The following is a 72089-nucleotide window of genomic DNA, read 5'->3' as shown; positions in this document are numbered from 1 at the left end:
CCAGTCCCGTTCACCCATCACCCCCTGTGCTCACTGCCCCGTGTCCTAACTCACACCCAGTCCCGTTCACCCATCACCCCCTGTGCTCTCTGCCCCGTGTCCTAACTCACAGCCAGTCCCGTTCACCCAACACCCCCTGTGCTCACTGCCCCGTATCCTAACCTGCACCCAGTCCCGTTCACCCATCGTCCCCTGTGCTCACTGCCCCGTGTCCTAACTCATACCCAGTCCCGTTCACCCATCACCCCCTGTGCTCACTGCCCCGTGTCCTAACTCACACCCAGTCCCATTCACCCATCACCCCCTGTGCTCACTGCCCCGTGTCCTAACTCACACCAATTCCCGTTCACCCATCACCCCCTGTGCTCACTGCCCCGTGTCCTAACTCACACACAGTCCCGTTCATCCATCACCCACTGTACTCACTGCCCCGTGTCCTAACTCACACCCAGTCTCATTCACCCATCGCCCCCTGTACTCACGGCCCCGTGTCCTAACTCGCACCCAATCCCGTTCACCCATCACCCGCTGTGCTCAGTGCCCCGTGTCCTAACTCGCACCCAGTCCCGTTCACCCATCACCCCCTGTGCTCACTGCCCCGTGTCCTAACTCACACCCAGTCCCGTTCACCCATCACCCCCTCTGCTCTCTGCCCCGTGTCCTAACTCACAGCCAGTCCCGTTCACCCAACACCCCCTGTGCTCACTGCCCCGTATCCTAACCTGCACCCAGTCCCGTTCACCCATCGTCCCCTGTGCTCAATGCCTCGTGTCCTAACTCGCATCAAGTCCCGTTCACCTATCACCCCCTGTGCTCACTGCCCCGTGTCCTAACTCATACCCAGTCCCGGTCACCAAACACTCCCCTGTGCTCACTGCCCCGTGTCCTAACTCACACCCAGTCCCGGTCACCAAACACTCCCCTGTGCTCACTGCCCCGTGTCCTAAATCACACCCAGTCCCGTTCAACCATCACCCTCTGTGCTCGCTGCCCCGTGTCCTAACTCGAATCCAGTCCCGTTCACCCACCACCACTGTGCTCACTGCCCCGTGTCCTAACTCACACCCAGTCCCAATCACCCATCACCCCGCTGTGCTCACTGCCCCGTGTCCAAACTCAGACCCAGACCCGTTCACCCATCAACCCCTATGCTCGCTGCCCTGTGTCCTAACTCACACCCAGTCCCGTTCACCCATCACCCCCTGTGCTCACTGCCCCGAGTCCTAACTCACACCCAGTCCCGTTCACCCATCACCCTCTGTGCTCACTGCCCCGTGTCCTAACTCACACCCAGTCCTGTTCACCCATCACCCCCTGTGCTCACTGCCCCGTGTCCAAACTCACACCCAGTCCCGTTCACCCATCACCCGCTGTGCTCACTGCCCCGTGTCCTAACTCTCACCCAGTCCCATTCACCCATCACCCCCTGTGCTCACTGCCCCGTATCCTAACTCGCACCCATTCCCGTTCACCCATCGTCCCCTGTGCTCACTGCCCCGTGTCCTAACTCGAACCAAGTCCCGTTCACCCATCACCCTCTGTGCTCAATGCCCCCTGTCCTAACTCACACCCAGTCCCGTTCACCCATCACCCCCTGTGCTCACTGCCCCATGTCCTAACTCACACCCAGTCCCGTTCACCCATCACCCCGTGCTCGCTGCCCCGTGTCCTAACTCACATCCAGTCTTGTTCACCCATCTCCCGCTGTGCTCGCTGCCCCATGTCCTAACTCGCAACCAGTCCCGTTCACCCATCACCCCTGTGCTCCCTGCCCCGTGTCCTAACTCGCACCAAGTCCCGTTCACCCATCACCCCCGGTGCTCACTGCCCTGTGTCCTAACTCACACCCAGTCCCTTTCACCCATCACACCTGTGCTCGCTGCCCCATGTCCTAACTCGCACCCAGTCCCGTTCACCCATCACCCCTGTGCTCCCTGCCCCGTGTCCTAACTCGCACCAAGTCCCGTTCACCCATCACCCCCGGTGCTCACTGCCCTGTGTCCTAACTCACACCCAGTCCCGTTCACCCATCACCTCCTGTGCTCACTGCCCCGTGTCCTAACTCACACCCAGCCCCGTTCACCCATCACCCCCGGTGGTCTCTGCCCTGTGTCCTAACTCGCACCCAGTCCCGTTCACCCATCACCTCCTGTGCTCACTGCCCCGTGTCCTAACTCACACCCAGTCCCATTCACCCATCACTCCCTGTGCTCACTGCCCCGTGTCCTATCTCACACCGAGTCTCGTTCACCCATCGCCCACTGTACTCACGGCCCCGTGTCCTAACTTGCACCCAATCCCGTTCACCCATCACCCTCTGTGCTCGCTGCCGCGTGTCCTAACTCACACCCAGTCCCGTTCACCCATCACCCGCTGTGCTCACTGCCCCGTTTCCTAACTCGCACCCAGTCCCGTTCACCCATCACCCCCTATGCTCACTGCCCCGTGTCCTAACTCGCACCCAGTCCCGTTCACCCATCACCCCCTGTGCTCACTGCCCCGTGTCCTAACTCGCACCCAGTCCCGTTCACCCATCACCCCCTGTGCTCTCTGCCCCGTGTCCTAACTCACAGCCAGTCCCGTTCACCCAACACCCCCTGTGCTCACTGCCCCGTATCCTAACCTGCACCCAGTCCCGTTTACCCATCGTCCCCTGTGCTCACTGCCCCGTGACGTAACTCGCATCAAGTCCCGTTCACCCATCACCCCCTGTGCTCATTGCACCGTGTCCTAACTCACACCAAGTCCCGTTCACCCATCACCCCTGTGCTGACTGCCCCGTGTACTAACTCACACCAAGTCCCGTTCAGCCATCACCCCCTATGCTCACTGCCCCGTGTCCTAACTCACACCCAGTCCCGTTCACCCATCACCCACTGTGCTCACTGCCCCGTGTCCTAACTCACACCCAGTCCCGGTCACCAATCACTCCCCTGTGGTCACTGCCCCGTGCCCTAACTCACACAGAGTCCCGTTGATCCATCACCCCCTGTGCTCACTGCCCCATGTCCTTACTCACACCCATTCCTGTTCACCCATCACCCTCTGTGCTCACTGCCCCGTGTCCTAACTCACACCCAGTCCTGTTCACCCATCACCCACTGCGCTCACTGCCCCGTGTCCTGACTCACACCCAGTCCCGTTCACCCATCACCCGCTGTGCTCACTGCCCCGTGTCCTAACTCACACCAAGTCCCGTTCACCCATCACCCCCTGTGCGCACTGCCCCGTGTCCTAACTCTCACCCAGTCCCATTCACCCATCACCCCCGGTGGTCTCTGCCCTGTGTCCTAACTCGCACCCAATCCCGTTCACCCATCACCCTCTGTGCTCGCTGCCGCGTGTCCTAACTCACACCTAGTACCGTTCACCCATCACCCGCTGTGCTCACTGCCCCGTGTCCTAACTTGCACCCAGTCCCGTTCACCCATCACCCCCTGTGCTCACTGCCCCGTGTCCTAACTCACACCCAGTCCCGTTCACCCATCACCCCCTGTGCTCTCTGCCCCGTGTCCTAACTCACAGCCAGTCCCGTTCACCCAACACCCCCTGTGCTCACTGCCCCGTATCCTAACCTGCACCCAGTCCCGTTCACCCATCGTCCCCTGTGCTCACTGCCCCGTGTCCTAACTCACACCCAGTCCCGTTCACCCATCACACCCTGTGCTCACTGCCCCGTGTCCTAACTCACACGCAGTCCCATTCACCCATCACCCCCTGTGCTCACTGCCCCGTGTCCTAACTCACACCAATTCCCGTTCACCCATCACCCCCTGTGCTCACTGCCCCGTGTCCTAACTCACACCCAGTCCCGTTCATCCATCACCCCCTGTACTCACTGCCCCGTGTCCTAACTCACACCCAGTCTCGTTCACCCATCGCCCCCTGTACTCACGGCCCCGTGTCCTAACTCGCACCCAATCCCGTTCACCCATCACCCGCTGTGCTCAGTGCCCCGTGTCCTAACTCGCACCCAGTCCCGTTCACCCATCACCCCCTGTGCTCACTGCCCCGTGTCCTAACTCACACCCAGTCCCGTTCACCCATCACCCCCTCTGCTCTCTGCCCCGTGTCCTAACTCACAGCCAGTCCCGTTCACCCAACACCCCCTGTGCTCACTGCCCCGTATCCTAACCTGCACCCAGTCCCGTTCACCCATCGTCCCCTGTGCTCAATGCCCCGTGTCCTAACTCGCATCAAGTCCCGTTCACCTATCATCCCTGTGCTCACTGCCCCGTGTCCTAACTCATACCCAGTCCCGGTCACCAAACACTCCCCTGTGCTCACTGCCCCGTGTCCTAACTCACACCCAGTCCCGGTCACCAAACACTCCTCTGTGCTCACTGCCCCGTGTCCTAAATCACACCCAGTCCCGTTCAACCATCACCCCCTGTGCTCACTGCCCCGTGTCCAAAATCACACCCAGTCCCGTTCACCCATCACCCCCTGTGCTCACTGCCCCGTGTCCTAACTCACACCCAGTCCCGTTCACCCAGCACCCTCTGTGCTCGCTGCCCCGTGTCCTAACTCGAATCCAGTCCCGTTCACCCACCACCACTGTGCTCACTGCCCCGTGTCCTAACTCACACCCAGTCCCAATCACCCATCACCCCGCTGTGCTCACTGCCCCGTGTCCAAACTCAGACCCAGACCCGTTCACCCATCAACCCCTATGCTCGCTGCCCTGTGTCCTAACTCACACCCAGTCCCGTTCACCCATCACCCCCTGTGCTCACTGCCCCGAGTCCTAACTCACACCCAGTCCCGTTCACCCATCACCCTCTGTGCTCACTGCCCCGTGTCCAAACTCACACCCAGTCCCGTTCACCCATCACCCGCTGTGCTCACTGCCCCGTGTCCTAACTCTAACCCAGTCCCATTCACCCATCACCCCCTGTGCTCACTGCCCCGTATCCTAACTCGCACCCATTCCCGTTCACCCATCGTCCCCTGTGCTCACTGCCCCGTGTCCTAACTCGAACCAGGTCCCGTTCACCCATCACCCTCTGTGCTCAATGCCCCCTGTCCTAACTCACACCCAGTCCCGTTCACCCATCACCCCCTGTGCTCACTGCCCCATGTCCTAACTCACACCCAGTCCCGTTCACCCATCACCCCGTGCTCACTGCCCCGTGTCCTAACTCACATCCAGTCTTGTTCACCCATCTCCCGCTGTGCTCACTGCCCCGTGTCCTAACTCACACCCAGTCCCTTTCACCCATCACACCTGTGCTCGCTGCCCCATGTCCTAACTCGCAACCAGTCCCGTTCACCCATCACCCCTGTGCTCCCTGCCCCGTGTCCTAACTCGCACCAAGTCCCGTTCACCCATCACCCACGGTGCTCACTGCCCTGTGTCCTAACTCACACCCAGTCCCGTTCACTCATCACCTCCTGTGCTCACTGCCCCGTGTCCTAACTCACACCCAGCCCCGTTCACCCATCACCCCCGGTGGTCTCTGCCCTGTGTCCTAACTCGCACCCAGTCCCGTTCACCCATCACCTCCTGTGCTCACTGCCCCGTGTCCTAACTCACACCCAGTCCCATTCACCCATCACTCCCTCTGCTCACTGCCCCGTGTCCTAACTCGCACCCAATCCCGTTCACCCATCACCCTCTGTGCTCGCTGCCGCGTGTCCTAACTCACACCCAGTCCCGTTCACCCATCACCCCCTATGCTCACTGCCCCGTGTCCTAACTCGCACCTAGTCCCGTTCACCCATCACCCCCTGTGCTCACTGCCCCGTGTCCTAACTCGCACCCAGTCCCGTTCACCCAACACCCCCTGTGCTCACTGCCCCGTATCCTAAACTGCACCCAGTCCCGTTCACCCATCGTCCCCTGTGCTCACTGCCCCGTGTCCTAACTCGCATCAAGTCCCGTTCACCCATCACCCCCTGTGCTCACTGCCCCGTGTCCTAACTCACACCAAGTCCCGTTCACCCATCGCCCCTGTGCTGACTGCCCCGTGTCCTAACTCACACCAAGTCCCGTTCACCCATCACCCACTATGCTCACTGCCCCGTGTCCTAACTCACACCCAGTCCCGTTCACCCATCACCCCCTGTGCTGACTGCCCCGTGTCCTAACTCACACCCAATCCCGGTCACCAATCACTCCCCTGTGGTCACTGCCCCGTGCCCTAACTCACACAGAGTCCCGTTGATCCATCACCCCCTGTGCACACTGCCCCATGTCCTTACTCACACCCATTCCTGTTCACCCATCACCCTCTGTGCTCACTGCCCCGTGTCCTAACTCACACCCAGTCCTGTTCACCCATCACCCACTGTGCTCACTGCCCCGTGTCCTGACTCACACGCAGCCCCGTTCACCCATCACCCGCTGTGCTCTCTGCCCCGTGTCCTAACTCACACCCAGTCCCGTTCACCCATCACCCCCTGTGCTCAGTGCCGCGTGTCCTAACTCTCACCAAGTCCCATTCACCCATCACCCCCTGTGCTCACTGCCCCGTATCCTAACTCGCACCCAGTCCCGTTCACCCATCGTCCCCTGTGCTCACTGCCCCGTGTCCTAACTCGAACCAAGACCCGTTCACCCATCGCCCCCTGTGCTCACTGCCCCGTGCCCTAACACGCACCCAGTCCCGTTCACCCATCACCCCCTGTGCTCACTGCCCCATGTCCTAACTCACACCCAGTCCCGTTCACCCATCACCCCATGCTCACTGCCCCGTGTCCTAACTCACATCCAGTCTCGTTCACCCATCACCCCCTGTGCTCACTGTCCCGTGTCCTAACTCACACCCAGTCCCTTTCACCCATCACACCTGTGCTCGCTGCCCCGTGTCCTAACTCGCACCCAGTCCCGTTCACCCATCACCCCTCTGCTCCCTGCCCCGTGTCCTAACTCGCACCAAGTCCCGTTCACCCATCACCTCCTGTGCTCACTGCCCCGTATCCTAACTCACACCCAGTCCCGTTCACCCATCACCCCCTGTGCTCACTGCCCCATGTCCTAACTCGCACCAAGTCCCGTTCACCCATCACCCCCGGTGCTCACTGCCCTGTGTCCTAACTCACACCCAGTCCCGTTCACCCATCACCTCCTGTGCTCACTGCCCCGTGTCCTAACTCACACCCAGCCCCGTTCACCCATCACCCCCGGTGGTCTCTGCCCTGTGTCCTAACTCGCACCCAATCCCGTTCACCCATCACCCTCTGTGCTCGCTGCCGCGTGTCCTAACTCACACCCAGTCCCGTTCACCCATCACCTGCTGTGCTCACTGCGCCGTGTCCTAACTTGCACCCAGTCCCGTTCACCCATCACCCCCTGTGCTCACTGCCCCGTGTCCTAACTCACACCCAGTCCCGTTCACCCATCACCCCCTGTGCTCTCTGCCCCGTGTCCTAACTCACAGCCAATCCCGTTCACCCAAAACCCCCTGTGCTCACTGCCCCGTATCCTAACCTGCACCCAGTCCCGTTCACACATCGTCCCCTGTGCTCACTGACCCGTGTCCTAACTCACACCCAGTCCCGTTCACCCATCACCCCCTGTGCTCACTGCCCCGTGTCCTAACTCACACCCAGTCCCGTTCACCCATCACCCCCTGTGCTCGCTGCCCCGTGTCCTAACTCACACCAAGTCCCGTTCACACATCACCCCTGTGCTCACTGCAACGTATCCTAAATCACACCAAGTCCCGTTCACCAATCACCCCCTGTGCTCACTGCCCCGTGTCCTAACTCGCACCAATTCCCGTTCACCCATCACCCCCTGTGCTCACTGCCCCGTGTCCTAACTCACACCCAGTCCCGTTCATCCATCACCCCCTGTACTCACTGCCCCGTGTCCTAACTCACACCCAGTCTCGTTCACCCATCGCCCCCTGTACTCACGGCCCCGTGTCCTAACTCGCACCCAATCCCGTTCAACCATCACCCGCTGTGCTCAGTGCCCCGTGTCCTAACTCGCACCCAGTCCCGTTCACCCATCACCCCCTGTGCTCACTGCCCCGTGTCCTAACTCACACCCAGTCCCGTTCACCCATCACCCCCTCTGCTGTCTGCCCCGTGTCCTAACTCACAGCCAGTCCCGTTCACCCAACACCCCCTGTGCTCACTGCCCCGTATCCCAACCTGCACCCAGTCCCGTTCACCCATCGTCCCCTGTGCTCAATGCCCCGTGTCCTAACTCACACCCAGTCCCGTTCACCCATCACCCCCTGTGCTCACTGCCCCGTGTCCTAACTCATACCCAGTCCCGGTCACCAAACACTCCCCTGTGCTCACTGCCCCGTGTCCTAACTCACACCCAGTCCCGGTCACCAAACACTCCCCTGTGCTCAGTGCCCCGTGTCCTAAATCACAACCAGTCCCGTTCAACCATCACCCACTGTGCTCACTGCCCCGTGTCCTAAATCACACCCAGTCCCGTTCACCCATCACTCCCTGTGCCCACTGCCCCGTGTCCTAACTCACACCCAGTCCCGTTCACCCAGCACCCACTGTGCTCGCTGCCCCGTGTCCTAACTCGAATCCAGTCCCGTTCACCCACCACCACTGTGCTCACTGCCCCGTGTCCTAACTCACACCCAGTCCCAATCACCCATCACCCCGCTGTGCTCACTGCCCCGTGTCCAAACTCACACCCAGACCCGTTCAACCATCAACCCCTATGCTCGCTGCCCTGTGTCCGAACTCACACCCAGTCCCGTTCACCCATCACCCCCTGTGCTCACTGCCCCGAGTCCTAACTCACACCCAGTCCCGTTCACCCATCACCCTCTGTGCTCACTGCCCCGTGTCCTAACTCACACCCAGTCCTGTTCACCCATCACCCCCTGTGCTCACTGCCCCGTGTCCAAACTCACACCCAGTCCCGTTCACACATCACCCGCTGTGCTCACTGCCCCGTGTCCTAACTCTCACCCAGTCCCATTCACACATCACCCCCTGTGCTCACTGGCCCGTATCCTAACTCGCACCCATTCCCGTTCACCCATCGTCCCCTGTGCTCACTGCCCCGTGTCCTAACTCGAACCAAGTCCCGTTCACCCATCACCCCCTGTGCTCACTGCCCCGTGTCCTAACTCACACCCAGTCCCGTTCACCCATCACCCCCTGTGCTCACTGCCCCATGTCCTAACTCACACCCAGTCCCGTTCACCCATCACCCCGTGCTCACTGCCTCGTGTCCTAACTCACATCCAGTCTTGTTCACCCATCTCCCGCTGTTCTCACTGTCCCGTGTCCTAACTCACACCCAGTCCCTTTCACCCATCACACCTGTGCTCGCTGCCCCATGTCCTAACTCGCACCCAGTCCCGTTCACCCATCACCCCTGTGCTCCCTGCCCCGTGTCCTAACTCGCACCAAGTCCCGTTCACCCATCACCCCCGGTGCTCACTGCCCTGTGTCCTAACTCACACCCAGTCCCGTTCACCCATCACCTCCTGTGCTCACTGCCCCGTGTCCTAACTCACACCCAGCCCCGTTCACCCATCACCCCCGGTGGTCTCTGCCCTGTGTCCTAACTCGCACCCAGTCCCGTTCACCCATCACCTCCTGTGCTCACTGTCCCGTGTCCTAACTCACACCCAGTCCCTTTCACCCATCACACCTGTGCTCGCTGCCCCATGTCCTAACTCGCACCCAGTCCCGTTCACCCATCACCCCTGTGCTCCCTGCCCCGTGTCCTAACTCGCACCAAGTCCCGTTCACCCATCACCCCCGGTGCTCACTGCCCTGTGTCCTAACTCACACCCAGTCCCGTTCACCCATCACCTCCTGTGCTCACTGCCCAGTGTCCTAACTCACACCCAGCCCCGTTCACCCATCACCCCCGGTGGTCTCTGCCCTGTGTCCTAACTCGCACCCAGTCCCGTTCACCCATCACCTCCTGTGCTCACTGCCCCGTGTCCTAACTCACACCCAGTCCCATTCACGCATCACTCCCTGTGCTCACTGCCCCGTGTCCTAACTCACACCCAGTCTCGTTCACCCATCGCCCCCTGTACTCACGGCCCCGTGTCCTAACTCGCACCCAATTCCGTTCACCCATCACACTCTGTGCTCGCTGCCGCGTGTCCTAACTCACACCCAGTCCCGTTCACCCATCACCCGCTGTGCTCACTGCCCCGTGTCCTAACTCGCACCCAGTCCCGTTCACCCATCACCCCCTATGCTCACTGCCCCGTGTCCTAACTCGCACCCAGTCCCGTTCACCCATCACCCCCTGTGCTCACTGCCCCGTGTCCTAACTCGCACCCGGTCCCGTTCACCCATCACCCCCTGTGCTCTCTGCCCCGTGTCCTAACTCACAGCCAGTCCCGCTCACCCAACACCCGCTGTGCTCACTGCCCCGTATCCTAACCTGCACCCAGTCCCGTTCACCCATCGTCCCCTGTGCTCACTGCCCCGTGTCCTAACTCGCATCAAGTCCCGTTCACCCATCACCCCTTGTGCTCACTGCCCCGTGTCCTAACTCACACCAAGTCCCGTTCACCCATCACCCCCTGTGCTCACTGCCCCATGTCCTAACTCACACCCAGTCCCGTTCACCCATCACCCCGTGCTCACTGCCCCGTGTCCTAACTCACATCCAGTCTTGTTCACCCATCTCCCGCTGTTCTCACTGTCCCGTGTCCTAACTCACACCCAGTCCCTTTCACCCATCACACCTGTGCTCGCTGCCCCATGTCCTAACTCGCACCCAGTCCCGTTCACCCATCACCCCTGTGCTCCCTGCCCCGTGTCCTAACTCGCACCAAGTCCCGTTCACCCATCACCCCCGGTGCTCACTGCCCTGTGTCCTAACTCACACCCAGTCCCGTTCACCCATCACCTCCTGTGCTCACTGCCCCGTGTCCTAACTCACACCCAGCCCCGTTCACCCATCACCCCCGGTGGTCTCTGCCCTGTGTCCTAACTCGCACCCAGTCCCGTTCACCCATCACCTCCTGTGCTCACTGTCCCGTGTCCTAACTCACACATAGTCCCTTTCACCCATCACACCTGTGCTCGCTGCCCCATGTCCTAACTCGCACCCAGTCCCGTTCACCCATCACCCCTGTGCTCCCTGCCCCGTGTCCTAACTCGCACCAAGTCCCGTTCACCCATCACCCCCGGTGCTCACTGCCCTGTGTCCTAACTCACACCCAGTACCGTTCACCCATCACCTCCTGTGCTCACTGCCCCGTGTCCTAACTCACACCCAGCCCCGTTCACCCATCACCCCCGGTGGTCCCTGCCCTGTGTCCTAACTCGCACCCAGTCCCGTTCACCCATCACCTCCTGTGCTCACTGCCCCGTGTCCTAACTCACACCCAGTCCCATTCACGCATCACTCCCTGTGCTCACTGCCCCGTGTCCTAACTCACACCCAGTCTCGTTCACCCATCGCCCCCTGTACTCACGGCCCCGTGTCCTAACTCGCGCCCAATTCCGTTCACCCATCACCCTCTGTGCTCGCTGCCGCGTCTCCTAACTCACACCCAGTCCCGTTCACCCATCACCCGCTGTGCTCACTGCCCCGTGTCCTAACTCGCACCCAGTCCCGTTCACCCATCACCCCCTATGCTCACTGCCCCGTGTCCTAACTCGCACCCAGTCCCGTTCACCCATCACCCCCTGTGCTCACTGCCCCGTGTCCTAACTCACACCCGGTCCCGTTCACCCATCACCCCCTGTGCTCTCTGCCCCGTGTCCTAACTCACAGCCAGTCCCGCTCACCCAACACCCCCTGTGCTCACTGCCCCGTATCCTAACCTGCACCCAGTCCCGTTCACCCATCGTCCCCTGTGCTCAGGGCCCCGTGTCCTAACTCGCATCAAGTCCCGTTCACCCATCACCCCTTGTGCTCACTGCCCCGTGTCCTAACTCACACCAAGTCCTGTTCACCCATCACTCCTGTGCTGACTGCCCCGTGTCCGAACTCACACCAAGTCCCGTTCACCCATCACCCCCTGTACTCACTGCCCCGTGTCCTAACTCACACCCAGTCCCGGTCACCAATCACTCCCCTGTGGTCACTGCCCCGTGCCCTAAATCACACAGAGTCCCGTTGATCCATCACCCCCTGTGCTCACTGCGCCATGTCCTTACTCACACCCATTCCTGTTCACCCATCACCCTCTGTGCTCACTGCCCCGTGTCCTAACTCACACCCAGTCCTGTTCACCCATCACCCACTGCGCTCACTGCCCCGTGTCCTGACTCACACCCAGTCCCGTTCACCCATCACCCGCTGTGCTCACTGCCCCGTGTCCTAACTCGCACCCAGTCCCGTTCACCCATTGTCCCCTGTGCTCACTGCCCCGTGTCCTAACTCGAACCAAGTCCCGTTCACCCATCGCCCCCTGTGCTCACTGCCCCGTGCCCTAACTCGCACCTAGTTCCGTTCACCCATCACCCACTGTGCTCACTGCCCCATGTCCTAACTCACACCCAGTCCCGTTCACCCATCACCCCATGCTCACTGCCCCGTTTCCTAACTCACATCCAGTCTCGTTCACCAATCTCCCGCTGTTCTCACTGTCCCGTGTCCTAACTCACACCCAGTCCCTTTCACCCATCACACCTGTGCTCGCTGCCCCATGTCCTAACTCGCACCCAGTCCCGTTCACCCATCACCCCTGTGCTCCCTGCCCCGTGTCCTAACTCGCACCAAGTCCCGTTCACCCATCACCCCCGGTGCTCACTGCCCTGTGTCCTAACTCACACCCAGTCCCGTTCACCCATCACCTCCTGTGCTCACTGCCCCGTGTCCTAACTCACACCCAGCCCCGTTCACCCATCACCCCCGGTGGTCTCTGCCCTGTGTCCTAACTCGCACCCAGTCCCGTTCACCCATCACCTCCTGTGCTCACTGTCCCGTGTCCTAACTCACACCCAGTCCCTTTCACCCATCACACCTGTGCTCGCTGCCCCATGTCCTAACTCGCACCCAGTCCCGTTCACCCATCACCCCTGTGCTCCCTGCCCCGTGTCCTAACTCGCACCAAGTCCCGTTCACCCATCACCCCCGGTGCTCACTGCCCTGTGTCCTAACTCACACCCAGTCCCGTTCACCCATCACCTCCTGTGCTCACTGCCCCGTGTCCTAACTCACACCCAGCCCCGTTCACCCATCACCCCCGGTGGTCCCTGCCCTGTGTCCTAACTCGCACCCAGTCCCGTTCACCCATCACCTCCTGTGCTCACTGCCCCGTGTCCTAACTCACACCCAGTCCCATTCACGCATCACTCCCTGTGCTCACTGCCCCGTGTCCTAACTCACACCCAGTCTCGTTCACCCATCGCCCCCTGTACTCACGGCCCCGTGTCCTAACTCGCACCCAATTCCGTTCACCCATCACCCTCTGTGCTCGCTGCCGCGTGTCCTAACTCACACCCAGTCCCGTTCACCCATCACCCGCTGTGCTCACTGCCCCGTGTCCTAACTCGCACCCAGTCCCGTTCACCCATCACCCCCTATGCTCACTGCCCCGTGTCCTAACTCGCACCCAGTCCCGTTCACCCATCACCCCCTGTGCTCACTGCCCCGTGTCCTAACTCACACCCGGTCCCGTTCACCCATCACCCCCTGTGCTCTCTGCCCCGTGTCCTAACTCACAGCCAGTCCCGCTCACCCAACACCCCCTGTGCTCACTGCCCCGTATCCTAACCTGCACCCAGTCCCGTTCACCCATCGTCCCCTGTGCTCACTGCCCCGTGTCCTAACTCGCATCAAGTCCCGTTCACCCATCACCCCTTGTGCTCACTGCCCCGTGTCCTAACTCACACCAAGTCCTGTTCACCCATCACTCCTGTGCTGACTGCCCCGTGTCCGAACTCACACCAAGTCCCGTTCACCCATCACCCCCTGTACTCACTGCCCCGTGTCCTAACTCACACCCAGTCCCGGTCACCAATCACTCCCCTGTGGTCACTGCCCCGTGCCCTAAATCACACAGAGTCCCGTTGATCCATCACCCCCTGTGCTCACTGCCCCATGTCCTTACTCACACCCATTCCTGTTCACCCATCACCCTCTGTGCTCACTGCCCCGTGTCCTAACTCACACCCAGTCCTGTTCACCCATCACCCACTGTGCTCACTGCCCCGTGTCCTGACTCACACCCAGTCCCGTTCACCCATCACCCGCTGTGCTCACTGCCCCGTGTCCTAACTCGCACCCAGTCCCGTTCACCCATCGTCCCCTGTGCTCACTGCCCCGTGTCCTAACTCGAACCAAGTCCCGTTCACCCATCGCCCCCTGTGCTCACTGCCCCGTGCCCTAACTCGCACCCAGTTCCGTTCACCCATCACCCCCTGTGCTCACTGCCCCATGTCCTCACACCCAGTCCCGTTCACCCATCACCCCATGCTCACTGCCCCGTTTCCTAACTCACATCCAGTCTCGTTCACCAATCACCCCCTGTGCTCACTGTCCCGTGTCCTAACTCACACCCAGTCCCTTTCACCCATCACACCTGTGCTCGCTGCCCCGTGTCCTAACTCGCACCCAGTCCCGTTCACCCATCACCCCTCTGCTCCCTGCCCCGTGTCCTGACTCGCACCAAGTCCCGTTCACTCATCACCTCCTGTGCTCACCGCCCCGTATCCTAACTCACACCCAGTCCCGTTCACCCATCACCCCCTGTGCTCACTGCCCCATGTCCTAACTCGCACCAAGTCCCGTTCACCCATCACCCACGGTGCTCACTGCCCTGTGTCCTAACTCACACCCAGTCCCGTTCACCCATCACCTCCTGTGCTCACTGCCCCGTGTCCTAACTCACACCCAGCCCCATTCACCCATCACCCCCGGTGGTCTCTGCCCTGTGTCCTAACTCGCACCCAATCCCGTTCACCCATCACCATCTGTGCTCGCTGCCGCGTGTACTAACTCACACCCAGTCCCGTTCACCCATCACCTGCTGTGCTCACTGCCCCGTGTCCTAACTTGCACCCAGTCCCGTTCACCCATCACCCCCTGTGCTCACTGCCCCGTGTCCTAACTCACACCCAGTCCCGTTCACCCATCACCCCCTGTGCTCTCTGCCCCGTGTCCTAACTCACAGCCAGTCCCATTCACCCAACACCCCCTGTGCTCACTGCCCCGTATCCTAACCTGCACCCAGTCCCGTTCACCCATCGTCCCCTGTGCTCACTGCCCCGTGTCCTAACTCACACCCAGTCCCGTTCACCCATCACCCCCTGTGCTCACTGCCCCGTGTCCTAACTCACACCCAGTCCCGTTCACCCATCACCCCCTGTGCTCACTGCCCCGTGTCCTAACTCACACCAAGTCCCGTTCACCCATCACCCATGTGCTCACTGCCCCGTGTCCTAACTCACACCAAGTCCCGTTCACCCATCACCCCTGTGCTCACTGCCTCGTGTCCTAACTCACACCAAGTCCCGTTCACCTATCACCCCCTATGCTCACTGCCCTGTGTCCTAACTCACACCCAGTCCCGTTCACCCATCACCCCTGTGCTCACTGCCCCGTGTCCTAACTCACACCCAGCCCCGTTCACCCATCACCCCCGGTGGTCCCTGCCCTGTGTCCTAACTCGCACCCAGTCCCGTTCACCCATCACCTCCTGTGCTCACTGCCCCGTGTCCTAACTCACACCCAGTCCCATTCACGCATCACTCCCTGTGCTCACTGCCCCGTGTCCTAACTCACACCCACTCTCGTTCACCCATCGCCCCCTGTACTCACGGCCCCGTGTCCTAACTCGCACCCAATTCCGTTCACCCATCACCCTCTGTGCTCGCTGCCGCGTGTCCTAACTCACACCCAGTCCCGTTCACCCATCACCCGCTGTGCTCACTGCCCCGTGTCCTAACTCGCACCCAGTCCCGTTCACCCATCACCCCCTATGCTCACTGCCCCGTGTCCTAACTCGCACCCAGTCCCGTTCACCCATCACCCCCTGTGCTCACTGCCCCGTGTCCTAACTCACACCCGGTCCCGTTCACCCATCACCCCCTGTGCTCTCTGCCCCGTGTCCTAACTCACAGCCAGTCCCGCTCACCCAACACCCACTGTGCTCACTGCCCCGTATCCTAACCTGCACCCAGTCCCGTTCACCCATCGTCCCCTGTGCTCACTGCCCCGTGTCCTAACTCGCATCAAGTCCCGTTCACCCATCACCCCTTGTGCTCACTGCCCCGTGTCCTAACTCACACCAAGTCCTGTTCACCCATCACTCCTGTGCTGACTGCCCCGTGTCCGAACTCACACCAAGTCCCGTTCACCCATCACCCCCTGTACTCACTGCCCCGTGTCCTAACTCACACCCAGTCCCGGTCACCAATCACTCCCCTGTGGTCACTGCCCCGTGCCCTAAATCACACAGAGTCCCGTTGATCCATCACCCCCTGTGCTCACTGCCCCATGTCCTTACTCACACCCATTCCTGTTCACCCATCACCCTCTGTGCTCACTGCCCCGTGTCCTAACTCACACCCAGTCCTGTTCACCCATCACCCACTGTGCTCACTGCCCCGTGTCCTGACTCACACCCAGTCCCGTTCACCCATCACCCGCTGTGCTCACTGCCCCGTGTCCTAACTCGCACCCAGTCCCGTTCACCCATCGTCCCCTGTGCTCACTGCCCCGTGTCCTAACTCGAACCAAGTCCCGTTCACCCATCGCCCCCTGTGCTCACTGCCCCGTGCCCTAACTCGCACCCAGTTCCGTTCACCCATCACCCCCTGTGCTCACTGCCCCATGTCCTAACTCACACCCAGTCCCGTTCACCCATCACCCCATGCTCACTGCCCCGTTTCCTAACTCACATCCAGTCTCGTTCACCAATCACCCCCTGTGCTCACTGTCCCGTGTCCTAACTCACACCCAGTCCCTTTCACCCATCACACCTGTGCTCGCTGCCCCGTGTCCTAACTCGCACCCAGTCCCGTTCACCCATCACCCCTCTGCTCCCTGCCCCGTGTCCTGACTCGCACCAAGTCCCGTTCACTCATCACCTCCTGTGCTCACCGCCCCGTATCCTAACTCACACCCAGTCCCGTTCACCCATCACCCCCTGTGCTCACAGCCCCATGTCCTAACTCGCACCAAGTCCCGTTCACCCATCACCCACGGTGCTCACTGCCCTGTGTCCTAACTCACACCCAGTCCCGTTCACCCATCACCTCCTGTGCTCACTGCCCCGTGTCCTAACTCACACCCAGCCCCATTCACCCATCACCCCCGGTGGTCTCTGCCCTGTGTCCTAACTCGCACCCAATCCCGTTCACCCATCACCCTCTGTGCTCGCTGCCGCGTGTACTAACTCACACCCAGTCCCGTTCACCCATCACCTGCTGTGCTCACTGCCCCGTGTCCTAACTTGCACCCAGTCCCGTTCACCCATCACCCCCTGTGCTCACTGCCCCGTGTCCTAACTCACACCCAGTCCCGTTCACCCATCACCCCTTGTGCTCTCTGCCCCGTGTCCTAACTCACAGCCAGTCCCATTCACCCAACACCCCCTGTGCTCACTGCCCCGTATCCTAACCTGCACCCAGTCCCGTTCACCCATCGTCCCCTGTGCTCACTGCCCCGTGTCCTAACTCACACCCAGTCCCGTTCACCCATCACCCCCTGTGCTCACTGCCCCGTGTCCTAACTCACACCAAGTCCCGTTCACCCATCACCCCTGTGCTCACTGCCTCGTGTCCTAACTCACACCAAGTCCCGTTCACCTATCACCCCCTATGCTCACTGCCCTGTGTCCTAACTCACACCCAGTCCCGTTCACCCATCACCCCTGTGCTCACTGCCCCGTGTCCTAACACACAACAAGTCCCGTTCACCCATCACCCGCTATGCTCACTGCCCCGTGTCCTTACTCACACCAAGTCCCGTTCACCCATCACGTCCTATGCTCACTGCCCCGTGTCCTAACTCGCACCCAGTCCCGTTCACCCATTGTCCCCTGTGCTCACTGCCCTGTGTCCTAACTCGAACCAAGTCCCGTTCACCCATCACCCCCTGTGCTCACTGCCCCGTGTCCTAACTCACACCCAGACCCGTTCACCCATCACCCTCTGTGCTCACTGCCCCGTGTCCTAACTCACACCCAGTCCCGTTCACCCATCACCCCCTGTGCTCACTGCCCCGTATCCTAACTCACACCCAGTCCCGTTCACCCATCACCCCCTGTGCTCACTGCCCCATGTCCTAACTCGCACCAATTCCCGTTCACCCATCACCCCCGGTGCTCACTGCCCTGTGTCCTAACTCACACCCAGACCCGTTCACCCATCACCCCCGGTGGTCTCTGCCCTGTGTCCTAACTCGCACCCAGTCCCATTCACCCATCACCCCATGTGCTCACTGCCCCGTGTCCTAACTCACACCCAGTTTCGTTCTCCCATCGCCCCCTGTACTCACTGCCCCGTATCCTAACCTGCACCCAGTCCCGTTCACCCATCGTCCCCTGTGCTCACTGCCCCGTGTCCTAACTCACACCCAGTCCCGTTCACCCATCACCCCCTGTGCTCACTGCCCCGTGTCCTAACTCACACCCAGTCCCGTTCACCCATCACCCCCTGTGCTCACTGCCCCGTGTCCTAACTCACACCAAGTCCCGTTCACCCATCACCCCTGTGCTCACTGCCCCGTGTCCTAACTCGCACCCAGTCCCGTTCACCCATCACCCCCTGTGCTCACTGCCCCGTGTCCTAACTCACACCCGGTCCCGTTCACCCATCACCCCCTGTGCTCTCTGCCCCGTGTCCTAACTCACAGCCAGTCCCGCTCACCCAACACCCCCTGTGCTCACTGCCCCGTATCCTAACCTGCACCCAGTCCCGTTCACCCATCGTCCCCTGTGCTCACTGCCCCGTGTCCTAACTCACACCCGGTCCCGTTCACCCATCACCCCCTGTGCTCTCTGCCCCGTGTCCTAACTCACAGCCAGTCCCGCTCACCCAACACCCCCTGTGCTCACTGCCCCGTATCCTAACCTGCACCCAGTCCCGTTCACCCATCACCCCCTGTGCTCACTGCCCCGTGTCCTAACTCGCATCAAGTCCCGTTCACCCATCACCCCTTGTGCTCACTGCCCCGTGTCCTAACTCACACCAAGTCCCGTTCACCATCACTCCTGTGCTGACTGCCCCGTGTCCTAACTCACACCAAGTCCCGTTCACCCATCACCCCCTGTACTCACTGCCCCGTGTCCTAACTCACACCCAGTCCCGGTCACCAATCACTCCCCTGTGGTCACTGCCCCATGCCCTAAATCACACAGAGTCCCGTTGATCCATCACCCCCTGTGCTCACTGCCCCATGTCCTTACTCACACCCATTCCTGTTCACCCATCACCCTCTGTGCTCACTGCCCCGTGTCCTAACTCACACCCAGTCCTGTTCACCCATCACCCACTGTGCTCACTGCCCCGTGTCCTGACTCACACCCAGTCCCGTTCACCCATCACCCGCTGTGCTCACTGCCCCGTGTCCTAACTCTCACCCAGTCCCGTTCACCCATCACCCCCTGTGCTCACTGCCCCGTGTCCTAACTCACACCCAGTCCCGTTCACCCATCACCCCCTGTGCTCACTGCCGCGTGTCCTAACTCGCACCCAGTCCCATTCACCCATCACCCCCTGTGCTCACTGCCCCGTATCCTAACTCACACCCAGTCCCGTTCACCCATCGTCCCCTGTGCTCACTGCCCCGTGTCCTAACTCGAACCAAGTCCCGTTCACCCATCGCCCCCTGTGCTCACTGCCCCGTGCCCTAACTCGCACCCAGTTCCGTTCACCCATCAACCCCTGTGCTCACTGCCCCATGTCCTAACTCACACCCAGTCCCGTTCACCCATCACCCCATGCTCACTGCCCCGTTTCCTAACTCACATCCAGTCTCGTTCACCAATCACCCCCTGTGCTCACTGTCCCGTGTCCTAACTCACACCCAGTCCCTTTCACCCATCACACCAGTGCTCGCTGCCCCGTGTCCTAACTCGCACCCAGTCCCGTTCACCCATCACCCCTCTGCTCCCTGCCCCGTGTCCTGACTCGCACCAAGTCCCGTTCACTCATCACCTCCTGTGCTCACCGCCCCGTATCCTAACTCACACCCAGTCCCGTTCACCCATCACCCCCTGTGCTCACTGCCCCATGTCCTAACTCGCACCAAGTCCCGTTCACCCATCACCCCCGGTGCTCACTGCCCTGTGTCCTAACTCACACCCAGTCCCGTTCACCCATCACCTCCTGTGCTCACTGCCCCGTGTCCTAACTCACACCCAGCCCCATTCACCCATCACCCCCGGTGGTCTCTGCCCTGTGTCCTAACTCGCACCCAATCCCGTTCACCCATCACCCTCTGTGCTCGCTGCCGCGTGTACTAACTCACACCCAGTCCCGTTCACCCATCACCTGCTGTGCTCACTGCCCCGTGTCCTAACTTGCACCCAGTCCCGTTCACCCATCACCCCCTGTGCTCACTGCCCCGTGTCCTAACTCACACCCAGTCCCGTTCACCCATCACCCCCTGTGCTCTCTGCCCCGTGTCCTAACTCACAGCCAGTCCCATTCACCCAACACCCCCTGTGCTCACTGCCCCGTATCCTAACCTGCACCCAGTCCCGTTCACCCATCGTCCCCTGTGCTCACTGCCCCGTGTCCTAACTCACACCCAGTCCCGTTCACCCATCACCCCCTGTGCTCACTGCCCCGTGTCCTAACTCACACCCAGTCCCGTTCACCCATCACCCCCTGTGCTCACTGCCCCGTGTCCTAACTCACACCAAGTCCCGTTCACCCATCACCCCTGTGCTCACTGCCCCGTGTCCTAACTCACACCAAGTCCCGTTCACCCATCACCCCTGTGCTCACTGCCTCGTGTCCTAACTCACACCAAGTCCCGTTCACCTATCACCCCCTATGCTCACTGCCCTGTGTCCTAACTCACACCCAGTCCCGTTCACCCATCACCCCTGTGCTCACTGCCCCGTGTCCTAACACACAACAAGTCCCGTTCACCCATCACCCGCTATGCTCACTGCCCCGTGTCCTTACTCACACCAAGTCCCGTTCACCCATCACGCCCTATGCTCACTGCCCCGTGTCCTAACTCGCACCCAGTCCCGTTCACCCATCGTCCCCTGTGCTCACTGCCCCGTGTCCTAACTCGAACCAAGTCCCGTTCACCCATCACCCCCTGTGGTCACTGCCCCGTGTCCTAACTCACACCCAGTCCCGTTCACCCATCACCCCCTGTGCTCACTGCCCCGTATCCTAACTCACACCCAGTCCCGTTCACCCATCACCCCCTGTGCTCACTGCCCCATGTCCTAACTCGCACCAATTCCCGTTCACCCATCACCCCCGCTGCTCACTGCCCTGTGTCCTAACTCACACCCAGCCCCGTTCACCCATCACCCCCGGTGGTCTCTGCCCTGTGTCCTAACTCGCACCCAATCCCATTCACCCATCACCCCAAGTGCTCACTGCCTCGTGTCCTAACTCACACCCAGTCTCGTTCACCCATCGCCCCCTGTACTCACGGCCCCGTGTCCTAACTCGCACCCAATCCCGTTCACCCATCACCCTCTGTGCTCGCTGCCGCGTGTCCTAGCTCACACCCAGTCCCGTTCACCCATCACCCGCTGTGCTCACTGCCCCGTGTCCTAACTCGCACCCAGTCCTGTTCACCCATCATCCCGTGCTCACTGCCCCGTGTCCTAACTCACACCCAGTCCCGTTCACCCATCACCCCCTGTGCTCTCTGCCCCGTGTCCTAACTCACAGCCAGTCCCGTTCACCCAACACCCCCGGTGCTCACTGCCCCGTATCCTAACCTGCACCCAGTCACGTTCACCCATCACCCCCTGTGCTCACTGCCCCGTGTCCTAACTCGAACCAATGCCCGTTCACCCATCACCCCCTGTGGTCACTGCCCCGTGTCCTAACTCACACCCAGTCCCGTTCACCAATCACCTCCTGTGCTCACTGCCCCGTATCCTAACTCACACCCAGTCCCGTTCACCCATCACCCCCTGTGATCACTGCCCCATGTTCTAACTCGCACCAAGTCCCTTTCACCCATCACCCCCGGTGCTCACTGCCCTGTGTCCTAACTCACACCCAGTCCCGTTCACCCATCACCTCCTGTGCTCACTGCCCCGTGTCCTAACTCACACCCAGCCCCGTTCAACCATCACCCCCGGTGGTCTCTGCCCTGTGTCCTAACTCGCACCCAGTCCCATTCACCCATCACCCCATGTGCTCACTACCCCGTGTCCTAACTCACACCCAGTCTCGTTCACCCATCGCCCCCTGTACTCACGGCCGCGTGTCCTAACTCGCACCCAATCCCGTTCACCCATCACCCTCTGTGCTCGCTGCCCCGTGTCCTAACTCACACCCAGTCCCGTTCACCCATCACTCGCTGTGCTCACTGCCCCGTGTCCGAACTCGCACCCAGTCCCGTTCACCCATCACCCCCTGTGCTCACTGCCCCGTGTCCTAACTCACACCCAGACCCGTTCACCCATCACCCCCGGTGCTCACTGCCTCGTGTCCTAACTCACACCCAGTCCCGTTCACCCATCACACCCTGTGCTCACTGCCGCGTGTCCTAACTCTCACCCCGTCCCATTCACCCATCACCCCCTGTGCTCACTGCCCCGTATCCTAACTCGCACCCCGTCCCGTTCACCCTTCGTCCCCTGTGCTCACTGCCCCGTGTCCTAACTCGAACCAAGTCCCGTTCACCCATCGCCCCCTGTGCTCACTGCCCCATGCCCTAACTCGCACCGAGTCCCGTTCACCCATCACCCCATGCTCACTGCACCGTGTCCCAACTCACATCCAGTCTCGTTCACCCATCACCCCCTGTGCTCACTGTCCCGTGTCCTAACTCACATCCAGTCCCTTTCACCCATCACACCTGTGCTCCCTGCCTCGTGTCCTAACTCGCACCAAGTCCCGTTCACCCATCACCTCCTGTGCTCACTGCCCCGTATCCTAACTCACACCCAGTCCCGTTCACCCATCACCCCCTGTGCTCACTGCCCCATGTCCAAACTCTCACCAAGTCCCGTTCACCCATCACCCCCGGTGCTCACTGCCCTGTGTCCTAACTCACACCCAGTCCCGTTCACCCATCACCTCCTGTGCTCACTGCCCCGTGTCCTAACTCGCACCCAATCCCTTTCACCCATCACCCTCTGTGCTCGCTGCCGCGTGTCCGAACTCACACCCAGTCCCGTTCACCCATCACCCGCTGTGCTCACTGCCCCGTGTCCTAACTCGCACCCAGTCCCGTTCACCCATCATCCCGTGCTCACTGCCCCGTGTCCTAACTCACACCCAGTCCCGTTCACCCATCACCCCCTGTGCTCTCTGCCCCGTGTCCTAACTCACAGCCAGTCCCGTTCACCCAACACCCCCTGTGCTCACTGCCCCGTATCCTAACCTGCACCCAGTCACGTTCACCCATCGTCCCCTGTGCTCACTGCCCCGTGTCCTAACTCGCATCAAGTCCCGTTCACCCATCACCCCGTGCTCTCTGCCCCGTGTCCTAAGTCACACCCAGTCCCGTTCACCCATCACCCCCTGTGCTCACTGCCCTGTGTCCTAACTCACACCAAGTCCCGTTCACCCATCACCCCTGTGCTCACTGCCCCGTGTCCTAACTCACACCAAGTCCCGTTCACCCATCACCCCTGTGCTCACTGCCTCGTGTCCTAACTCACACCAAGTCCCGTTCACCCATCACCCCCTATGCTCACTGCCCCGTGTCCTAACTCACACCCAGTCCCGTTGACCCATCACCCCTGTGCTCACTGCCCCGTGTCCTAACTCACACCAAGTCCCGTTCACCCATCACCCCCTAGGCTCACTGCCCCGTGTCCTAACTCACACCAAGACCCGTTCACCCATCACCCCCTATGCTCACTGCCCCGTGTCCTAACTCGTACCCAGTCCCGTTCACCCATCGTCCCCTGTGCTCACTGCCCCGTGTCCTAACTCGAACCAAGTCCCGTTCACCCATCACCCCCTGTGCTCACTGCCCCGTGTCCTAACTCACACCCAGTCCCGTTCACCTATCACCCCCTGTGCTCACTGCCCCGTATCCTAACTCACACCCAGTCCCGTTCACCCATCACCCGCTGTGCTCACTGCCCCATGTCCTAACTCGCACCAAGTCCCGTTCACGCATCACCCCCGGTGCTCACTGCCCTGTGTCCTAACTCACACCCAGTCCCGTTCACCCATCACCCCCTGTGCTCACTGCCCCATGTCCTAACTCACACCAAGTCCCGTTCACCTATCACCCCCTGTGCTCACTGCCCCGTATCCTAACTCACACCCAGTCCCGTTCACCCATCACCCGCTGTGCTCACTGCCCCATGTCCTAACTCGCACCAAGTCCCGTTCACCCATCACCCCCGGTGCTCACTGCCCTGTGTCCTAACTCACACCCAGCCCCGTTCACCCATCACCTCCTGTGCTCACTGCCCTGTGTCCTAACTCGCACCCAGTCCCGTTCACCCATCACCTCCTGTGCTCACTGCCCCGTTTCCTAACTCACACCCAGTCCCATTCACCCATCACCCCATGTGCTCACTGCCCCGTGTCCTAACTCACACCCAGCCTCGTTCACCCATCGCCCCCTGTACTCACGGCCCCGTGTCCTAACTCGCACCCAATCCCGTTCACCCATCACCCTCTGGCTCGCTGCCGCGTGTCCTAACTCACACCCAGTCCCGTTCACCCATCACCCGCTGTGCTCACTGCCCCGTGTCCGAACTCGCACCCAGTCCCGTTCACCCATCACCCCCTGTGCTCACTGCCCCGTGTCCTAACTCACACCCAGTCCCGTTCACCCAACACCCCCTGTGCTCACTGCCCCATATCCTAACCTGCACCCAGTCCCGTTCACCCATCGTCCCCTGTGCTCACTGCCCCGTGTCCTAACTCACACCCAGTCCCGTTCACCCATCACCCCCTGTGCTCACTGCCCTGTGTCCTAACTCACACCCAGTCCCGTTCACCAATCGTCCCGTGCTCACTGCCCCGTGTCCTAACCCGAACCAAGTCCCATTCACCCATCACCCGCTGTGCTCACTGCCCCGTATCCTAACTCGCACCCAGTCCCGTTCACCCATCGTCCCCTGTGCTCACTGCCCCGTGTCCTAACCCAAACCAAGTCCCGTTCACCCATCACCCCCTGTGCTCACTGCCCCGTGTCCTAACTCACACCCAGTCCCGTTCACCCATCACCCCCTGTGCTCACTGCCCCATGTCCTAACTCACACCCAACCCCATTCACCCATCACCCCTGTGCTCATTGTCTTGTGTCCTAACTCACACCCAGTCCCGTTCACCCATCACCCCGTGCTCCCTGCCCCGTGTCCTAACTAACATCCAGTCTCGTTCACCCATCACCCCCTGTGCTCACTGTCCCGTGTCCTAACTCAGACCCAGTACCTTTCATCCATCACACCTGTGCTCGCTGCCCCGTGTCCTAACTCGCACCCAGTCCCGTTCACCCATCACCCCTGTGTTCCCCGCCCCGTGTCCTAACTCACACCAAGTCCCGTTCACCCATCACCTCCTGTGCTCACTGCCCCGTATCCTAACTCACACCCAGTCCTGTTCACCCATCACCCCCTGTGCTCACTGCCCCATGCCCTAACTCGCACCAAGCCCCGTTCACCCATCACCCCCAGTGCTCATTGCCCTGTGTCCTAACTCACACCCAGTCCCGTTCACCCATCACCTCCTGTGCTCACTGCCCCGTGTCCTAACTCACAACCAATCCCGTTAACCCATCACCCCCTGTACTCACTGCCCCGTGTCCTAACTCAAACCCAGTCCCGTTCACCCATCACCCGCTGTGCTCACTGCCCCATGTCCTAACTCACACCCAGTCCCGTTCACCCATCACCCCCTGTACTCACTGCCCTGTGTCCTAACTCACACCCAGTCCCGTTCACCCATCACCCCCTGTGCTCACTTCCCCGTTTCCTAACTCACACCCAGTCCCGTTCACCCATCACCCCCTGTGCTCACTGCCCCGTGTCCTAACTCACACCCAGTTCCGTTCACCCACCACCCCTGTGCTCACTGCCCCGTGTCCTAACTCACACCCAGTCCCGTTCACCCACCACCCCCTGTGCTCACTGCCCCGTGTCCTAACTCACACCCAGTCCCGTTCACCCACCACCCCCTGTGCTCACTGCCCCGTGTCCTAACTCACACCCAGTCCCGTTCACCCATCACCCCCTGTGCTCACTGCCCCGTGTCCTAACTCACACCCAGTCCCGTTCACCCACCACCCCCTGTGCTCACTGCCCCGTGTCCTAACTCACACCCAGTCCCGTTCACCCATCACCCCCTGTGCTCACTGCCCCGTGTCCTAACTCACACCCAGTCCCGTTCACCCATCACCCCCTGTGCTCACTGCCCCGTGTCCTAACTCACACCCAGTCCCGTTCGCCCATCACCCCCTGTGCTCACTGCCCCGTGTCCTAACTCACACCCAGTCCCGTTCACCCTTCACCCCCTGTGCTCACTGCCCCGTGTCCTAACTCACACCAAGTCCCGTTCACCCATCACCCCCTGTGCTCACTGCCCCGTGTCCTAACTCACACCCAGTCCCTTTCACCCATCTCCCCCTGTGCTCACTGCCCCGTGTCCTAACTCTCACCCAGTCCCGTTCACCCATCACCCCCTGTGCTCACTGCCCCGTGTCCTAACTCACACCCAGTCCCGTTCACCCATCACCCCCTGTGCTCGCTGCCCCGTGTCCTAACTCACACCCAGTCCCGTTCACCCATCACCTCCTGTGCTCACTGCCCCGTGTCCTAACTCACACCCAGTCCCGTTCACCCATCACCCCCTGTGCTCGCTGGCTCCCGGTCCGGCAACGCCTCGATTTATAAATTCTCACCCTTGTTTTCATATCCCTCCATGGCTTCACCGCTCCCTATCTCTGTAATCCCTTGGTGGGGAGGCCGGAATCACAGCGAGAGGGGGCTGGGTCTGGGGAGGAGGGGGCATTGGGATCGGATGGGGGTGGGGGGGAGGAGGAGGAGGGAAGGGTTTACTATCGACTCACCCCCATACCCCCTTTTACAATAGTCTCACAGCACCCTCAGTAAAAACGTACTCAGTGTTGGGGAACGGTGGGAATAGGCTGCTCCCCCGACAAGGCCAAGTGGAACGGCCGCGGGGTCACCAGGCATTAAAGATTAACCTCCTGGTCACGGCCGTGAGCAACATCTGGGAGATAAATCACAGGGGGCCTCAAACAAAATTCCTTCATTTCCATTGAACACTTGTGTTTCATGGTTATAGAAATATTGGAGCTGGGGGTCGGGGGAGGGGGAGGGGTGTGTTCGACTGCGCGGGGCGGTTGGTGGTGGGAGTTCAGGTGATGAAACTTTCAGGAATACGCCAACCAGACTTGGCAACCCTAAACGTGCCGGAGCTGCGATATCCGAGGTCCCGGACTAATTGATCACCGATGGAGTTACGACAACAGACGTCAGGAATTCGCAGGACGTTCCATTAATTCCAGGCTGGCAGCTGGTGAAGAAATTCCCACCTTCCCTCCAATTCCCAGTCTGACCATCCTTCATTTATTTCTCTACTCCCCACTCCCACGTAACCATCCGATTAATATAGACACAGGCGGGAAGTTCAAAGCATTTTTTATTAAACTATAAGCATCCCATAATAGCAACGGTTGAAGAGCAGGTTACAGACCCGCTGGAGACAGTGACGCAAGCAGATGAGAGTTACAGGGCGAGTGATAACAGGGATGAGTGGGAGCGACCCCAGGACTAGTGAATCAAAACAGTCCAGCGGGAATGGACACCATCGGAAGAGCTGGAATCCTCTTCACAGACCTGCAACTAGAATCAAACACTTAATTAAACCAGCGTAGAAACCAGACAATCTCTGTCCAGGGGTCAGTGACATCACTCTCTGTCCAGGGGTCACTGATATCACTCTCTGTCCAAGGGTCAGTGACATCACTCTCTGTCCAAGGGTCAGTGACATCACTCTCTGTCCAGGGGCCAGTGACATCACTCTCTGTCCAGGGGTCACTGATATCACTCTCTGTCCAGGGGTCACTGAGATCACTCTCTGTCCAGGGGTCACTGAGATGGGTCACTGAGATCACTCTCTGTCCAGGGGTCACTGAGATCACTCTCTGTCCAGGGGTCAGTGATATCACTCTCTGTCCAGGGGTCAGTGATATCACTCTCTGTCCAGGGGTCACTGAGATCACTCTCTGTCCAGGGGTCAGTGATATCACTCTCTGTCCAGGGGTCAGTGATATCACTCTCTCTCCAGGGGTCACTGAGATCACTCTCTGTCCAGGGGTCACTGAGATGGGTCACTGAGATCACTCTCTGTCCAGGGGTCACTGAGATCACTCTCTGTCCAGGGGCCAGTGACATCACTCTCTGTCCAGGGGTCAGTGATATCACTCTCTGTCCAGGACTCACTGAGATCACTCTCTGTCCAAGGGTCAGTGACATCACTCTCTGTCCAGGGGCCAGTGACATCACTCTCTGTCCAGGGGTCACTGATATCAATCTCTGTCCAGGGGTCACTGAGATCACTCTCTGTCCAAGGGTCAGTGACATCACTCTCTGTCCAGGGGTCACTGAGATCAATCTCTGTCCAGGGGTCAGTAATATCACTCTCTGTCCAGGGGTCAGTGATATCACTCTCTCTCCAGGGGCCAGTGATATCACTCTCTGTCCAGGGGTCAGTGATATCACTCTCTGTCCAGGGGCCAGTCATATCACTCTCTGTCCAAGGGTCAGTGATGTCACTCTCTGTCCAGGGGTCACTGATATCACTCTCTGTCCAGGGGTCAGTGATATCACTCTCTGTCCAGGGGCCACTGAGATCACTCTCTGTCCAGGGGTCACTGAGATCACTCTCTGTCCAGGGGTCATTGAGATCACTCTCTGTCCAGGGGTCACTGATATCACTCTCTGTCCAGGGGTCACTGATATCACTCTCTGTCCAGGGGGTCACTTAGATCACTCTCTGTCCAGGGGTCACTGAGATCACGCTCTGTCCAGGGGTCAGTGATATCACTCTCTGTCCAGGGGTCAGTGATATCAATCTCTGTCCAGGGGTCACTGAGATCACTCTCTGTCCAGGGGTCACTGATATCACTCTCTGTCCAGGGGTCAGTGATATCAATCTCTGTCCAGGGGTCACTGATATCACTCTCTGTCCAGGGGTCACTGAGATCACTCTCTGTCCAGGGGGTCACTTAGATCACTCTCTGTCCAGGGGTCACTGAGATCACTCTCTGTCCAGGGGTCAGTGACATCACTCTCTGTCCAGGGGTCAGTGATATCACTCTCTTTCCAGGAGTCAGTGATATCACTCTCTGTCCAGGGGTCACTGATATCACTCTCTGTCCAGGGGTCAGTGATATCACTCTCTGTCCAGGGGTCACTGATATCACTCTCTGTCCAGGGGTCACTGAGATCACTCTCTCTCCAGGGGTCACTGATATCACTCTCTGTCCAGGGGTCAGTGACATCACTCTCTGTCCAGGGGTCAGTGATATCACTCTGTCCAGGGGTCACTGATATCACTCTCTGTCCAGGGGTCAGTGATATCACTCTCTCTCCAGGGGTCAGTGATATCACTCTCTCTCCAGGGGTCACTGATATCACTCTCTGTCCAGGGGTCAGTGATATCACTCTCTGTCCAGGGGTCACTGATATCACTCTCTGTCCAGGGGTCACTGAGATCACTCTCTCTCCAGGGGTCACTGATATCACTCTCTGTCCAGGGGTCAGTGATATCACTCTCTGTCCAGGGGTCACTGATATCACTCTCTGTCCAGGGGTCACTGAGATCACTCTCTCTCCAGGGGTCACTGAGATCACTCTCTGTCCAAGGGTCAGTGATAGCACTCTCTGTCCAGGGGTCAGTGATATCGCTCTCTGTCCAGGGGTCAGTGATATCACACTCTCTCCAGCGGTCAGTGATATTACTCTCTGTCCAGGGAGCACTGAGATCACTCTCTGTCCAGGGGGTCACTTAGATCACTCTCTGTCCAGGGGTCACTGAGATCACTCTCTGTCCAGGGGTCAGTGATATCACTCTCTGTCCAGGGGTCACTGAGATCACTCTCTGTCCAGGGGTCAGTGATATCACTCTCTGTCCAGGGAGCACTGATATCACTCTCTGTCCAGGGGTCACTGAGATCACTCTCTGTCCAGGGGTCAGTGATATCACTCTCTGTCCAGGGGTCAGTGATATCACTCTCTCTCCAGGGGTCAGTGATATCACTCTCTGTCCAGGGGTCAGTGATATCACTCTCTGTCCAGGGGTCAGTGATATCACTCTCTGTCCAGGGGTCAGTGATATCACTCTCTCTCCAGGGGTCACTGATATCACTCTCTGTCCAGGGGTCAGTGATATCACTCTCTGTCCAGGGGTCAGTGATATCACTCTCTGTCCAGGGGTCACTGATATCACTCTCTGTCCAGGGGTCAGTGATATCACTCTCTGTCCAGGGGTCACTGATATCACTCTCTGTCCAGGGGTCACTGATATCACTCTCTGTCCAGGGGTCACTGATATCACTCTCTGTCCAGGGGTCACTGATGCCTGGGTTGTGCAGCTGTTTGTGGCGGTACTGGGGCTGGATGGCTCTGACACGTACCCTGAGATTGGCCGTCCTGCTGCTCAGTGGTGATGTTCATGACTAAACACGGTGACTTCAGCCAAAGCCAGAGACTGATGCCGGTCTGGAAGCACCACGGTTACATATCGGCCGCACATCCCATTGCACGTGAAGTGCTGAGTTTCTCCGGGGCCGATTGACTGAATCTCTCCACACCTGTCAACATAGCAGAATAGGGATATTAGGAACAGGAGGAGGCAATTCAGTCCCTCAAGCCTTCTCCGCCATGGCTGACCTGTACCTCAACTCCATCTACCCGCCTTTGCTCCATATCCCTCGGTACCCTTACCCAACACAAATCTATCGATCTCAGCCTTGAAAGTTCGCTTTGACTCCCAGCATCCATTGACCAGGGAGTTTACTTGTAGGCAGAGTTTGCCTGCAGCTGGAGTTTGCCTGTAGCCGGGGTTTGCCTGTAGCCGGGGTTTGCCTGTAGCCGGGGTTTGCCTGTAGCCGGGGTTTGCCTGTAGCCGGGGTTTGCCTGTGGCCGGGGTTTGCCTGTGGCCGGGGTTTGCCTGTGGCCGGGGTTTGCCTGTGGCCGGGGTTTGCCTGTGGGCAGAGTTTGCCTGTTGCCGGGGTTTGCATGTAGCTGGGGTTTGCCTGTAGGCAGAGTTTGCCTGTTGCCGGGGTTTGCCTGTAGGCAGAGTTTGCCTGTAGCTGGGTTTGCCTGTAGGCAGGATTTGCCTGTTGCCGGGGTTTGCCTGTAGCTGGGGTTTGCCTGTAGCTGGGTTTGCCTGTAGGCAGGATTTGCCCGTTGCCAGGGTTTGCCTGTAGCTGGGGTTGGCCTGTTGCCGGGGTTGGCCTGTAGCCGGGGTTGGCCTGTAGCCGGGGTTGGCCTGTAGCTGGGTTTGGCCTGTTGCCGGGGTTGGCCTGTAGCCGGGGTTGGCCTGTAGCCGGGGTTGGCCTGCTGCCGGGGTTGGCCTGCTGCCGGGGTTTGCCGGGGTTTGTCTTTAGGCAGAGTTTACCTGTAGCTGGGGTTTACCTGGCGTTGGACTTGCCATTGTTATCCAGCGAGTCTCCGATGTGAATCACCGCCCCATTCAGGTTCTCCGTGCAGCAGTCCATCCTGTTGGTGATGGATACGGAGGACACATTGTAGGACGTCAGTAGATCCAGCCTCCACCAGGGCTCCTGCTCGGAAGCAGTGATGGAACAGGATCCCAGGTTGCAGTCGGCACTCGGGTTCCCATCCACTGCATTGATCGCATTTCCGAGGTAACTGTCCAGGCTCGACTGAGTTGCTCTCCCCTGCAGAGCCAAGTTCATGTCTAAAGGTTAAACACAGAGATTTGAGATGGTACCATGCAATGGCCCATAACCTGCTCAACTCATTCAAACCAGCACTGCTGATGATGCGGTCCCCTCTGAACCCGCTCACTATCACAGGGCATTGCCCATCTGCTCACTATCGGAGGGCACTGCCCATCTGCTCACTATCACTGCCCATCTGCTCACTATCGGAGGGCGCTGCCCATCTGCTCACTATCGGAGGGCACTGCCCATCTGCTCACTATCACAGGGCACTGCCCATCTGCTCACTATTGGAGGGCACTGCCCACCTGCTCACTATCAGAGGGCACGGCCCATCTGCTCACTATCACAGGGCACTGCCCATCTGCTCACTATCACTGGGCACTGCCCATCTGCTCACTATCACTGGGCACTGCCCATCTGCTCACTATCAGAGGGCACTGCCCATCTGCTCACTATCAGAGGGCACTGCCCATCTGCTCACTATTGGAGGGCACTGCCCATTTGCTCACTATCGGAGGGCACTGCCCACTATTACAGGGCACTGCCCATCTGCTCACTATTGGAGGGCACTGCCCTTCTGCTCACTATCAGAGGGCACTGCCCATCTGCTCACTATCGGAGGGCACTGCCCATCTGCTCACTATCGGAGGGCACTGCCCATCTGCTCACTATCACAGGGCACTGCCCATCTGCTAACTATCACTGGGCACTGCCCATCTGCTCACTATTGGAGGGCACTGCCCATCTGCTCACTATTGGAGGGCACTGCCAATCTGCTCACTATCGAAGGGCACTGCCCATCTGCTCACTATTGGAGGGCACTGCCCATCTGCTCACTATCACTGGGCACTGCCCATCTGCTCACCATCACTGGGCACTGCCCATCTGCTCACTATTGGAGGGCACTGCCCATCTGCTCACTATCAGAGGGCACTGCCCATCTGCTCACTTTCACAGGGCACTGCCCATCTGCTCACTATCGGAGGGCACTGCCCATCTGCTCACTATCGGAGGGCACTGCCCATCTGCTCACTATCACAGGGCACTGCCCATCTGCTCACTATCACAGGGCACTGCCCATCTGCTCACTATCGGAGGGCACTGCCCATCTGCTCACTATCGGAGGGCACTGCCCATCTGCTAACTATCGGAGGGCACTGCCCATTTGCTAATTATCACTGGGCACTGCCCATCTGCTCACTATCGGAGGGCACTGCCCATCTGCTCACTATTGGAGGGCACTGCCCATCTGCTCACTATCACAGGGCACTGCCCATCTGCTCACTATCGGAGTGCACTGCCCATCTGCTCACCATCACTGGGCACTGCCCATCTGCTCACTATTGGAGGGCACTGCCCATCTGCTCACTATCAGAGGGCACTGCCAATCTGCCCACTATCGGAGGGCACTGCCCATCTGCTCACTATCACAGGGCACTGCCCATCTGCTCACTATCAGTGGGCACTGCCCATCTGCTCACTATCAGAGGGCACTGCCCATCTGCTCACTATCAGAGGGCACTGCCCACCTGCTCACTATCAGAGGGCAATGCCCATCTTCTCACTATCACAGGGCACTGCCCATCTGCTCACTATCACAGGGCACTGCCCATCTGCTCACTATCGGAGGGCACTGCCAATCTGCTCACTATCACAGGGCACTGCCCATCTGCTCACTATCAGAGGGCACTGCCCATCTGCTCACTATCACAGGGCACTGCCCATCTGCTCACTATTGGAGGGCGCTGACCATCTGCTCACTATTGGAGGGCACTGCCCATCTGCTGACTATCGGAGGGCACTGCCCATCTGCTCATTTTTGGAGGGCACTGCCCATCCGCTCACTATCACTGGGCACTGCCCATCTGCTCACCATCACTGGGCACTGCCCATCTGCTCACTATTGGAGGGCGCTGCCCATCTGCTCACTATCGGAGGGCACTGCCCATCTGCTCACTATCACAGGGCACTGCCCATCTTCTCACTATCAGAGGGCACTGCCCATCTGCTCACTATCACAGGGCACTGCCCATCTGCTCACTATCACAGGGCACTGCCCATCTGCTCACTATCGGAGGGCACTGCCCATCTGCTCACTATCGGAGGGCACCGCCCATTTGCTCACTATGACTGGGCACTGCCCATCTGCTCACTATCGGAGGGCACTGCCCATCTGCTCACTATTGGAGGGCACTGCCCATCTGCTCACTATCACAGGGCACTGCGCATCTGCTCACTATTGGAGGGCACTGCCCATCTGCTCACTATCACTGCCCATCTGCTCACTATCGGAGGGCGCTGCCCATCTGCTCACTATCGGAGGGCACTGCCCATCTGCTCACTATCACAGGGCACTGCCCATCTGCTCACTATCGGAGGGCAATGCGCATCTGCTCACTATCACAGGGCACTGCCCATCTGCTCACTATCACTGGGCACTGCCCATCTGCTCACTATCAGATGGCACTGCCCATCTGCTCACTATTGGAGGGAACTGCCCATCTGCTCACTATTGGAGGGCACTGCCCAGCTGCTCACTATCGGAGGGCACTGCCCATCTGCTCACTATTACAGGGCACTGCCCATCTGCTCACTATCACTGGGCACTACCCATCTGCTCACTATCGGAGGGCACTGCCCATCTGCTCACTATCACTGGGCACTGCCCATCTGCTCACAATCAGAGGGCACTCCCCTCTGCTCACTATCACAGGGCACTGCCCATCTGCTCACTATCGGAGGGCACTGCCCATCTGCTCACTATTGGAGGGCACTGCCCATCTGCTCACTATCGGAGGGCACTGCCCATCTGCTCACTATCACTGGGTACTGCCCATCTGCTCACTATCGGAGGGCACTGCCCATCTGCTCACTATCGGAGGGCACTGCCCATCTGCTCACTATCGGAGGGCACTTCCCATCTGCTCACTATTGCAGGGCACTGACCATCTGCTCACTATCACAGGGCACTGCCCATCTGCTCACGATCGGAGGGCGCTGCCCATCTGCTCACTATCGGAGGGCACTGCCCATCTGCTCACTATCACAGGGCACTGCCCATCTGCTCACTATCGGAGGGCACAGCCCATTTGCTCACTATCACAGGGCACTGCCCATCTGCTCACTATCACTGGGCACTGCCCATCTGCTCACTATCACTGGGCACTGCCCATCTGCTCACTATTGGAGGGCACTGCCCATCTGCTCACTATTGGAGGGCACTGCCCATCTGCTCACTATCGGAGGGCACTGCCCATCTGCTCACTATTGGAGGGCACTGCCCATCTGCTCACTATCACTGGGCACTGCCCATCTGCTCACCATCACTGGGCACTGCCCATCTGCTCACTATCGGAGGGCACTGCCCATCTGCTCACTATCAGAGGGCACTGCCCATCTGCTCACTATTGGAGGGCACTGCCCATCTGCTCACTATCACTGGGCACTGCCCATCTGCTCACCATCACTGGGCACTGCCCATCTGCTCACTATTGGAGGGCACTGCCCATCTGGTCACTATCAGAGGGCACTGCCCATCTGCTCACTATCAGAGTGCACTGCCAATCTGCTCACTATCAGAGGGCACTGCCCATCTGCTCACTATCAGAGGGTACTGCCCATCTTCTCACTATCACAGGGCACTGCCCATCTCCTCACTATCACAGGGCACTGCCCATCTGCTCACTATCACAGGGCACTGCCCATCTGCTCACTATCGGACGGCACTGCCCATCTGCTCACTATCACAGGGCACTGCCCATCTGCTCACTATCACAGGGCACTGCCCATCTGCTCACTCTCAAAGGGCACTGCCCATCTGCTCACTATTGGATGGCACTGCCCATCTGCTCACTATCACAGAGCACTGCCCATCTGCTCACTATCAGAGGGCACATCTTGTCCCTCTGTCTTTCTCCCATACTCACTCTCTCTCCCTTTATCGCCATCTCGCTCTGTCTCTTTCTCTCTCTGTCTGTCTCTGTCTCTGTCTCACTCTCACTCTCTCTCTGTCCCTTTCTCTCACTCTCTCTGTCTCTCTCCCTTTCTCTCCTTCTCTCTCTGTCTCTCTCTCTTTCTCTCACTCTCTCTCTGCCTCTCTCCCTTTCTCTCCTCTCTCTGTCTCTCTGTCTCTCTCTCTCTCGGTCTCTCTTTCCCTCGCTCTCTCTCTCTCACTCACCCCCTTGTAATGATATCAGCAAATAGTGATGTTATTTGCCTGTTTGATTATCATGCCTTACCAGCATAGTTGCATGTATTGATTACTTATGCCTGACCAGCAGAGGTCATGTGAGAGACAAGCAGTTTGGTTTAGTTTCAGTTTCGTTCCAGATGCATCACTAGCAGGGTGTCTCCTGAAATGCTGTATAAAGAGTTGAACAGACTTTAGATTAAAACTCATTCTCTTTCATAAATGTCTCGTCATTGAACCCACAAAGAAATCAATACATGGTGTCAAAAGTGATTGAAAGAGATGAAGAGAAAAAATCTGAAGTTAAATCAGCTCTCCACAAATTAGCAAGCCAAAAGAGAACATCGTTGCTTACCATTGGAGAATAGCTAATGAAGTGAAAAATGGAAGGTTTACACCCACCGGCGACGCTTCAGTTGACAGGTAATGTGGCTGAAAATTGGAGGAGGTTCAAACAACTTGTGGGGTTGTATTTAGTGGCAATCAGGGCTGACGAGAAAAGTAATAAAAAGAAATCGTCACTGTTCTTACATGTCGTGGGTGATAAAGCGCTGGAGGTGTATAATAACTTCACATTCGCTGTTGATGGAGACAAAATGAAACTAGATAAAATAATGGAACAGTTTGAGGCCTACTGCATACCTAAATGTAACGTGACGTTTGAGAGGCACAGATTTTTCACATGTGTACAGAAAACGGGTGAGACTATTGATCAGTATGTGACTGAACTGAGAAACCGAAGCAAATCGTGTGAATTTGGGGGACTGACAGACTCGCTGATAAAAGACAGACTGGTGTGTGGTATTCCAGATAATGGTCTAAGGGAAAGACTGCTAAGAGAGCAAGATCTAGACCTGGGAAAAGCCATAGCACTGTGTAGGGCTACAGAGACTGTGAAGTTGCAGGCAAAGGAGCTGTTCAGTGACAGTAGCTGCAACGTGGATGCAGTGAGAATGAGCGGATACAAACCGTTTAACAAAACGAGCGCCAATGTGAAATAAGAGGCGTGGCCAGCGAACGAAAATGAAAGGGACAATCGAAAGTCATGTAGTCGATGCGGTACACAGCATCCACCAAAAAAGTGTCCAGCATATGGTAAAAAATGCAATAATTGCAACAAAAACAACCATTATGCCCGTTGCTGTAAGAACCAAGTGCAACAAAGCAAGGTCCATGCAGTAGATGAAAGTGAGATAGAGGAGTTCTATGTAGATGTTGTGTCTGAAAACAAAAAAGAAGAAAGAGACTGGATGTTGACACTAAAAGTGAATGACATATACATTCCATTTAAATTGGATACTGGAGCACAAGTTAATGTGATATCAGAGACTGATTTTAAGAAAATTAGACCCAGACCAAAGATACATGGAATAAAAGTGAAAGTGACAGGATACTCAGGTACTGATATACCAGTGAAAGGAAGATGCATTGTCAAAGTAACACACAAGGACAGAGAGCACACGCTAGCATTAATCGTGGTGCCAAAGGATGTGCAGGCCATACTAGGTTTAAAAGCCTGTGAGAGACTGAACCTGGTAAAGAGAGTCCTCGTTGTGGAAAGCGAATGAGAGACAGTCTATGATGAACTCATGAAAGAGTACAAAGACCTATTTAAGGGTCTAGGCTGCATTCCAGGAGAACACACGATCAGAGTAGATAAAAGTATGACACCGGTCATACATCCATGCAGAAAAGTTCTGTTTGCTCTTCAAAAGCAACTGAAGGCAGAGTTGGACAGGATGGAAAGCCTGAACGTGATTCAGAAGATAGATGAGCCAACTGAGTGGGTGAGTTCCCTCGTCGTAGTGAACAAAAAGTATGGAAAGCTCAGAATTTGCCTGGATCCAAGAGATCTAAACAGAGCAATAAAGAGAGAGCACTTCAAGCTTCCAACATGTAAGGAAATCATGGCACAGTTTGCAAATGCAAAGTATTTCAGCAAGTTAGATGCATCATCAGGATTTTGGCAGATGAAATTGGACGAAGCAAGTTCAAGACTGTGCACGTTCAACAGTCCATTTGGCAGATACAGATTCCTAAGGTTACCATTTGGCATTGCCTCAGCTCCTGAAGTGTATCACAAAACAATTCATATGATCTATGAACACCTGGAGGGAGTTGATACATCAATGGATGACATCATAGTATGGGGAACCACGAGAACTGAGCATGACGAGAGACTGAAAAAAGTGCTGGAAACAACAAGGAAAACAAACCTGAAGCTGAATAGAGAGAAATGCCAGCTCGGGGTGACAGAACTGACATTCGTGGGAGATATCCTTAGCAGTGAGGGCATCAGACCAGGTCCCAGAAAGGTGTCCGCCATTGAGAATATGCCAAAGCCACAATGCAAAAAGGACGTGCAGAGGTTTAATGGAATGATCAACTACATGGGGAAATTCATATCCAACCTCTCAGAAAAGATGGCGCCACTGAGAAGACTAACTGAAAAGAACATAGAATGGGAATGGAATCATGAGCATGAGAAGTCATGGAGCGATCTAAAGAAACTGCTCACAGAGGAACCAGTTCTGAGATTTTATGACCCAGCGAGACCCATCAAGATATCATCAGATGCATCACAGAGTGGGCTCGGTGCCGTTCTTCTGCAACAATATGACTACTGGCAACCTATTGCATATGCATCGCGCTCAATGACAGACGCGGAGACGCGATATGCTCAAATAGAAAAGGAGCTGCTCAGCATCACATATGCCTGTGAAAGATTTCACCAGTTTGTGGCAGGACAAGCAATCAGTGTAGAGACTGACCATAAGCCCTTGATTGCATTGTTCCAAAAGCCACTAAATAGCTGTCCGCTTAGAATACAAAGAATGATGATCAGGCTGCAACGCTATACACTGAATGTTGTGTACACACCGGGTAAGCTGATGTATACAGCAGACACGTTGTCCAGAGCTGTTGACCCAAGAGAGCCCGCAAACACCACAATGGATGAAAAAGTGAACGCCTACGTGGACATGATCACAAGTGCACCGCCCATAGCAGATGCAAAAATGGAGCTCATAAAGAATGAGACAAACAAAGATGAAACAATGAGACGACTGAGGAAAAGCATCTTGGATGGATGGCCCAACATGAAGCAAGACTGCTCACCTGACATAGCAGAGTACTGGAACTGCAGGGCGGAACTATCACTGGTCGAAGACATCATCTACAAAGGAAGTAAAATAGTTATCCCAAAAAGTCTGAGAAAAGAGATGCTAAAAAAGATCCATGGAGGACATCTGGGAATCGAAAAGTGTAAGAAAAGAGCACGAGAGGTGATGTACTGGCCACGAATCAACCAAGATGTGACAAATGAGGTGTCAAACTGCACAATGTGCCTGAAATATCGAGCAAGCAATCTGGTAGAACCACTAAAGCCACACCCAGCACCAGACAGACCTTACCAGAAGGTAGGCGCTGACCTATTCATATGTCAAGGGAAGGACTATCTTGTAGTAACAGATTTTACTCCCTGTATCCAGAGGTTTGTAGACTGTGCACCACCACTGCAGATGCTGTGATAACATGTATGAAAGCCATATTCTCCAGACATGGCGTGGCAAGCGAGGTCTTCACAGACAACGGACCTCAGTTTTACAATGCAAATTTCCGACACTTTGCCAAAGAGTGGGACTTTGTCCACACAACGTCAAGTCCTCATTTTCCACAGTCCAATGGTCTAGTGGAAAAATCGGTCCAGACAGTGAAAAGACTGATGTACAAGGCAAAAGACAGTGGAACTGACTTCTACCAGAGCATGCTTATATACCGCACAACGCCGCTCGAGTGTGGTAAGTCACCAGCCCAACTCCTGATGGGACGTCGGCTAAGGTCAAACCTACCCATCCCGGAGAACCTCCTGAAAACAAAAGAGGGGGAGAAAGTGAGGAAGATCAAAGAACAACAGAAAGAAAAGCAAAAGTACTACTATGACAGAGGAACACAAAACCTACCTGAACTCCACACTGGTGACCAAGTAAGGTTCAAAGACAAAACAAACACATGGACTCAGAAGGGAACTGTCCTGAGTGAAGTTCAACCAAGATCATACACCATTCAGACAGATGAGGGTGCTGTTCTGAGAAGAAATCGTCGAGATCTTCTCATGGGACCAGCCACAGCAGGTCAAGAGACTGATACTGTTGAACAACCTGATCACACAGCTGAGAAACCATCATCTGAGGCAACAACTCAGATTCAAGGACAATCAATCAGAAAATCCTCAAGACACGTGAAGCCTCCTGAGAGACTCATTGAGCAAATTTAAGGACCATTGTTATAGAAGGAAGTAATGTTATCTTATTCTTTCTTCAAGTTCTAGTGTATTGACATATTTCATGTGCACACACAAAGCAAGGTTAAAAAACCTTGATCATGATAATGATAATGTAAGTTCATTAAGTGTTACAGTTAAAATGCAGATTAATACAAAGAAAACATGTTGTTAGTTAAAAGTAAAAGGCCTAGAAATTCAGTCTGGACACTTTTGGGGCGCTAAAGTCGGGCGTTCGCTAAAGTTAGCGCCCGCCGGAAAGTGTAGGCCACATCGCCGAAATTCAGTAGAGTTGGCCAAGAGTTTGGCCGAGCGCTGAAACTGGCGTTGCAATGCTCTCTTCAGGCGCTAAGCCGGCGATGCGGCCTGATAACGCCGAGGCCGGGCGCAGCGCAGGTGCGGTCATGTTTTGATTGACAGCAGACACCCTGACGCCGGCCAGCTCTTAAAGGGGGAAGAGTTGAATTTGACTGCTGCCACGCCCTGCATACTGGAGCCCTGCAGCTAGGCCTCAACACTGCTGGTGGGCCAAAATAGCGCCTGGAGCCATGGAGAGGGCCCGTGAACGAGCGCAGCGCTTCTCAGAGCATGCTCTGAGGGTGCTGATTAATGGTGTCGAAAACAAAAGAGAGATCTTGTGCCCGGACAGTGGCAAGAAGGCTCCCAGGAGCCAGTACAGGAAAGCCTGGAGGAAAATCGCCCGCAGGGTGTCATCCACCTGCGATGTCCCCAGGAGTGCGGACCAATGCCGCAAGAAGTACAACGACCTCACTCGGATGGTGAAGGTGAGTACCCTTTCCAGTGTCCTCCTCATCCTTGCATGTGCACCTCACATTATGGGCAAAGGGACCTCAAAGGACTAATGGGCAGCCCTCCTCCCGCAGCAATGGCACTGGCATGATCATCAATAGCACTTTCTGCACTTAACACACTGGCCAAGCTATTCGACCATGGGAGGCAGTGCACACAGCAACAGGGCACCACACTGGCCAAGCTATTCGACCATGGGAGGCAGTGCACACAGCAACAGGGCACCACACTGGCCAAGCTATTCGACCATGGGAGGCAGTGCACACAGCAACAGGGCACCACACTGGCCAAGCTATTCGACCATGGGAGGCAGTGCACACAGCAACAGGGCACCACACTGTACTTAGAGGCCGTCCTTTCTCTTGCAGGCCAAGCTGGCGCGGAATTTGAGGAGCCAGTCTGACACCGGTGGAGGCCGTCCCGAGTACCAGGCGCTCAGTGAGCTGGAGGAGAGCGTGGCTCGACTCATGCGTGCCTGGGTGACTGGCCCTGTTGCGATCGGAGATGCGGACCCTGTACTGGGACCCACTGGTAAGGACATGACCGGTTGGACCTCTGTCGTTGCCCTTGCGCTTCAGATCTACATCCTTTCGCACTGACCGTCAAATGCGCATAATGCCACCACTCAGGCCTCCCTCGCTGACGCCCTGTCCTCACTCTAAAGCTACTCTTGTGCCTTCCTGCTTTCAGCTGGTGAGGAGGAGGTGGTCCCTGAAGCTCAGAGTGCCAGGCCCTTGGAGGAGGAGGACGACGAGGACCAGGAGGAAGGCGGCACATCGGGGGAACCCTCATCCACGCCAGGGGATGGCAATGGAGGGGAGACGTCTGGCCTGCAGGAGAGCCAGGGGGAAGTGTTGCAGGGGAGGGCAGATCCTGGGTCCAGTGGGCTCGAGGCACGCGGGAAGGGTCCGGCAACACGCCGGCCTTCTCCCCAGAGGGGGGAGGTGTTGCAGGGGAGGGCAGATCCTGGGTCCAGTGGGCTCGAGGCACGCGGGAAGGGTCGGCCAGCTCGGCGGCCTTCTCCCCAGAGGGAGAGTCCGCCCTCCAGTCCGGAGACGGTCCTCGCCCAGGAGGTGCGCCTCCTCGATGAGATGTCGGCGGCGTCTGAGCGGCGCCACCAGGAGTTCATGGGGGTTGTGCAACAGATGCCTCAGGCCATTGAGTCCCTGGCTCATAGTGTGGTCGCTTTCGGGGAATCACAGGCCAGGGGGGTCGAACAACTCGCGGCAGCGCACGACAGGGGTGTCCAGCAACTCGCGGCAGCCCAGGACGTGACTTGCGAGATGAGTGGTGCCGTCCAGACACTGGCAGAGCCGATGCGGGCACATACCAGGGCAGCTCGGGCACTCACTTCTGCCACACTCGCAGTGGCGCGGAAGCATCGCCAGGGCACCCGCCGCCCTGCTGCAGCACAGCGGTCTGGCCTCCACCAGATTGCTGCGCTTGCTGCACTGCCAGCCCGGCCGAGTGCCAGTGTCTCTGGCGAGCAGCGCGCGCCTGCCATCAGCCAGCTTGCCCCCATTGGTGCAGCCGACACTGCCACTCCCCCAGCCAAGGTGCGACGAGCTGCTGCTGAGACTGATGCTGGCCAGCCACAGCTGCAGCAGTCAGCAGCCGGCCCCTCCCGGGCCGGGCCTCGTCTAGGCCGACCCCCAAGGGCATCTGGCGACACGCATTGTGGCCCTCATGAGCCTTCCCCCAGCCTTGCCACACGCGCAGGGCCCAGGTTGAGGCGGAGCAGCAGGTCGGGCAGGGGCCAGAGAAGCCTGTCTAAGGACTCGCCCTCTCGGCACACCCATTAGAGTGTGGTGATAGCGGTTTTTTTTATATTGGGGGGCTTGTGTTCTGGGGGGGCATTATTTTGGTAAGTCCGAGGATCAAGGCATTTTTTGTTTTTATGTGGGTGTTTGTGTTGTGGAGGGGGGGGCTTATTTTTGTAAGGCCGATGATGAAGGCCATTTGGATGGCCAAGTTTTGTTAGTCCTCCCCAGGTTTTGGGAGTGACAGATGTTTTTGACTGTTTTTTGGGGGTCTTGTCTGTTTTTCTGTTTCATGTGGGAAGGGCCCTGAGTTTGTGAAATAAAGCTTTTTATTTATTCAGCATGTCCACGTCTCAGGTTTCAAGTGGTTGTTGCGTTAACCGGCTGAGGGCTTGCGGTGCGGCTGCCTTCAGGTGCGTTCATTGCCACAGCCCATTCCCTGACGGGGGCCTAGAAGTGTCGATCAATAAGCCCCCGGCGGACGGCCCTTGGACCTTGTGGCTCCCTCCTGGGCTGGTACTCCTCCTCCTCCTCCTCCTCCTCCTCATGGTCCTCCTGCTCGTCCTCCTGAGGTGGTGGTGCAATGTCAGGTGGCAGTGCCTGAGTCCTGCGGATAGCCAGGTTGTGCAGCATGCAGCAGACGACGACGAACTGGGAGACTCTATCCGGCGAATACTGTGGAGATCCGCCGGAACGATCCAGGCAGCGGAACCGTTGCTTGAGGACGCCTATCGTTTGCTCTATGATGTTCCTTGTGGCTTGATGGCTTTCGTTGTATGCCTCCTCCGCTGGGGTCCTGGGCGCGCGGAGCGGGGTCATGAGCCATGTACACAAAGGGTAGCCCTTGTCCCCGATAAGCCATCCCCTTGGTGGAGGCTGTGCCTCGAACATGTCAGCCACAGTAGTCTGGCGCAGGATAAATGCATCGTGGCTGCTTCCTGGGAAGCGGGCATTGACAGCTAGGATGCGCTGCCTGTGGTCACACACCAGCTGTACATTTAGGGAATGGTAGCCCTTCCGGTTGCGGTAATCCTCGGCATTGTGGATAGGTGCCCGCATAGCCACATGCGTGCAGTCAATGGCGCCCTGCACCATGGGGAAGCGCGCGATCCTGGCAAATCCGACTGCACGCTGCTCCTGCCTCTGTCGGGTCATGGGGAAGGAGATGAATTGGTGTCTCCTCGCGAAAAGTGCATCGGTGACCTGCCGGATGCAGCGATGATACGCGGCGAACTGGGAGATGTTCGCTATGTCCCCAGCAGCGGCTTGGAAGGAGCCGCTTGCATAAAAGTTCAGAGCCACCGTGTCCTTCACTTCCACCGAGAGAGACGTCCTGCACATCAGCTGTGGACGCAGATCTCTGTGAAGCAGCTGGCAGATCTCTGCAACCACCTCCCTTCTGAAGCGCAGCCTCTTAACACAATGCGCCGCAGTCATGGTGAGATAGGACACTTGCTGCCGGTATTGCCTGAGTGGGTAAGGCCTACGTTGCCGACGCCTGATGGCCCCTCTGCGTCTAGGCATGGCTGGCCCTCTCTCACAGCGTCTGCGAGCCCTTCGCACATAATGCTGCAACTGAGGGTTGGACCCCCATACAGCCCCCATAATAAAGTTGAAAACAGTGAAATCAAATGAATCAAATGTCAAAGCACTGGCCAGAAGCCAAAAATACCTCTCCTATGTTGTCCCAAATCAGTAAGCTCTGTCCCTTGGTCTCTGTCCAGAAATCCAAAGCAGTAAAGTCATTGCAGCAAAATGGCTGGGCTTTAAAGGTCAGTGTAAGTGCCCTTTAATTAGCGCTCCCCGAGGCCCACAGGGCCTCTGTTGCGTTCCACTTCACAGTTCTTAGCAGCGCCACACCCACATTGGGCGGACGCCACTGAATTTCCGGTTTGGGGCGCACAAACAGCGTTGCACGACGAAATGACGTCATAAGCTGCGCGCGCAGCTGAGCGGGCGCAAGCACTTTGCGCCGGCGCTAAATGTCAACTGAATTTGGGCGTTGGCGCAGATCGGTCTGCGCCCGGGTGCTAAGTGCCTAGCGCTGGAAATATACCCCTCTTATGGCGTTACCGGCTGGCGCAACCAACTGAATTTCTAGGCCAAATACTGTTGTTTTAAGAAAAGGAGATGTAATGATATCAGCAAATAGTGATGTTATTTGCCTGTTTGATTATCAGGCCTTACCAGCATAGTTGCATGTATTGATTACTTATGCCTGACCAGCAGAGGTCATGTGAGAGATAAGCAGTTTGGTTTAGTTTCAGTTTCATTCTAGATGCATCACTAGCAGGGTGTCTCCTGAAATGCTGTATAAAGAGTTGAACAGACTTTAGATTAAAACTCATTCTCTTTCATAAATGTCTCGTTAGTGAACCCACAAAGAAATCAATACACCCCTTTCTCTCCATCTCTCTCTCTCTCTCTCTCTCTGTCTTTCGCTCTCTCTCTGTGTCTGTCTCTTTCCCTCTCTCTCAGTTTTCTGTCTGTTTCTCTCTCTCGCTCTCTGCCCGTCTATTTCTCTCTCTCTCTCTCTATCTCTGTCCCGATCACAAATCACATCCACAGCCATTTCAGAAGACTGTTCGGTCCTTACCTGGATTAAGATGGGCTTTTCCCAATCCAGACACCACGAGGATAACGGCACAGACTCGGAGAAACATCCTGAGGAGACACGGACAGTAATTTAACACCTAATCTCGTTCCAACTCACAAATAATTCTTCAACGCTTTTCCCAATTAACATCAGCTCAGTGACCTCACATAGTCGGAGAAAAAACAGTTAATGACAGGCTAAGCTAGCGAGAGAGAGAAACTGGTATTATGTGTTTCCACAGTAACCCGTCCATATAGCTCAGTAATGTCCCAAAGCCGCACATTTCAGCACAGTCACTGCTTGAAGCACAGCGAGACCCCCCTGTAAATATTAACGCACCCCTGGAGACCCCCTGTAAATATTAACACACTCCCGGAGACCCCCTGTAAATATTAACACACCCCCAGGGATCCCCAGTAATTATTAACACACTCCCGGAGACCCGCTGTAAATATTAACACACTCCTGGAGACCCCCTGTAAATATTAACACACTCCCGGAGACCCCCTGTAAATATTAACACACTCCCGGAGACCCCTGTAAATATTAACACACTCCTGGAGGCCCCATGTAAATAGTAACACACTCCTGGAGACCCCCTGTAAATATTAACACACTCCCGGAGACCCGCTGTAAATATTAACACACTCCCAGGGCCCCCTGTAAATATTAGCACACTCGTAGGGACCCCTGTAAATATTAACACACTCCCGGAGACCCCCTGTAAATATTAACACACTCCTGGAGACCCCATGTAAATATTAACACACTCCCAGAGACCCCCTGTAAATATTAACACACTCCCAGATTCACCCTGTAAATATTAACACACTCCTGGAGGCCCCATGTAAATAGTAACACACTCCCGGAGACCCGCTGTAAATATTAACACACTCCCAGGGCCCCCTGTAAATATTAACACACTCGTAGGGACCCCTGTAAATATTAACACACTCCCGGAGACCCCCTGTAAATATTAACACACTCCTGGAGACCCCATGTAAATATTAACACACTCCCAGAGACCCCTGTAAATATTAACACACTCCCAGATTCACCCTGTAAATATTAACACACTCCTGGAGGCCCCATGTAAATAGTAACACACTCCCGGAGACCCGCTGTAAATATTAACACACTCCCAGGGCCCCCTGTAAATATTAACACACTCGTAGGGACCCCTGTAAATATTAACACACTCCTGGAGACCCCATGTAAATATTAACACACTCCCGGAGACCCGCTGTAAATATTAACACACTCCCGGAGACCCCCTGTAAATATTAACCCACTCCCGGAGACCCCCTGTAAATATTAACACACTCCTGGAGGCCCCATGTAAATAGTAACACACTCCCAGAGACCCCCTGTAAATATTAACACACTCCCAGAGACCCCCTGTAAATATTAACACACTCCCAGAGACCCCCTGTAAATATTAACACACTCCCAGAGACCCCCTGTAAATATTAACACACTCCCGGAGACCCCCTGTAAATATTAACACACTCCCGGAGACCCCCTGTAAATATTAACACACTCCCGGAGACCCGCTGTAAATATTAACACACTCCCGGAGACCCCCTGTAAATATTAACACACTTCCGGAGACCCGCTGTAAATATTAACACACTCCCGGAGACCCCCTGTAAATATTAACACACTCCCGGAGACCCGCTGTAAATGTTAACACACTCCCGGAGACCCCCTGTAAATATTAACACACTCCCGGAGACCCCCTGTAAATATTAACACACTCCCGGAGACCCCCTGTAAATATTAACACACTCCCGGAGACCCCCTGTAAATATTAACACACTCCCGGAGACCCCATGTAAATATTAACACAGTCAATGACAGAGCCCTTGTTGCTGTGCACAGCCATGCTCGGTATATTTAACAGGTTTTATAGAGAGGAGCGGGGCCGGAGGTTTGAAAAGGTCCCTCTTACCTGGAGAGTTTTGATTGACGGTATTCGGAAGGGCACAGTCTGTGGTAAGAAGTGCTGTGTGTTGCTCTCCTGCCAAATTTATACCCTCCTTATCGCCCCGATTCCCACTGTTGCTCAATGTATCCGTCGCTGGCCAAACCCTTCATTCCGAGACATTGCAACAGAGGGGAGGAGGGCGAGTGGGGTGAGAAATCAGCAAACACTCGTCTGTTCTGGGAAACTGAGATAAGGAGAAAGAATGAGAAGGAGGGACAGAGAGGCAAACAGACAGAGACAGACAGACAGAGAGAGAGAGAGAGAGAGAGAGACAGAGACAGACAGAGAGAGAGCCCCAGACCAACACAGCCGTCCAAACACCAATCCGAGTGAACCAAATCATTAAACAATGCAAAGAAACCTACCTGGAACATTGGAACAAAATAACCGAAAGCCAAAGCAGATTAGAATGTTACCGGGCCCTAAAAAGAGAATATAAACTGGCAGACTACCTCACGACCATCAGAGACACAAAACAGAGACAGACCCTCACCAGGTACAGACTAAGCGACCACCAACTGGAAATTGGAAAAGGAAGATACAAGAAATCCTGGCAGCCTAGAGAGAATAGAATATGCGATCAATGTCTGGCCAGCGAGGTTGAAACAGAAATGCATTTCCTCCTAAAATGCAAAAAATTCAACACATCAAGAAACATATTATTCAACAAGCTAAGCCAAACAACCCCAGATTTCAAGGAATTGGATGACCTGTCAAAATTGAGATTAGTCCTGGGAGAAGGAGACAGACCATACCTTGGGGCCAAATATGTAACAACATGTCACAACCTGAGGACTGTTTAAAATTAAGACTGTTTAAAATTAATATTGTTTAAAAGTAATATTGTATGTACCCAACAAATGTCAAATCGATTGACACCTACAGAATGTTGGAAAACTGTACCTTTTTGCTATGTAAGCTTTGGCAATATGGTTCTCTGTAAACTTTCATGCCAATAAAGCATTTGAATTGGAATTGGAGAGAGAGAGAGAGAGAGAGAGAGAGAGAGAGACAGAGACAGACAGTCAGAGAGAGACAGAGAGAGAGAGAGAGACAGAGAGAGAGAGAGAGAGACAGAGAGGCAAACAGACAGAGACAGACAGACAGAGAGAGAGAGAGAGAGAGAGAGAGAGAGAGAGACAGAGACAGACAGTCAGAGAGAGAGACAGAGAGAGAGACAGAGAGAGAGACAGAGACAGACAGTCAGAGAGAGACAGAGAGAGAGAGAGAGAGAGAGACAGAGAGAGAGACAGAGACAGACAGTCAGAGAGAGAGAGAGAGAGAGAGAGAGAGAGAGAGACAGAGAGAGAGACAGAGAGTCAGAGAGTCAGAGAGAGACAGAGAGAGAGAGAGACAGAGACAGAGACAGAGACAGAGACAGACACAGAGACAGAGACAGAGACAGAGACAGACAGAGACAGACAGAGACAGAGACAGAGAGTCAGAGAGAGAGAGCGACCACCAACTGGAAATTGAAAAAGGCAGATACAAGAAATCCTGGCAGCCTAGATAGAATAGAATATGCGATCAATGTCTGGCCGGCGAGGTTGAAACAGAAATGCATTTCCTCCTAAAATGCGAAAAATTCAACACATTAAGAAACATATTATTCAACAAGCTAAGCCAAACAACCCCAGATTTCAAGGAATTGGATGACCTGTCAAAATTGAGATTAGTCCTGGGAGAAGGAGACAGACCATACCTTGGGGCCAAATATGTAACAACATGTCACAACCTGAGGACTGTTTAAAATTAAGACTGTTTAAAATTAATATTGAACGTACCAAATGAAGTACAAAGACTGTTTAAAATTAATATTGTTTAAAAGTAATATTGTATGTACCCAACAAATGTCAAATCGATTGACACCTACAGAATGTTGGAAAACTGTACCTTTTTGCGATGTAAGCTTTGGCAATATGGTTCTCTGTAAACTTTCATGCCAATAAAGCATTTGAATTGGAATTGGAATTGGAGAGAGAGAGAGACACAGAGAGAGAGAGAGACAGCGAGAGAGAGATACACAGAGACAGCGAGAGAGAGTGAGATAGAGAGAGACAGACAGAGACAGAGAGAGAGCGCGAGATAGAGACAGAGAGAGAGTCAGAGAGAGACAGAGAGAGAGAAAGAGACAGAGAGAGAGAGAAAGACAGAGAGAAAGAGACAGAGAATCACATAGGCATAGACATAGAGACAGAGAGAGATAGAGAGACAGAGAGAGAGAGAGAGAGGAGACAGAGAGGAGACAGAGAGAGGACAGTGACAGCGAAACACAAAGAATTCGACCCAACACAATCGTCGCTAAGCAAAAGGAAAAATATCTGTCATATTGGGCAGAAACAACAAAAACCCAAAGCAAACTCAATTGCTACTTGGCCCTAAACAGACAATACAACATGGCTGATTACCTGACCATGGTAAAGGATAGCAAACTGAGAAAAACCTTGACAATGTACAGACTGAGTGAACATAGCCTGGCGATCGAAAAAGGTAGACACAGGCAGACCCGGCTACCAAGAGAGGACAGGATATGCTCTCACGGCAGTCAGGGAGTGGTGGAGACAGAGATGCACTTCCTCACAGCTTGTAGAAAATATCAGGGCATAAGGGAGAATTTCTACCCAAAATTCACAAAAATATGCCCGGAATTCAGAAATTTGAATGACGACCAAAAACTCCCATACCTACTCGGGGAAGAGAGAAATTGTGTAACATTAGCGGCACACTATGTTACAGCTTCCCATAAACAGAGGGACAACCACTAAATATAAGAAGAGTATATACAAATTATATGAATGTATATTTATACACTCAGGGATATATCTGTTTACACACTGTATGGATAGATCTGTATTTTTGTGAACAAACATGAATGTTTTTCGATGCTTTGGCAACATAAGATGTAACTTGTCATGCCAATAAAGCGATTTGAATTGAATTGAATTGAATTGAATTGAGAGGAGACAGAGAGAGAGAGACAGAGAGAGAGAGAGAGAGAGAGAGGCAGAGAGACAGAGACAGAGAGAGAGAGAGACAGAGAGACAGAGAGGGAGAGAGGGAGAGAGGGAGAGAGGGAGAGAGGGACAGACAGAGGCAGAGAGAGAGAGATACAGAGAGGGAGGGAGAGAAGGAGCGACAGAGAGAGAGAGAGAGAGAGAGACACAGAGACACAGTGGGATTAGTTTGGGATTGATACAGGGCTATGGGGAGAGAGCGGGGCAGTGGGATTAGTTTGGGATTGATACAGCGCTATGGGGAGAGAGCGGAGCAGTGGGATTAATTTGAGATTGATACAGGGCAATGGGGAGAGAGCGAGGCAGTGGGATTAGTTTGGGATTGATACAGGGATATGGGGAGAGAGCGGGGCAGTGGGATTAGTTTGGGATTAATACAGGGCTTTGGGAAGAGAGCGGGGCAGTGGGATTAGTTTGGGATTGATATAGGGCTATGGGGAGAGAGCGGGGCAGTGGGATTAGTTTGGGATTGATACAGGGCTATGGGGAGGGAGCGAGGCTGTGGGATTAGTTTGGGATTGATACAGCGCTATGCGGAGAGAGCGGGTCAGTGGGATTAGTTTGGGATTGATACAGGGATATGGGGAGAGAGCAGGGCAGTGGGATTAGTTTGGGATTAATACAGGGCTATGTGGAGAGAGCGGGGCAGTGGGATTAGTTTGGGATTGATACAGGACTATGGGGAGAGAGCGGGGCAGTGGGATTAGTTTGGGATTGATACAGGACTATGGGGAGAGAGCGGGGCAGTGGGATTAGTTTGGTGATTGATGCAGGGCTATGGGGAGAGAGCAGGGCTGTGGGATTAGTTTGGGATTGATACAGGGCTATGGGGAGAGAGCGGGGCAGTGGGGTTAGTTTGGTGATTGATGCAGGGCTATGGGGAGAGCGCGGGGCAGTGGGATTAGTTTGGGGATTGATACTGTTATGTTCATTAATAAATAGACATTCTTATTATGAACACAGCTAGCTTTTGCTAGTTACTTTATTGAGCACATGTGGACTTGTACAGCATCTTGTAGAGGCTTCCATCTTGACTGCTGCCTTGTGGGTAGCCTAGCCTCATGGGTAATGTAGTCTTAATATAATATATAGCTGGGTAGTGTAGTCTTATACATACAGCTACATACAGCTCTAAGGCTCCACCTAGTGTCCACTATGGAATGACATGCTATTGATCACTACAGATACAGGGCTATGGGGAGAGAGCGGGGCAGTGGGATTAGTTTGGGATTGATACAGGGCTATGGGCAGAGAGCGGGGCAGTGGGATTAGTTTGGGATTGATACAGGGCTATGAGGAGAGAGCAGGGCAGTGGGATTAGTTTGGGATTGATACAGGGCTATGGGGAGAGAGCGGGGCAGTGGGATTAGTTTGGGATTGATACAGGGCTATGGGCAGAGAGCGGGGCAGTGGGATTAGTTTGGGATTGATACAGGGCTATGAGGAGAGAGCAGGGCAGTGGGATTAGTTTGGGATTGATACAGGGCTATGGGGAGAGAGCGGGGCTGTGGGATTCGTTTGGGATTGATACAGGGCTATGGGGAGAGAAGGGGCTGTGGGATTAGTTTGGGATTGATACAGGGCTATGGGGAGAGAGCGGGGCAGTGGGATTAGTTTGGGATTGATACAGGGCTATGGGGAGAGAGCGGGGCAGTGGGATTAGTTTGGGATTGATACAGGGCTATGGGGAGAGAGCGGGGCAGTGGGGTTAGTTTGGGATTGATACAGGGCTATGGGCAGAGAGCGGGCAGTGGGATTAGTTTGGGATTGATACAGGGCTATGGTCAGAGAGCGGGGCAGTGGGATTAGTTTGGGATTGATACAGGGCTATGGGGAGAGAGCGGGGCAGTGGGATTAGTTTGGGATTGATGCAGGGCTATGGGCAGAGAGCAGGGCAGTGGGATTAGTTTGGGATTGATACAGGGCTATGGGCAGAGAGCAGGGCAGTGGGATTAGTTTGGGATTGATACAGGGCTATGGGGAGAGAGCGGGGCAGTGGGATTAGTTTGGGATTGATACAGGGCTATGGGGAGAGAGCGGGGCAGTGGGATTAGTTTAGGATTAACACAAGACTATGGGGAGAGAGCAGGGCAGTGGGATTAGTTTGGGATTGATACAGGGCTATGGGCAGAGAGCAGGGCAGTGGGATTAGTTTGGGATTGATACAGGGCTATGGTCAGAGAGCGGGGCAGTGGGATTAGTTTGGGATTGATACAGGGCTATGGGCAGAGAGCAGGGCAGTGGGATTAGTTTGGGATTGATACAGGGCTATGGGCAGAGAGCAGGGCAGTGGGATTAGTTTGGGATTGATACAGGGCTATGGGCAGAGAGCAGGGCAGTGGGATTAGTTTGGGATTGATACAGGGCTATGGGCAGAGAGCGGGGCTGTGGGATTAGTTTGGGATTGATACAGGGCTATGGGCAGAGAGCAGGGAAGTGGGATTAGTTTGGGATTGATACAGGGCTATGGGGAGAGAGCGGGGCAGTGGGATTAGTTTGGGATTGATACAGGGCTATGGGGAGAGAGCGGGGCAGTGGGATTAGTTTGGGATTGATACAGGGCTATGGGGAGAGAGCGGGCCAGTGGGATTAGTTTGGGATTGTACTCCTATCATTGGGACATTGAGGTCCACTTGTGGGAAGAACAGGTGACACTGAACCCGAGAAAATGTCAGAGTGACAGACCCAAAGAGCGGTCAGGCTCCAGTAGGCGGATTGCCCCACACTCCACCAGTTTTGTGCTGGCCCCATGGGCTGACTTTTCCCAAATGTAACATCTGATCAACACATTCCTGAGCTGCTTAATGTGTTAAATATTGAGGAAAACTAAGAATGACTGTTTTGCAATCGAGCGGGAGAACAATGGGTGATGCCTGCCTGAAGATTGTCACTGATCGAGCCCCGAGGTCCTGGAGTTGACAAGAGTGAACATTCCCCGAGTATCAACACAAAAGGTAGTCAGGAGCCTCCCACCCACGACAGCACAACCCACCCCGCCCCCACACCATCCTGCAAATCATTAACATCTGAACATTTAAAAACTTCCAAAACCCCAGGACATTGCACAATGCCATGGACGATATATTAGAATTTAATTGTTTACAAAAGAACGTCTGTTACTTTCAGTGACCTTTACCGCATATCAGATGATGAAAGCACTGGGAGAACAAAAGCTCACATTTCATAATGTCCCATCAAACACTCCCAGGGCAGGTACAGCATGGGTTAGATACAGAGTAAAGCTCCCTCTACACTGTCCCATCAAATACTCCCAGGGCGGGCACAGCACGGGTTCGATACAGAGGAATGCTTCCACTACACTATCCCATCAAACATTCGCAGGGCAGGTACAGCATGGGTTAGATACAGAATAAAGCTCCATCTACACTGACCCATCAAACACTCCCAGGGCAGGTACCGCAAGGGTTAGATATAGAGTAAAGCTCCCTCTACACTCGCATCAAACACTCCCAGGGCAGCTACAGCACAGGTTAGATACAGAGTAAAGCTCCCTCTAGACTGTCCCATCAAACACTCCCAGGACAGGTACAACACGGGTTAGATTCTGAGTAAACTGCCCTCTACACTGTACTGTCAAACACTCCCAGGGCAGGTACAGCCTGGGTTAGATACAGAGTAAAGCTCCCTCTACACTGTCCCATCAAACATTCTCAGGGCAGGTGCAGCACAGGTTAAATACAGATTAAAGCTCCATCTACACTGACCCATCAAACACTCCCAGGGCAGGTACCGCAAGGGTTAGATACAGAGTAAAGCTCCCTCTACACTGTCTCATCAAAATCTTCGGGCAGGTACAGCACAGGTTAGATAACGAGTGGAGCTACATTAAATCTCACCGAATTATGGTCACTGTCACCAAAATGCTCTCCTACTGACACTTCAACCACTTGCCCAGCTACATTCCCTGGAATTAGTTCCAGTACCGTCCCCTCTTGTAGGACTTTCTACATGCTGGCTCACAAAGCTCTCCTGGATGCACTTTAAGAATTCCGCACCCTCTAAGCCTTTCACTCTCTGACTATCCCAGTTAATATTGGGGAAGTGGAAATCCCCTACTATTATTACCCTAATAGCGAGACAGAGACAGAGAGAGAAACAGAGCGAGTGAGAGACAGAGAGTGAGAGAGACAGAGACAGCGAGAGAGAGGCACAGAGACAGCAAGAGAGAGACAGGGAGTGAGATAGAGAGAGACAGACAGAGACAGAGAGAGAGGCAGAGACCGAGATACAGAGAGAGAGAGATAGAGAGATAGACAGAGACAGAGAGAGAGCGAGATAGAGACAGAGACAGAGAGACAGAGAGACAGAGAGGATACAGAGAGAGAGACAAAGAGAGAGACAGAGAGAGAGACAGAGAGAGAGACAGAGAGAGAGACAGAGAGGGACAGAGAGGGACAGAGAGAGAGAGGAGACAGAGAGAGAGAGGAGACAGAGAGAGAGAGGAGACAGAGAGAGAGAGGAGACAGAGAGAGAGAGAGGAGACAGAGAGAGAGAGAGGAGACAGAGAGACAGACAGAGACAGAGAGAGAGATACAGAGAGGGTGGGAGAGAGGAAGTGACAGAGACAGACACATTGGGATTAGTTTGGGATTGATACTGGGTCATAGTCATAGAGTCATAGAGTTATACAGCACAGAAAGAGGCCCTTCGGCCCATCGCATCCGCGCCGGCCATCAAGCCCTATCTAATCTAATCCTATTTTCCAGCATTTGGTCCGTAGCCTTGTATGCTATGGCGTTTCAAGTGCTCATCCAAATGCTTCTTGAATGTTGTGAGGGTTCCTGCCTCTACCATCCTTTCAGGCAGTGAGTTCCAGATTCCAACCACCCTCTGGGTGAAAAAGTTCTTCCTCAAATCCCCTCTAAACCTCCTGCCCCTTACCTTGAATCTATGCCCCCTTGTTATTGACCCCTCTAAGGGGAAAAGTTCCTTTCTATCTACCCTATCTATGCCCCTCATAATTTTGTACACCTCAATCAGGTCCCCCCTCAGCCTTCTCTGCTCCAAGGAAAACAACCCCAGCCTGTCCAGTCTCTCTTCATAGCTGAAGCGCTCCAGCCCAGGTAACATCCTGGTGAATCTCCTCTGCACCCTCTCCAAAGCAATCACATCCTTCCTATAGTGTGGTGACCAGAACTGCACACAGTATTCCAGCTGTGGCCTAACCAGCGTTTTGTGCAGCTCCATCATAACCTCCCTGCTCTTATATTCTATGCCTCGTCTAATGAAGGCATGTGTCCCATATGCCTTTTTAACCACCTTATCCACCTGTTCTGCTGCCTTCAGGGATCTATGTACATGCACACCAAGGTCTCTCTGATCCTCTGTCTTTCCTAGGGTCTTACCATTCATTGTGTATTCCCTTGCCTTGTTAGTCCGTCCAAAATGCATCACCTCACACTTTTCAGGGTTAAATTCCATTTGCCACTATTCCGCCCATCTGACCAACCCATCTATATCGTCCTGTAGCCTGAGGCTTCCCGCCTCGCTATTTACCACCCCACCAATTTTCGTGTCATCTGCGAACTTACTGATCATACCTTTTACATTCACATCCAAATCATTAATGTAGACCACAAACTATGGGGAGAGAGCGGGGCAGTGGGATTAGTTTGTGTTATGGTTGTGGTAGTGGACCCAAATGCAGACAGACAGCCAGAGACTTGAGATGGAGTAAAAACTCAAAAGATGCTTTACTAGAAGGCCCTTCAAATACAGGACGTACAGAGAATTCTTCAAACAAAAGACCAAAGTAACAATTCAAAGAAACAAAAGCGAGTATACAAAACGCAAGGCAAGGACTATAAACTAACCTGTGACTTGCAGGCATGAGAACTCAAGACTGAGTGACTGGGGCTGGAAATAGTCAGCTTAAATAACAGGCCTGATTACTGTGATGTGACAATTACTCTAATGAGACACAGGTGAGGAGAGAGGTACAGAGACACGGCAGCAGTGTACTGAGGCATCCTAAACCGCCCTCTGGCGACCAGCAGAGGAACGTGAAGCTGGGACCCTGACAGTAACCCCCCCCGCCTAGGGACGGCACCTGACGTACCCACAGTAGTCTCTTGCTGGCGCCGGTGGAACTCCCGGATAAGCCCAGGATCCAGGATGTCCCGAGCCGGAACACAGGAGCGCTCCTCGGGGCCGTAACTCTCCCAGTCCACCAAATACTGGAGTCCCCCGCGGACCTGGCGGGAGCGAAGGAGACAGTGGACAGTGTAGGCGGGCTGGCCCCCTACTAGTCGAGGGGCTGGAGGTGGTCTGGTGGCTGGAGGTAGGGGACTGGTCCGCACAGGTTTGAGATGGGAGACATGGAAGGATGGATGGATCCTCATGGATCGAGGTAACAGGAGATGGTAGGTAACTGGGTTTATCTTCTGGAGTATCTTGAATGGACCGACGAAGCAAGGAGCCAGTTTGCGGGACTCGACCCGCAGGGGAAGGTCCCGGGTGGAGAGCCACATCATCTGCCCGGGCCGGAGCAAAGGGGCAGGATTGCGTCGTCGGTTGGCCTGGATCCTCTGTCGACGTGATGCCAGTTGCAGTGCAGAATGGGCTTTTCTCCAGGTCCTCCGGCAGCACCGGACGAACAACTCCGCCGACGGTACCCCCACCTCAGGCTCCTGCTTGGGGAACAAGAGAGGCTGATAACCGAACTGACACTCGAACGGGGACATCCCAATGGAGGAGTTCTGTAATGTGTTGTGAGCATATTCCGCCCAAATGAGGGGTTTGCTCCAAGTAGAGGGGTTGGAGGAGGCGAGGCAACGCAGAGTCGTCTCTGTTGTGTATGTACCTTTAAGAGAATAACTGGTCTCAGACTGCAGTACCGGCAGTGACCACCCCTGTATAAAAGGCACTAGCGAGCCTCTGTAGTTTCAGTTTCCCGATTGACTCCTTTCAGTAAAGACTTGTTTTGTTCAACTCCTGCTGTCCGTGTCTCAATCATACACGGACATAATACTGGCGACGAGCAGATACGAACTTACCTACAGTCTGCACCACCTCCTGGGATCCATTCCTACAGCGAAGTGAGCAGAGGTCGAGGCCAGAAGGAAGAAAGAAGCAGTAGAAACGGGCATCGACCGTGGGCATCCGCCCCTGTGTTAGCGGAGGTGAAGATTGCTGGAGAAGCTGTCGGATGCGGGGCCTGGTTCCTGTCGACGGTGCTTCAGCTAATCGGGCTGGTGGCAGGTAGTACACTGATCCTTCCTGGGCTGTGGCGGTCGTGAACTCGAGCGGGTGGCTTGCAACGGGGCCGAGCAGCGTTGTCGGGAAGAGGAGAGAGAGAGGGTGGAGCACACAGGGCGCGGCCGGTGCTACGAAGCCGGGCTGCGTATAGACCCGAGAAGAGGGAGGCAAGAATCCCACAGGGTTGTTCCATGACGGGAAAATAATTTAAAAAAAAGAATTATTAAACGCGCAGGAAACCGTGAGGAGCTGCAGGTTGCAACGGAAACCGCGTAAAGCAGCGCTAGCAACAGCGGGGAAGAAGGCAAAGCGCGGGAGGCGCCATCTTAATCAGCGGGGAAGAAGGCAAAGCGCGGGAGGCGCCATTTTAGATTTTCAAGATGCCGAAGACTGGCTGTATCACTGCCTTTGATAATACAATAGAGGACTGGACCACGTAAGTGGAAAGAGTCGAGGTATATTGCGAGGCAAACGAAATAGCCGCTAAGAAAAAGGCATCGATATTGCTAAACTTAATGGGCGCTAGAACGTACGGCCTATTGCGGAACCTGATTACTCCAGCCAAACTGAAGGCGAAGAGTTTTAACGAAATTGTTGCTGTCCTACAGGAACACCTAAACCCTGCACCGCTGTTGATAGCAGAAAGATTTAAATTCCACAGGAGAACTCAGCATAAAGATGAGAGCAATGCTGAGTATCTTACGGAACTACGCAAGCTATCAAAGCACTGCCAGTTCGGAGCAGGACTGGCAGATACCCTACAGGACAAATTTGTCTGTGGACTCCTGAGTGAAGGAACACAGAAGAAGTTACTCTCAGAGAAAGAGCTGACGCTAGATAAGGCTTTCAGCGTGGCAGTATCGTACGAAGCAGCAGCCAGAGGAGCTGCGGAAATACAACAAAAGCCACAGGAATACGGCACCCATGAAATGACACGGGGGTTTGCAAAATGTTATCGCTGCGGCAGAACTAACCATGACCAGAAGGACTGCTGGTCCAAGGACAAAATATGCAGGCAATGCGGAAAGATGTGACACATTGCACGAGTTTGCAGGTCTGGGAAGAAGACCAGCGACAACAAAAAGGCTACTAAGGAACCGTACAAGAAAGTACAAAAGATGACGGACAGTAGTTCCGAAGACCAGATGAGCGATAGTGAATCCGGGAACAGGAGACTAAGCTGTCTCAAACTTCACAATGTAATCGCAAAAGAGGATCACCGAACCATTTGGGTCACCCTCACGATAGCAGGGTCCCAAGTTAAAATGGAATTGGATACAGGATCAGCGCTAACCTTCATGAATCGACGAGACTACGAGCGCATATTCTCACACATACCCTTGAGAGAGACATCCATCGTCTTCACGACGTATGCGGGGCAAAAAGTATACCCCAAAGGAAAAATAAGGGTGCCTGTCGAATACAACGGCAAGAAAATACGGAAATTGTATCTCTACATACTGCCAAATGGTGGACCACCGTTATTGGGACGTGAATGGATCAGGAAGATAAGCTTAGATTGGCACTCCATTCATGCAATGACGGTGGATGATAAAAAAGATGAAGATGTCACTCCTGGATGATTGTCAACAATCTTAGCTAACGCCAAAGAGGTATTTCAACAAGAACTGGGCACTCTTAAAGGCGTAACCGCCTCGATAAAAATAGAAGAGAATGCAATTCCCAAGTTTTTCAAAGCAAGACCGGTACCATATGCAATTCGCCCAGCGGTCGAGGCAGAGCTGGAGAATCTGGAGAAGGCAGGCGTATTGTCGAAGGTCGACTGGAGAGAGTGGGCGACACCCATCGTTCCTGTCATGAAGAAAACGTTAAGCAATAAGTCTGAGGAGCCAAGGAAGGTTCGCATCTGTGGGGACTTCAAGGTGACGGTGAACCCAGTCCTTCACACAGTACAATATCCTCTTCCAAGGATAGAAGACACCTTCGCCTCACTATCTGGAGGGAAGCGTTTTACAAAAATTGACCTAGCACAAGCATATTTGCAGATGGAGGTTGAAGAATCCTCTAGGAAGTATCTCACGATAAACACACACAAAGGTCTTTACCAGTATCATCGATTGGTATTCGGAGTAGCATCGGCTCTGGCGATATGGCAAAGAGCGATGGAACAAGTCCTGCAAGGGATTCCGGGGACTCAGTGTTACTTGGATGACATCCTTGTGACAGGTGAAGATGACAGTGAACACCTTAACAACCTAGAACAGGTGCTCACTAGACTACGGGAACATGGGCTACGAGCCAACCGCCCCAAGTGCGAGTTTTTTAAGAAACAGATATCGTATTGTGGTCACGTGATTGATGAAGAGGGGTTACATAAGTCCCCTGACAAAATTGAAGCGGTTGTTAAGGCCCCAGCGCCTGAAAACGTGTCGCAACTGAGGTCATTCCTCGGATTGGTGAATTACTACCGTAAGTTTTTGCCAAATTTGTCGACAATTCTGCACCCACTGAACGCCCTACTACGAACAGGAGTAGCATGGAAATGGAGCAATGACTGTAAGCGGGCCTTTCAGAAGAGTAAGGACTTAATCACTTCAAGAGAAGTATTGGCTCACTACAACCCAGCACTGCCGATCAGACTGGCGTGTGATGCGTCTCCCTACGGCATTGGGGCTGTACTGTCACATAAATTCCTTGATGGTTTAGAGAGGCCGATAGCTTTTGCGTCACGCTCGTTAACTTCTGCCGAGCGTAACTACGCCCAGATTGACAGAGAGGCCCTCAGCCTAGTGTGGGGGGTGAAGAAGTTCAATCACTACCTGCACGGTCAAAAATTTACTCTACTAACCGATCATCAACCTCTTGTCTCCATTTTCAACCCTCAGAAGGGCGTACCGATAATGACAGCACAACGGCTGCATTGGTGGTCCCTTTTCCTAGGGGCACACCAATATGACATCGAGTACAAAGGAACTAAACAGCATGGGAATGCTGATGGATTGTCGTGCCTACCGTTGCCGACGGTGGAAGAAGAAGACCTTGCAGGGGATCCAATGGAGATATTCCACTCGACCATAGTCGAATGTCTCCCTGTGACGAATGCAAACATAGAAAAGGAAACGCGAAATGACCCGACACTATCACGGGTCTATGATTTAACGGTGAAGGGATGGCCAGCACATGGCGAACCACTGCTGCCAGCAATCTCGCCGAGAAGAGAACAGCTGTCAGTGTGCAGAGGAACCTTGATGTGTGGATCCAGAGTAGTAATTCCACCTAAGTTGACGGATAGAGTGCTCAATGAGCTTCATGAGGGTCATCTGGGTGGGGTAAAAATGAAGAACTTAGCCAGAGCATTTGTGTGGTGGCCAGGAATCAATAGAGAAATCGAAGAGATGACCAAGAGCTGTGCAGGATGCCAGAAGGTCCAAAACGCCCCACCACAAGCTCCTCTACATCCATGGGAGTGGCCCTCATCTCCATGGCAAAGGGTGCACATTGATTTTGCTGGTCCCTTCATGGACTCGATGTTTTTAATTGCGGTGGATGCACATTCAAAGTGGCCAGAGGTAATAAAAATGTCCTCAACCACCACAGAAAAAACTATCACAGTCTTACGAACCATATTCGCCAGGAATGGGCTGCCTCAACAGATTTGCTCTGACAATGGACCACAGTTTGTGTCTGAAGAGTTCCGGAGGTTCTTAAAGAACAATGGTGTTAAGCATTACACATCTGCCCCATATCATCCAGCCACTAATGGATTGGCCGAGAGGTTTGTTCAAACATTCAAGAAGGCTATCAAGGCAATGTGTAATGAAGATATACCCCTACAACACAAGGTGGACAACTTCTTGTTTGCCTACCGGAATGCGACACATGCGGTTACCAACCAAACTCCAGCCATGATGTTCTTCAATCGAAGACTACGATGCCGCTTGGATTTGGTTAAGCCAAACGTCCGAAGAGATGTGGAGAACAGGCAGTTTCAGAATATGAATGAAAGGCCGACCAGGAGTTTTAAGATAGGTCAACCAGTTTTGGCCCGGGACTACCGCACTGAGAAATGGCAGCCAGGAACGATTTGTACACGGCAAGGACCTCTCATGTATACCGTGGACGTTGGAGAGAGCATTGTAAGACGCCATGCTGACCAGATTCTAGAGTCACTGGAAAACATCAACTCCACACCACGATCTGATACACCTGGCAATGAAATCGACGTACCAATTGCAGCTACCACAGAATCGGTGATATTGGAAGCAGATGAACCAAACAACGACATTGATCCCGACTCAACCTTGCCAGAAGAACCTGATACCCGAAAGAGGCGTTATCCAGACAGAATCAGGAAGCCTCCTCAAAGACTGAACTTATAATTGCTTAAACTCAACCAATGGATCTAGCAACCGTAATTGTGATTGTAATTAGTTATTATTTAGTTGTTAAATGAATGTTATGTACTGTTTATCTAAAAGGGGAGGAATTGTTGTGTATGTACCTTTAAGAGAATAACTGGTCTCAGACTGCAGTACCGGCAGTGACCACCCCTGTATAAAAGGCGCTAGTAAGCCTCTGTAGTTTCAGTTTCCCGATTGACTCCTGTCAGTAAAGACTTGTTTTGTTCAACTCCTGCTGTCCGTGTCTCAATCATACATGGACATAATAGTCTCCAGGTCCTGATTCACCCTCTCAGTCTGCCCATTGGACTGGGGATGATAACCCGAGGAGAGGCTGACCGCTGCACCCAGGAGACGACGGAAAGCCTTCCAGAACCAGGTGGTGAACTGGGGCCCACGGTCTGACACTATGTCTAGGGGGAGGCCGTGTAGGCGGAAGGCGTGCTGCGCCATGAGTTCCGCGGTTTCTCAGGCGGAAGGGAGCCTGGGCAGGGGGACGAAGTGGCAGGCTTTGGAGAACCGGTCGACAACAAGTAGAATGGCAGTGTTACCCTGGGACGGTGGCAGACCGGTGACAAAGTTCAGGGAAAGGTGGGACCAAGGACGGTTCGGAATGGTGAGTGGGTGAAGGAGGCCATGTGGTCGTGTCCTGGGGTTCTTCTGCTGGGCACAGGTGCTGCAAGCTAAAACAAATGACCAGACATCCCTCTCGATCGACAGCCACCAGAATCTCCTGCGGATAAACTCGAGCGTCCGGGCGACCCCTGGATGCCCAGTCAGCCAGGACGAATGCCCCCACTGCAGGACTTGGGATCGGACTGTCGTGGGAACAAACAGTCGGTACGGGGGTCCGCCGCCTGGATCGGCCTCCCGCCGTTGTGCCTCTCGAACGGTGGTGTCGATGCCCCAGCGAACCAGAGCCAAAATCCTGGAACTCGGAAAGATGGGTGTCGGGGTTTCGCTTATGTCCGGGGGGTCGAATTGTCGGGAGAGCGCGTCAGCTTTCAGGTTTTTGGACCCGGGGCGTTAAGAGAGGATGAAGTTGAACCGAGTGAAGAAGAGCGCCCACCAGGCCTGGCGAGATTGAGGCGTTTGGCGTCCTGGATGTAGGCGAGGTTCTTGTGGTCGGTCCAGACCACGAATGGGTGTTTGGCCCCCTCTAGCCAGTGCCTCCATTCCTCCAACGCCAACTTGACAGCAAGCAGTTCTCTGTTCCCGATGTCATAGTTGCGCTCAGCAGGCAAGAGCCGCCTGGAGAAGAAGACGCACGGGTGGAGTTTCTGATCTGTGACGGAACGTTGGGACAGGACGGCCCCCACGCCAATGTCAGAGGCGTCCACCTCGACCATGAAGGGAAGAGAGGCATCGGGGAGGACCAGAACGGGAGCCGTGGTGAAGCGCCGGTGGAGTTCTTTGAATGCTTTCTCCTCCACGGGTGACCAGTGAAAACGGGTGGATGTTGTCTTGGTTAAAGCCGAGAGGGGTGCCGCTATGGAGCTGAAGTTTCTGATGAACCTTCTGTAGAAGTTGGCGAAGCCGAGGAAGCATTGGACCTGTTTGACTGAAGTGGGTGTTGGCCACTCACGGACGGCCTGGGTCTTGTCTGGGTCCATCTGGATGCTGCCGTTGGTGATGACGAAGCCCAGGAAGGAGACAGTGGGGACATGGAACTCACATTTTTCGAACTTGACGTACAGGTGGTTTTTAAGAAGCCGGTGCAGTGCCTCTCGGACGTGCTGAACATGTTCTTGGGGGGAGCTCGAAAAGATGAGAATGTCGTCGAGGTAGACAAAGACGAACCGGTTAAGCAGATCACGGAGAACGTCGTTAATCAGGGCCTGAAAGACCACGGGTGCGTTGGCCAGACCGAATGGCATTACTAAGTACTCATAATGGCCAGTAGGGGTGTTGAAAGCTGTTTTCCACTCATCTCCCTCCCTTATGCGGACCAGATTGTAGGCATTGCGAAGATCCAGCTTGGTAAAGGTCGTGGCCCCCTGCAGGAGCTCGAACGCCGTGGACATAAGAGGGAGGGGGTAGCGGTTCTTCACTGTGATCCGGTTGAGGCCGCGGTAATCAATGCATGGGCGGAGACCCCCATCCCCAGCAGGAGAGGTGGAAGGAAGGATAGCACCAATGGCGAGGGCATCACGGATATTCTCCTCCATGGCAGCGGTCTCAGGAGCAGAGAGAGAAAAGAGGCGACCCCGAGGAGGACAAGTGCCGGGTAGCAGGTCGATGGCACAGTCATACGGGCGGTGAGGAGGAAGGGGGACGGCCCGTCTCTTACTGAAGACCTCTATAAGGTCGGTATAGGCAGGTGGAACTCGAGAAGGATCGGGGGAAACTGAAAGCTCGGGAGACTCGAGAAGTGGCACCGAGAACAGGCAGGTGGCATGACAGGTAGGACCCCATTCCATGAGTGCCCCGGTAAACCAGTTGATATGTGGATTATGGAGAGCCAACCAGGGAAAGCCCAGGACCAGTGGAAACTCGGGAGAATGAATGAGGTTGAACTGGATTGTCTCTTGGTGGAGCTTCTCCACACATAGCCGCAGGGGGGCGGTAATTCGGCGGACGTTACTGTAATGATATCAGCGCTCTTTGAACTTCCTCACTTTCTCCCCCTCTTTTGTTTTCAGGAGGTTCTCCGGGATGGGTAGGTTGGACCTTAGCATACGTCCCATAAGGAGTTGGGCTGGTGACATACCACACTCGAGCGGCGTTGTGCGGTATACAAGCATGCTCTGGTAGAAGTCAGTTCCACTGTCTTTTGCCTTGTACATCAGTCTTTTCACTGTCTGGACCGATTTTTCCACTCGTCCATTGGACTGTGGATAGTGAGGACTTGACGTTGCGTGGACAAAGTCCCACTCTTTGGCAAAAAGTGTCAAACCTACCCATCCCGGAGAACCTCCTGAAAACAAAAGAGGGGGAGAAAGTGAGGAAGTTCAAAGAGCAACAGAATTGTTAGTTAAAAGTAAAATACTTTTGTTTTAAGAAAGGGAGATGTAATGATATCAGCAAATAGTGATGTTATTTGCCTGTTTGATTATGATGCCTTACCAGCATGTTTGCATGTATTGATTACTTATGCCTGACCAGCAGAGGTCATGTGACAGAGACAAGCAGTTTGGTTTAGTTTCAGTTTCGTTCTAGATGGATCACTAGCATGGTGTCTCCTGAAATGCTGTATAAAGAGTTGAACAGACTTTAGATTAAAAGACATTCTCTTTCATAAATGTCTCGTCATTGAACCCACAAAGAAATCAATACAGTTACCAGAGCCAAGGGGTCTACCATCAAGGGCAGTAATTGTAAGAGGATGGTCGAGGTCAACTGTCAGGATCTTGAGCTGTCTAGCGAAGTTGATATCCATGAAATTCCCTACCGCTCCGGAATCCACGAAAGCACGGAGGGTGTGTTGCTGATTACCCCAGGAGAGAAAAGAGTAGAGATGGACACCGGAAGAAGCAGATTCGGGAGTGGTGTTATGACTCGTCACAGTTCTCCCGCTCCTGGACGAGTCCTGGCTTTTCCCCGCCAACTCGGGACAGGAATCGCGGAAGTGACCGAATCCCCCGCAGTAAAGACAGCGACTCTCGCGCATTCGTCGCTCCCATTCAGATTGGGAGAGTCGAGTTCTGACCAGCTGCATGGGCTCCTCCGCGGCGGTAGGTGGCGTTGGGCTCGGGGGTGCTGCATTGGGGTCTGGGGGTGAGAGGAATGGACGGCGGCGTTCTCTTTGCCGCCCGCGGAGTCGATTGTCAATCCGAATGGCCACATCGATAACAGCCTCGAGATCATCAATAGATCTGCGAGAGGCCAGTTCATCTTGGACCTCCTCCGAAAGTCCGTGAAAAAAAGTGGTGATGAGTGCCTCCGTATTCCAAAGACTTTCTGTGGCGAGAGTATGGAGTTCTATGGCGTAGTCCGATACACTATGATTCCCCTGATGGAGATGGAGCAGTCTATTGGCCGCCTCTCGCCCGCTAACTGGATGGTCGAAGACTCGCCTCATCTCCTCGGTGAATATCCGACAGATGGAGCAGGCAGGGGTTTGTCGCTCCCACATGGCCGTGGCCCAAGCGAGGGCTCTCCCGATGAGCAGGGAGATGATTGAGGCGAACCTAGAGCGATCGGAGGGGAATCTGGAAGGCTGGAGCTCGAATGCCAGGGAACACTGTATGAGGAAGCCGCGACATGTGCCCGGGTGACCGTCGTATCGTTCGGGAGCTGGAAGGTCTGGATCCTTGTCTTGTCAAGGATTAGATGCTGGAGGCTGTGTGGAACCCGACTGCTGGCCGTGCCCGACAGCCTCGGTTAGGGAATGCAGGCTATCACGAGTCTCCCGCAGCAGTTGGTCATGCCTCACGACCGTGGCTCCCTGGCTCATCAGGGCAGAGCGCAGTTGTTTAATCTCCTTCCTTCATGGCTGGTTTCTGCTGGGTCCATGTTGATGTCTCAGTCTTGCTGTTACGGGGGTGGTAGTGGACCCAAATGCAGACAGACAGCCAGAGACCTGAGATGGAGTAAAAACTCAAAAGCTCCTTTACTAGAAGGCTCTTCAAATACAGGACGTACAGAGAATTCTTCAAACAAAAGATCAAAGTAACAATTCAAAGAAACAAAAGCAAGTATACAAAACGCAAGGCAAGGACAATAAACTAACCTGTGACTTGCAGGCATGAGAACTCAAGACTGAGTGACTGGGGTTGGAAATAGTCAGCTTAAATAACAGGCCTGATTACTGTGATGAGACAATTACTCTAATGAGAGACAGGTGAGGAGAGAGGTACAGAGACATGGCAGCAGTGTACTGAGGCATCCTAAACCGCCCTCTGGCGACCAGCAGAGGAACGTGAAGCTGGGACCCTGACAGTTTGGGATTGATACAGGGCTATGGGGAGAGAGCGGGTCAGTGGGATTAGTTTGGGACTGATACAGGGCTATGGGGAGAGAGCGGGGCTGTGGGATTAGTTTGGGGATTGATACAGGGCTATGGGGAGAGAGCGGGGCAGTGGGATTAGTTTGGGATTGATACAGGGCTATGGGGAGAGAGCGGGGCAGTGGGATTAGTTTGGGATTGATACAGGGCTATGGGCAGAGAGCGGGGCAGTGGGATTAGTTTGGGATTGATACAGGGCTATGGGGAGATAACGGGGCAGTGGGATTAGTTTGGGATTGATACAGGGCTATGGGGAGAGAGCGGGGCAGTGGGATTAGTTTGGGATTGATACAGGGCTATGGGGAGAGAGCGGGGCAGTGGGATTAGTTTGGGATTGATACAGGACTATGGGGAGAGAGCGGGGCAGTGGGATTAGTTTACGATTGATACAGGGCTATGGGGAGAGAGCGGGGCAGTGTGATTAGTTTGGGATTGATGCAGGGCTATGGGGAGAGAGCGGGGCAGTGGGATTAGTTTGGGATTGATACAGGGCTATGGGGAGAGAGCGGGTCAGTGGGATTAGTTTGGGATTGATACAGGGCTATGGGGAGAGAGCGGGGCAGTGTGATTAGTTTGGGATTGATGCAGGGCTATGGGGAGAGAGCGGGGCCGTGGGATTAGTTTGGGATTGATACAGGGCTATGGGGAGAGAGTGGGGCAGTGGGATTAATTTGGGATTGTACTCCTATCATTGGGAGATTGAGGTCCACTTGTGGGAAGAACAGGTGATACTGAACCCGAGAAACTGTCAGAGTAACAGACCCAAAGAGCGGTCAAGCACCAGTGGACGGTTTGCCCCACACTCTCCACCAGTTTTGTGCTGGCCCCATGTGCTGACTTTTCCCAAATGTAACATCTCATCAACACATTCCTGAGCTGCTTAATGTGTTAAATATTGAGGAAAACTAAGAATGACTGTTTTGCAATCGAGCGGGAGAACAATGGGTGATGCCTGCCTGAAGACTGTCACTGATCGAGCCCCGAGATCCTGGAGTTGACAAGAGTGAACATTCCCCGAGTATCAACACAAAAGGTAGTCAGGAGCCTCCCACCCACGGCAGCACAACCCACCCCGCCCCCACACCATCCTGCAAATCATTAACATCTGAACATTTAAAAACTTCCAAAACCCCAGGACATTGCACAATGCCATGGACGATATATTACAATTTAATTGTTTACAAAAGAACGTATGTTACTTTCACAGACCTTTACCGCATATCAGATGATGAAAGCACTGGGAGAACAAAAGTTCACATTTCATAATGTCCCATCAAACACTCCCAGGACAGGTACAGTACTGGTTAGAGACGGAGTAAAGCTCCCTCTACACTGTCCCATCAAACACTCCCAGGGCAGGTACAGCACGGGTTTAGATACAGAGTAAAGCTCCCTCTACACTGTCCCATCAAACACTCCCAGGACAGGTACAGCATGGAATAAAGAGTAAAGCTCCCTCTACACTGTCACATCAAACACTCCCATGACAGGTATTGCACGGGTTAGATTCAGAGTAAAGCTCCCTCTACACTGTCCTGTCAAACATTCCCAGGGCAGGTACAGCACAGGTTAGATATAGAGTGAAGCTTCCTCTAAACATTGCCATCAAACATTCCAGGGTAGGTACAGCATGGGTTTGGTACAGAGTAACGCATCCCTACACTGTCCCATCAAACACACCCAGGGCGGGCACAGCACGGGTTAGATACAGAACAAAGCTCCCTCTACACTGTCCCATCAAACACTCCCAGGGCGGGCACAGCACGGTTTAGATACAGAGTAAAGCTCCCTCTACACTGTCCCATCAAACACTCCCAGGGCGGGCACAGCACGGGTTAGATGCAGAGTAAATCTCCCTCGACACTGTCCCATCTAACACTCCCAGGGCAGGTACAGCACGGGTCAGAAAGATAGTAAAGCTCCCTCTAAACTGTCCCATCAAACAATCCCAGGACAGGTACAGCACTGGTTAGATGCAGAGTAATGCTCCCTCTACACTGTCCCATCAAACACTTCCAGTGCAGGTATAGCACAGGTTAGATACAGAGTAAAGCTCCATCTACACTTTCCCATCAAACACTCCCAGGGCAGGTACAGCATGGATTAGAGAGTAAAGCTCCCTCTACACTGTCACATCAAACACTCCCATGACAGGTATAGCACGGGTTAAATACAGAGTAAAGCTCCCTCTACACTGTCCTGTCAAACACTCCCAGGGCAGGTACAGCACAGTTTAGATATAGAGTGAAGCTCCCTCCAAACATTGCCATCAAACATTCCAGGGTAGGTACAGCATGGGTTTGATACAAAATAACGCACCCCTACACTGTCCCATCAAACACTCCCAGGACAGGTACAGCATGGAATAAAGAGTAAAGCTCCCTCTACACTGTCCCATCATACACTCCCAGGGCAGGTACAGCATGGAATAAAGAGTAAAGCTCCCTCTACACTGTCACATCAAACACTCCCATGACAGGTATTGAACGGGTTAGATTCAGAGTAAAGCTCCCTCAACACTGTCCTGTCAAACATTCCCAGGGCAGGTACAGCACAGGTTAGATATAGAGTGAAGATCCCTCTGAACATTGCCATCAAACATTCCAGGGTAGGTACAGCATGGGTTTGATACAGAGTAACGCACCCCTACACTGTCCCATCAAACACACCCAGGGCGGGCACAGCACGGGTTAGATACAGAACAAAGCTCCCTCTACACTGTCCCATCAAACACTCCCAGGGCGGGCACAGCACGGTTTAGATACAGAGTAAAGCTCCCTCTACACTGTCCCATCAAACACTCCCAGGGCGGGCACAGCACGGTTTAGATACAGATTAAAGCTCCCTCTACACTGTCCCATCAAACACTCCCAGGGCAGGTACAGCACGGGTTAGATGCAGAGTAAATCTCCCTCTACACTGTCCCATCTAACACTCCCAGGGCAGGTACAGCACGGGTCAGAAAGATAGTAAAGCTCCCTCTAAACTGTCCCATCAAACAATCCCAGGACAGGTACAGCACTGGTTAGATGCAGAGTAATGCTCCCTCTACACTGTCCCATCAAACACTTCCAGTGCAGGTATAGCACAGGTTAGATACAGAGTAAAGCTCCATCTACACTTTCCCATCAAACACTCCCAGGGCAGGTACAGCATGGATTAGAGAGTAAAGCTCCCTCTACACTGTCACATCAAACACTCCCATGACAGGTATAGCATGGGTTAAATACAGAGTAAAGCTCCCTCTACACTGTCCTGTCAAACACTCCCAGGGCAGGTACAGCACAGTGTAGATATAGAGTGAAGCTCCCTCTAAACATTGCCATCAAACATTCCAGGGTAGGTACAGCATGGGTTTGATACAGAATAACGCACCCCTACACTGTCCCATCAAACACTCCCAGGTCAGGTACAGCACGAGTTAGATACAGAGTAAAGCTTCCTCTACACTGTCCCATTAAACACTACCAGGGCAGGTAAAGCACGGGTTAGATATAGAATAAAGCTCCCTCTACACTGTTCGGTCAAACACTCTCAGGGCAGGTACAGCATGGGTCAGAAACATAGTAAAGCTCCCTCTACACTGTCCCATTAAACACTCCCAGGGCAGGTACAGCACGGGTTAGATACAGGGTAAAGCTCCATCTACACAGTCCCTTCAAACACTCCCAGGACAGGTACAGCACGGGTTAGATACAGAGTAAAGCTCCTTCTACACTGTCCCATCAGACACTCCTAGTGCAGGTACAGCACGGGTTAGATACAGAGTACAGCTCCCTCTACACTGTCCCATCAAACACTCCCAGGGCAGGTACAGCACGGGTTAGATACAGACTAAAGCTCCCTCTACACTGTCCTGTCAAACACTCCCAGGGCAGGTACAGCACGGATTAGATACAGAGTAAAGCTCCCTCTACTTTGTCCCATCAAACATTCACAGGGCAGGTGAAGCACGTGGTTAGATACAGAGTAAAGCACCCTCTACACAGTGGGATTAGTCTGGGATTGATACAGGGCTATGGGGAGAGAGTGGGGCAGTGGGATTAGTTTGGGATTGATACAGGGCTGTGGGGAGAGAGCGGGGCAGTGGGATTAGTTTGGGATTGATACAGGGCTATGGGGAGAGAGCGGGGCAGTGGGATTAGTTTGGGATTGATACAGGGCTATGGGGAGAGAGCGGGGCAGTGGGATTAGTTTGGGATTGTACTCCTATCATTGGGAGATTGAGGTCCACTTGTGGGAAGAACAGGTGACACTGAACCCGAGAAACTGTCAGTGTAACAGACCCAAAGAGCGGTCAAGCACCAGTGGGCGGTTAGCCCCACACTTTCCACCAGTTTTGTGCTGGCCCCATGTGCTGACTTTTCCCAAATGTAACATCTGATCAACACATTCCTGAGCTGCTTAATGTGTTAAATATTGAGGAAAACTAAGAATGACTGTTTTGCAATCGAGCGGGAGAACAATGGTTGATGCCTGCCTGAAGACTGTCACTGATCGAGCCCCGAGATCCTGGAGTTGACAAGAGTGAACATTCCCCGAGTATCAACACAAAAGGTAGTCAGGAGCCTCCCAGCCACGACAGCACAACCCACCCCGCCCCCACACCAACCTGCAAATCATTAACATCTGAACATTTAAAAACTTCCAAAACCCCAGGACATTGCACAATGCCATGGACGATATATTAGAATTTAATTGTTTACAAAAGAACGTCTGTTACTTTCACAGACCTTTACCGCATATCAGATGATGAAAGCACTGGGAGAACAAAAGTTCACATTTCATAATGTCCCATCAAACACTCCCAGGACAGGTACAGTACGGGTTAGAGACGGAGTAAAGCTCCCTCTACAATGTCCCATCAAACACTCCCAGGGCGGGCACAGCACGGTATAGATACAGAGTAAAGCTCCCTCTAAACTGTCCCATCAAACACTCCCAGGGCAGGTACAGCACGGGTTAGATACAAAATAAAGCTCCCTCTAAGCTGTCCCATCAAACAC

The 72089-nt window shown here is 54.6% G+C and overlaps 1 protein-coding gene across 1 annotated transcript; it reads right to left on the bottom strand.

Moving 5' to 3' along the window:
• Positions 1 to 27627: 27627 nt before the first annotated feature.
• LOC147116843 (fucolectin-1-like) lies at positions 27628 to 47726 on the bottom strand. Its single transcript, XM_085987246.1, has 5 exons — positions 47507 to 47726; positions 45556 to 45623; positions 31647 to 31932; positions 30644 to 30820; positions 27628 to 27848 (listed from the first exon to the last, which is right to left on the bottom strand). The coding sequence occupies exons 2-4, from the start codon at positions 45620 to 45622 to the stop codon at positions 30667 to 30669; spliced, it is 507 nt and encodes a 168-aa protein (XP_085843372.1). The 5' UTR covers position 45623; positions 47507 to 47726; the 3' UTR covers positions 27628 to 27848; positions 30644 to 30666.
• Positions 47727 to 72089: the final 24363 nt, after the last annotated feature.

Source organism: Somniosus microcephalus, chromosome 5 (assembly GCF_052327205.1).
Source record: "Somniosus microcephalus isolate GS21.2 chromosome 5, FLI_Smic_1.0, whole genome shotgun sequence".
NCBI classification, from domain to species: domain Eukaryota; kingdom Metazoa; phylum Chordata; class Chondrichthyes; order Squaliformes; family Somniosidae; genus Somniosus; species Somniosus microcephalus.
This window is presented reverse-complemented; position numbering and strand designations above follow the sequence as displayed.

Bases quoted from the DNA above. Each gene is read 5' to 3' on its own strand.
- LOC147116843 (XM_085987246.1), bottom strand. From the start codon at position 45,622: ATGTTTCTCCGAGTCTGTGCCGTTATCCTCGTGGTGTCTGGATTGGGA. The intron at 31,933-45,555 runs GTAAGGACCGAA...TTTAACCTTTAG, and splicing joins AAAAGCCCATCTTAATCCAG to ACATGAACTTGGCTCTGCAG. The intron at 30,821-31,646 runs GTAAACCCCAGC...CTATGTTGACAG, and splicing joins AATGGCAAGTCCAACGCCAG to GTGTGGAGAGATTCAGTCAA.